The sequence below is a fragment of the Xyrauchen texanus genome, chromosome 18 (genome assembly GCF_025860055.1).
Source record: "Xyrauchen texanus isolate HMW12.3.18 chromosome 18, RBS_HiC_50CHRs, whole genome shotgun sequence".
In the NCBI taxonomy this organism is placed as follows: Eukaryota; Metazoa; Chordata; class Actinopteri; order Cypriniformes; family Catostomidae; genus Xyrauchen; species Xyrauchen texanus.
This window is the reverse complement of record NC_068293.1, coordinates 31,436,751-31,492,655: the sequence shown is the minus strand read 5'-3', so window position 1 is coordinate 31,492,655 and position 55,905 is coordinate 31,436,751. Positions and strand designations below refer to the sequence as shown.

Below are 55,905 nucleotides of genomic sequence, written 5' to 3'. Positions count from 1 at the left end.
CACCCAAGTGACATTTCAAGTGATCACAATGTATAGTCAGGACATTAATAATATGAAAAACTACTATTACAATTTGAAAAAAAAAAAAAATTCTTAAATGACTTCAAACAGTTCTCATCAACAAATCCTCCACGTGTAGCAATGACAGCTTTGCAGATCCTTGGCATATCCCAAAAAAACTCAATGGGATTAAGATCCAAAACACTCTTTTCCAATTATCTGTAGTCCAATGTCTGTGCTTCTTTGCCCACTCAAACCTTTTCTTTTTGTTTTTCGGTTTCAAAAGTGGCTTTTTCTTTGCGATTCTTCCCATAAGGCCTGCACTCCTGAGACTTCTCTTTACTGTTGTACTTTAAACTGGTGTTGAGCGGGTAGAATTCAATGAAGCTGTCAGCTGAGGACATGAGAGGCATCTATTTCTCAAACTAGAGACTCTGATGTACTTATCCTCTTGTTTAGTTGTACATCTGGCCTTCCACATCTCTTTCTGTCCTTGTTAGAGCCAGTTGTCCTTTGTCTTTGAAGACTGTATAGTGTACACCTTTGTATGAAATGTTTTTGTATTTGAAGTTTTTTTTTTGCAAGCATTGCATAGCCTTCATTCCTTAAAACAGTAATTGACTGATGAGTTTCTATAGAAAGCAGTTTCTTTTTTGCCATTTTTGAACTAATATTGAACTTAAGACATGACAGTCTATTGCATACTGTGGCAACTCACAAACACAAAGACAACGTTAAGCTTCATTTAACGAATCAAATTGCATCATCTGTGTTTGATATAATGGTAATTGATTTTCTAGTACCAAATTAGCATTTTAGCACGATTACTCAAGAAAAAGGTGTTGGAGTGATGGCGGCTGGAAATGGGGTCTAGATTTGATCAAAAAATACTTTTTTCAAATAGTGATGGTGCTGTTTTTTATATCAGTAATGTCCTGACTATACTTTGTGATCAGTTGAATACCACTTTGGTGAATTAAAGTACCAATTTCCTTCCGAAACAGCAAAATCTGTACATTATTCCAAACGTTTGGCCGCCAGTGTGTGTGTGTGTGTGTGTGTGTGTGTGTGGATAGATCACAGCTCACAGCATAGACTACAGTCTTTTTTACAACATCTCTTAGTTGTATTGATTAGCATTAGTATGGCTTAAAAAAGATACAACTAGTACAGGTTTCCAAAAGGTTATACTTTTTAGTAACAAGTGTTCATCTCATGTTTCTTAGGGCAGAGCCCTTCTATCAATAGAGCCTACATGGTTAGCAAGGCATACGGGCAGTACTCTGCCGAAGAGACTCAGGGGCCGGTTGCACCAGCTAAGTTACAACTTAGCCTAGTTCTGGCATAAATGGTCACTAAGTCACAATTTATGCACTACTCAATATTTGAGCATTGCACCATTAAACTAAAGGTGCGTACACACTGCCTGCGACTTTGTCGCTGCAGGTCGCCAGTGGCTGGCGGTGAAGTCGCTAGTGGGTGTTCCCACTACTGGTTGCCTAGTAACGTTTATAAATGACATTCACGGATGTCATTCCATTGCTGTTGACAGCGAATCTCTTTTCTTGCCACTAAAAACAAACATTTTGGAGGGAAAAGACTAAATATAAATGGAATCAGTGCATAAAATGCTTTATATCAAAGATGAATGAGAAACCAGGCGCGCTGTGCTCGCATTGAAAATGAATGGCAACCAGTATTGGGAACACCCACTTGCGACTTCAAAGTAGCTGGCAGTGTGAACGCAGCTTAAAGGTGCGTACACACTGCCAGCGACTTTGTCGCTGCAGGTCGCCAGTGGCTGGCGGTTAGGTTTCTAGTGGTGTGTATGGAGAGTCTACAGCACTTTACAGTTTCTTTACAATAAATATGATTATTTAAATAATAAAATATTAGGATCACGTGAGCGCTACCATCTTCTCTCATATTGGCTGTCGCTCCCGAAAGTCGCTCTTCTTTTGCAAAAAGTTAAACATTTGGGAGGATGCATGAGGTGTATCCTTCGTGGGCACTCACAACCCACAATTCTTTGATAACGGAAATGTAAAAAAAAATGATGCCAATTTGCCCGTAAATATGATGTTCAAACGCAAGTAGTCCTAATGTTATTTCCCAAGTTGAAGTACCTCAATAGTTGGGTGCAAAGTATATAATATGTATAACTATATTAATATATCATTAAAATAAACTATTACACTAAGAGTACACATGTAAAATATATTTTCTTTTCTATTTACAACATTATAACTCTCCTAAAATGTACCTCATACATTCCCTTCTAATGGGGCTTTGTTCCCATCTCACTCAAAGCACGGCATGCTGTCATAACAACCATGTTACATTCCATTTCCGTTCGTCCTACGAAGGAGGACGCTCAGTATACTACGGCCCTGTCCCAAATGGCACACTCCGGACTTGTGGACTTCCTCAGAGTCCACACTTCGGTGACGTCATGTAGTGCAGACTTATAGGGCCCCTCGTGCAAGTCCACAAGGGCGCATTGAGAAGTATTTTTGGGACAGACTCGATCGTGAAGCGTGGTTATTGTTGGACAGGATCTGCAGGTTCGGTTCGGGGAAATATGCTGCCTATTGTTGTTGTTTTTACTATTGTGTTTGCGAGATGGCTTGCCATGCAGAGAAATCACATTTATACGCTCCGACGTTGTAGAAGACAAGATTATTTTTCATGCATACAAATGCTGATGTTATGCACGGAGGAAAGGGTAAGCAAGTAAATGTTATTGACTTTGTAGATAAACATATAACTTGTCAAAAGTCGTTAATGCATTAAGTCATTATTATTTGATTTACTGTTTAATTTTCTTTTTCATTATATACATATATATATATATATATATATATATATATATATATATATGTATTTTATATTTTTATGTGTACCTTGTTTTTTTTTATGTCGTTTTTAATTTACAGGTTTAAATATCCATACTTCACTTACATATGACTCAGTAAAGCCCTGCCATTCGGTTCTATATAATGAATCGTTATGTGATCAGCCTATTATTCAGCGCGCTATTACTATGTTTGAGACATCAACCACTGGTCGATGACCATAATGTTTGTATAAACTGTAGGTAACAACTGGTAAAATGTACACAGTCATAAAAACCATAATGATACATACACTTAAATATTTTCTTCTCAGCCATGTTAGCAATTGTCTGTGTCCGTGAGCGAAAGCGCTCTTCACACCAGTTGTCTGATTGGCCTTTCGCAAGGACTCCTGGGTACTTGAAGTGCGTGAAGCCTGGATCTATGCGGGCTTCGCGGAAAACCGCTTCAAGGGTACAAAGGGGGCGCTGCTGAGCACACTTCAGAGCGTTAAAATGCTAAATGGGACGGCCTACGGACTCGTAGACTCAAAAAGCACGCGCAATTTAAGTCCACGAGACCGAAAGTCCGCATGAAGTGCGCCATTTGGGACAGGGCCAGAAGCCTTCAAAGGACGCGACTTACCTAGCACACAGCCTTCGTTTACCGCGAGACACGGACAATTTTGCGACATATAGGTGTCAGTTTACGACTCTCCTTATTCAGTTTAATATTATCCGCAAACGGTGACTTACTGTTGTAAGAGAAGAGATCTGTTAGGGTTGTCGTTTGTGAAGTGAACAAAATGTCCACTGGTCTAGCAAGTGTCTCCCCCTGGTGTTTGAATTTTAAAATATGTTTTGGTGCAATAGAACGCACAATGCGATCTTTAAGTGATAAATGAAAGCTATTTATGTCATTATTTTTGAAGACATCCTCACTATGCAACATTTTTCACAAGTGCCTAAAACCTTTGCACAGTATTGTAGTTATACTGTTCAAAATGGTCACTCTGATAAATGTGAACTTGATTGTCTCTAACTTCATACATCCACTACAAATTACATTAAGAACAGCTCGTTAATAGCCTGACATGAGGAATTACATTTCCATTGATCTCTCCACGTGTAAGGTTCATTGTACTATAAAACATACGATAAGTTTCAGAACTCAAAACTTCCTCCTCACTGTAAAGAGTATTTGTTGAAACCAAGCTGCCAAAATGACTCTACTTTCTCCACATTGTGATGTCACACTGTGGTAGACATTTCACAACAACACATCAATGACTGTTTTAAGTTATCACTTCAGCATCCCTCCCCAGTAGTGTTGAGCAGTGAGATGGCAAGGAGAGAACAGGTCAAGAGACCCAATCATAAAGTTTAAAGACGTTTACTCGTTTAAAGGAGAAGTAGCACCAAAACAGAGCGGAGGGTCAAAATGAGGGTGGAAAAAAAAAATCTAATATAAGTGAATCTCAAGGAATATATTAAAATGATAAAAAAGGCATGACATTATCCTTTTAAAATAAAATTATTTAATTGCTAAGTAAGGTGAAGTTCTGAGAAAATGTCTAGCATCATTTGTTTGCAGATGTCACTTGGTTTTATGTCTTGTAACAGTATATGCAATAACAGTCTAATTCTGACCCTCTTTTTCACACCTTGTGCCCTATTATTTTTGTATTCCTGTCCACCTTTTTCTTTAAACCATCCCTTTTTGTCACATATAAAACATTTTTATGCCATGATAAAGTGTCACTGTTTCATAAAATATTGCTGACTTAAATGGAATAAAACCACTAAATGAACAAAAAGCAAATGTAAATAAATGTTATTGTTTGTCTCATAAATCTCAATCTTACAGGATAAGAGTTCTCGCAGTGGCACAAGTGTGGTGATCTGAATCCTCAACCTGCCTTGTCCTTCATTTCCAATCCGATCTGTCACTACTTACCACCACCTACATGGTATCTGGAGCAGTCTACTTTCATTGGGACTAATAATGCACATTTGCACTGAAATTAAAAATTGATCAGGTGGACTAAATTAGACATCTGGAAGACAGTAAATGCACTGAATGTCTTTTTAATACTTATTTTATCTACTGAATTGTATTTTAGGCTGTGGATGTTTTGCAGGGCTGAAGCTAGTGGGTTGAAATGTGGAAATGATTCTAGGGCCCCACATCAAATTATTAACTGTATTTTTTTAATAGGAAAGGTTCCCAGAGCAATATACAGTCGGGGGGCCCTGAATATTTTGCTATCTGTATACGCCCTGTTATGTGATCACTTTATTTTTTTATATACTGCTAATGGAACATTTTTATTGTACATTGTAAAGTAATGATTAACTACTAAGAGGTTTTTGTCAATTTGTTTTTGTACAATCTTTGGAATATGCTCAGTGGCACTTCTGTGAAGGTTATACATAAAAGAGCCTGTTTTGTTCATTTAAGTTTTCTGTTTACTTGGGTTTGGTCTTTGGAGAAGTTCTGTTGGTTTGTTGATTATTTTCATATTTGGTGCTGTCATCTAAAAGTTGACCAATAGTGGGTTTTGCAGATACTGATAGCTAAGGTGGTGGAAAAGGCAAATAACCGATTAATCTGCCTTACTGTGTCTATGCTTACTATGATGGTTACAGACATAGATGCTACAAGAGTTAGAAACAAATAATATCCCGGGTGCAGTGTATTGTTAAATGAAAGTTCCAATATTCTGAAAAAAATAAATAATTTGGATATGGATTTGCATAATGCCAGGTTTTTAACTATAAATAATCCTGAAACACACTGGGGACTGTTAATTTTTGAGACTTGGATCCATTATAAATCTCTTTGTATGCTGTTTAGCAAATAAAGCTTTTAAAGACTAGATTTTTACTAAATGAAGATGTATAGTTCTGTGCAAAAGTTTTAGGCACTTGTGAAAAATGTTGCATAGTGTTAAAAAAAAAAAAGCCATAAATAATTTTCATTTATCAATTAACATCATACAAAGTCCAGTAAACATAAAAAAGGTAAATCAATATTTCGTGTGACCACCTTTGCCTTCGAAACAGTGCCAAATCTAGGTACACCTGGACACAGTTTTTCTTGGTTGTTGGCTTCTTGTAGAACTTACCAAATGTTTGGGGGCCATACCAGTGAGGATAAAAATATGGATAAATATTATAAATGATGACAACACTAGTTTAAGTTTGAAAACCCAATTTTCATTTTAACCGAAAAAAATAAAATACTAACACTAAAATCTTTGTAGCCTGCGACCTGTACCATCCAATTCAAAGAGAAAAGCTTTCCAGGTCTTTGTATTGACTCATGCTAAAATTGCTCTCGACACTGGCAGGAAATAGAAATAACTTTTATTTTACAGATTTTAACTTGGAAATGTTTGAAAACCTTTTTGCACATATTCAGCCGGTTTTTGTAAAAAATGCCTACACTTTCTTAATAAAATTTTACTGTCATGTTAAATAAAAGCTATTTTGTTATTTATTATTCGTATTAATTTTATTATTAATAATCCTTTTTTAATTATTGTAGTTTTGAAAAAGCACTTATATTAATTATTCTACCTTGTGTATTATTTGATTATTTATTCTGTTAAACCTTGTGCACTATTTGAGCTGTAAAGTTTGTTAAATTATAATTTTACAGCCATTTTAGGGCTTTAGTGTTTGTTGACATTACATTGTCATGGCAACGAAGTTGTACAATTGAACTAGAACTTTTACACAGAAAAGGTTAGTAAGTGACTCTTTGGTTGTCCATCGTTATCCGATGATGACGTCCACTTGTTTAACGGTGAGATCTTTGATGGCTGAACAGTCCTATCCTGGACCCACAAGCTCTATTACAGGTGGGGCATATATATGTGGTAGTAGTGGTGGTATTGATGGCAGCCCTGGCTGTGTGTCTGCTGGCTCTCTCCTGTTGTCTTTTTGTTGTCCTCTCCATCTCCAGCATATGTGCCCCATCCCTACAAAGACATCGCCATATGTTACTATCAACAGCAACATACTCCAGGTCCTCGGGTATGATCTTACACTTTCTCAGAGCAATCTTCATTTGATCCTTATAACGCTTCTTCGGCCCTGCAGCTGAGCATCAACCATTATGTAGCTGGCTATATAGCACTCTGCGGGGTAGTCGGCATGGATGCATCCTTATAACATGGCCCAGCCACTGCAGCTGGCGCTGGGTGATCATGGCCTCAATACTTCTGCAGTTTACAAGTATTTCAGTGTGAGGCATACGCTCACGCCATGTAATTCCCAGTTTGCGCTGAAGGCATCTGATATGGAAGCGCTCTAAGGACTTAATGTGACGGCTATAGGTTACCCAAGCTTCACAGCTATAAAGGAGCGTGGTGACACAGACCGCTTGATATACAATGACCTTTGTAGAGAGATGAAGTTTCTTGTTCTCAAATACTCTGTGCCGAAGTCTACCAAAAGCAGATGAGGCCTGTTTAATCCGGCTCTGGATATCGCTGTCAATCCCACTATCCTCTGAGAGAATACTCCCCAGATATTTGAATGATGACACTACTGACAGTTGTTCACCACCAAGAGTGAAGGGGGGTAGAGTGGATGGGACACTGGTACTCCATTGGCAAACCACTTCTGTCTTGTTGGTGTTGACAGTCAGCCCCATCCTGCTGTACGCTCTCACCGCCACAGACCTGAGATCCTCTGGAGAATGGGCCACAAAAGCACAGTCGTCTGCATACTGCAGCTCCAGTACTCGCTCTCTACAGAGTTTAGTGGTTGCGTTGAGCCTCCTAATGTTAAAGGGATTGCCATCTAGTCTAAAGTCGACTGCCACACCACTGCTGCTCTCAATCTCATTATGGAGAACCTTGGTAACACACATGAGGAAAATGTTAAAGAGCACTGGTGCTAGCACACACCCCTGCCTCACCCCTGTGCGTACAAAGAAAGGCTCCGACTTTTGTCCACTGACGGTCACCCAAGCAGTCATCCCATCGTGGAACTGGCGGAGGATGTTAACAAATTTATTGGGACAGCCAATACTGAGGAGGACATCCCATAAGAGCTCTCTTTGCACAGTGTCAAAAGCTTTGAAGAGGTCGACAAAGGCCATAAACAGGTCTTGATGTTGCTCCCGGCACTTTTCCTGAAGCTGCCGGACTGTGAAGATCATGTCGACCGTACTCCTGTTCCTCCAAAATCCACACTGCGATTCAGGCAGCATTGACTCGGTGATGTTACTGATGAGTCTTTGATGCAACACCCTAGCCAGAACCTTACTGGCAACAGAAAGAAGGGATATACCCCTATTATTGCCGCAAATGGCCTTGTCACCCTTGTTCTTATAAATGACAATGATGTTTGCATCTCTCCATTGTTGTGGGATGATCTCATCAGTCCAGGCCTTCATAATGTACTGGTAGAGGGTGCGCATACACACGTACCCTCCTTCCTTTAGTAGCTCAGCAGGGATATTATCTTCGCCAGGGGACTTGTTGTTCTTAAGGGAACGGACAGCTGATAGGACCTCCTGGAAGGTTGCTGTTAGACTGAGGTTATGAATGGGAGGATGTATAGGCATTTCGTCCAGGATGGTGGAGTCTGCATCAGAGACCTGATTAAGCAGGGTGTCAAAGTGTTCAGCCCACCTCAATAGGATACTATCCTTAACCTTCATGAGCTTTAGACCATCAGCTGTCTTCAGGGACATGATGCAGCGATTGTTGAAACAAGGTATATTGTTTTGACAGCATTATAAATATGATGCATGTCATTTTTATCAGCAAAGGCCTGGATTTCATGTGCCTTTTCAGTCCACCGCTTATTCTGGATGGCCCGTGTTGTTTTTTGCAATAATCTCCGAGCTTCTTGCCAATGCTGCCTGGTGCTGGTGGATGAAGGGTAATCTAAAGTTGCCGATGTGTCTGAGCATGTCCTTAAGCAAGTTATGGATGGTGTCTGAGTTATCATCAAACCAGTCTTGGTGGTTCCTGCTCTTATGGCCAATGGATTGGGCTGCTGCATCGCAGAGCGCCAAGCTGATATAGGTCCACTGTTGTTCCATGGTGTTTTCTGGGTTCAGACAGGGTTCCAGCTCACTTAGTTTCTCAGCTAAGAGGCGTCGGAACTCACTTCTGGCTTCTTTGCTTCCCAAGCGGTTGCAATTAAGCTTCTTTTTATTAGGCTTTTGCAGTCGCAGAGGTGGACGCACTTTCATATGGAGCTTGGCCACAATCATACGATGGTCAGTCCAGCACTCTGCACCCCTCATGACACGGGTGATGTGAACATCCTTGATGTCACTACACCTCACAATGTTTAAGTCAATCATGTGCCAATGTTTAGAGCGAGGGTGCATCCACGAAGTCTTATACTTGGCCTTCTGCTGGAAGATGGTGTTGGTTATGGTAATGTTATGCTCAGAACAAAGAGTAAGTAGCCTCATGCCATTTGCATTCACCCTACCTATACCATGCCTACCTAGTACCCGACCCCATATCTGGTTGTTCTGTCCCACCCTAGCATTAAAGTCCCCAAGCAAGAGGATCTTGTCACTCTTAGGGATCCGGCAAAGAGCTTCATCCAGTGTCTGATAAAAGCGTTCCTTGGCCTCGTTCTCAGATGGCAAAGTTGGTGCGTAGGCACTAAGAAGTGTGGCATAACGTTTCTTTGCCAGGGGGATACGGAGGATCATTAGCCTTTCATTAATACCAACAGGTGTTTCTGTGAGACTTGGTAGAAGGTTGTTCTTGATCGCCAGTCCTACTCCGTGGAGATGTTGTCCACCTGTGGGGAAACCTTTCCAGAAGGTTTAGAGAGCCTTCATCCAAGAGCCTGGTCTCACTCAGGGCAGCAATGTCAATGTTGTAACGCCTTAGCTCAGCAGCAATCAGAGCTGTTCTCCGGTGAGGCCTGTCAGAGATGCCATACGAGTCTAGGAGAGTCCTTACATTTCATGTTGCCAATTTTAGGTTATATTGTTTCTTATTTCGACCGCAGTAGTGGAATGACCCGATAGGCGCGGTAACCTATCCAGGTGCGATTGAGTGGGCAATTTTTAGGCCACCTTTTCTAGGCCTTTCCCCAACTGGGGTGAGCAGTGTGGTCCCAAAATAGGGCTGCTCAGTCGCACAGGGGTCTGCCAAAAACAGCTGGCACTCAGCCAGCTGTGCCGCTATCGTGCAGGGTTCTGACTAGGAGCTCCCAGTCCATTCGTACCTGCTCCCGTTGACAGACACCCCATCGCCGTCAGACTTCAACCTATGTAAGGTCCAGATAATATTCACCATGGTAAAAAGAGGAGACCTGCGCAAGGAGGGTTTTAAAGTGCCACAGGGGGTGCACCATCCCCAGTAGCACTATCTTCACCATGATGGGGTAAATCCAGTGGCAAGGGTGGGTCCCGGGACAACTGTTCCCTCATCTTGGTTGCAGGAGGCTGCAGGGATTTTAGCGTGTTAGTAAGTGACTAACACTCTAAAATCATAACACACATATTATGTCTTGTTGCTATACTTTTGCAATAGTATTTTAATGTTTACGGTTTGGCCCCATTCACTTCCATTGTAAGTGCCTGACTGGAACTCAGACTTTTTTTTTTTTTTTTTAGAAAAGGAGGGACAATTCAAAATTAATCTGGTGGTAATCAATATTATGGCACAAATGCTGTCGATTGAGCTAAACTTGTCTTAAACACAAAATATTCCTTAGATATCCTAGATATTTCTTATACTTATTACTGTTATTATATTATTAAATGATGCTATATACACGAAACAAAATAATAAATGTTCTTATTAGAAGCATATGCAGTTTATTGGGTATTTGGTGCATCTTCTATATGTATACAAGATTGACCAAACAACAAAAAATAATGTTTATTGAAACTTAATTTATTAAATTCAGGCATCGTGAATTAGTAAGCGGGGTAAAGTTTGTTTCAAGTTCGATATTCAGCAGACATTCACCCACTGCGAGTTAGGGACCGTCTAAAAATTCCACACACTAAAATTCGCCAAAATGATATTTTCACATTTTAAAGGTTGTAGTAGCTTTCCAGAGGATAGACAGACATACCACAGGTGCTATCGTTACAGTGGGATCAATTATGAATACAGTAATACATTTTAGAAAAATAATCACAAAATTCACCAGAACTATATTTTTTATTCTAAAGGTTGTAGTAACTTCCCAAAGGATAGACAGACTTACTACAGGTTAGATTATTACAGAACGATCAATTATTTTAGAGATAAATTCACTAAAATATTTTCTCATTCTAATGGCTATAGTAACTTCTTACAAGTGAGATTATTACAGTATGATCAATTATATAGCGTATTGGTTGGAGTTTTCAGATGGTCCCTTACGTCCACAACGGCACTCGAAGCGCTTCGGAAAATTTTCAGGCAACATTTTGTAGCCACACCAAGCGTCCAAAATGTTATGCCCGTATAGTAGTTATACGTCCTTTAAACTAAGTGTGCTAATGACATCTCTCTTTAAGATTGTCGACTGAAGAGAGTGCGGGTAAGAGAAACCGACTATCCAAAGAATGTCGAACTTAAAACTAACGTTACCTCGCTGAATTAGCAACTTAGTCACACTATTGAAACGTCCGCGATAAAACATTATTGTTAATTGCGTTTAAGTACATGGGAGTCAAGCGTTTTAACAAACGAAACAAAAAATGCGCTATTGTGGAGCAGGCTAGAGCAGCCTAGAGCAGCCTACAAATATTTTCTTTTATTTGGAAACATCGTCACTCGCATCGCCTCATCCTATTGGCTAGATTTGCTCAAAATGGGCGGAACAAAGGCGCGAGCGTAGGGAAGCGATAGTGTCAAAGTCAAACAAACCTGGAGCGTTTGTATCAGACCATTGCAACATCATCATCCGCAGATAACGCCGGTGTTAGGGAGGGGAGAAAGGCAGCAGCAGGTCAGCGTTTGAATTAAACTCAGTGAAACATAGCCCGCCGCTGGATTGATTCAAGCTGTTCTCAGGTACGTACTTTTGCTTAGAAACAGACATGTCTTATAATAGAACAACGCTGAACCTCTCCATAATGTTCAGTTGACCTAAAACACACGCTGTGTAAATGAAGAACATTGCTGAATATCTGCGCATCATAATGCATTGCATTCATCGAACATTTGTTGAACATGCTGCTATTTATGTTCTACCCAAAGGCCTTGTTTACTGTGTGAGAGCACGAACTTGCTGAACTTGCAAGGACTGTAATTAGTCATGTTTCTTTGTTGCACCGTGATGTCCCTTTACCAAAACACAAATGACCACAGTTTCTTCCAAAATATTAAAATAATTTTTACTACAGAAAAATTATAATGCACTAACACAGAAACCCATTTAAAATGTGGTGGCCACCAAGGTTGCCACCATTTTACTGTAGTAATGGTAATCAAATGTAGTATTCTATTACCATAGTTCATTTTCATCAGGGACATGCCCTAAATTCATCTTAATTCCCACTTTACAGGAATCATGAACTCTCTCTCAAGAAAGAGTGTGCTGTCACTGTGCAGGGTTTTCTCCTATGCCCAGTCTGCTGATCTCATAGGGGCAGTGAGGGTCTGTCATTCAGGTGTGAGCTCCAAGGGCTCTGTCTTCACCAAAAAGCGTGGTTATGACATCACCAGGAACCCTCACTTAAACAAGGTAAATATAGTCAGGCCCAAACTCAGATCCTGGGACAGTGCGTGTTATTAGATTAGTTTATAGATAATTGCAGAAGAAATGTTCTGCGTGACCCAAGAGGTATTGCATTGTCAGCAGCAGGTGCTTAGATTTGATTTCCTAACATGTATTAATGCCAAAGTCCTCACAGATAACAGCATATAAAAGTGGCATTATGAGATCCTTAAACTGCATGCAAAGTATGGCTTGGGCTCCATGTCACTTGATGAAATTATAAAGGGATAGTTCAACCAAAAGTGTACATTCTCTCATCATTTACTCACCCTTGTGCCATCCCAGATGTGTATGACTTACTTACTTCGTCTGCAACAAACAAGGATTAAAAAAAATATGTATCTCAGTTCTGTTGTTGTACTCAATGCAAACGAATGGTGACTAAAACTTTGAAGCTCCAAAAAGCATATGAAGGCAGCATAAATGTAATCCACATGACTCCAGTGGTTTTATCTATGTCTTCAGAAGCAATATGATAGGTGTGGCTGAGAAACAGATATATTTGTCAAGTCATTTTGTACTATAAATGTCCACTTTCACTTCCCCGTACTTTTGTTTTTGGCAATTTGTAGTCTTCGTACACATCGCCACCCACTGGGCAGGGATGAGAAGATATAGTAAAAAAGGGCTGAAATATTGAACTTTTTTCCACACAACTATCATATCACTTCTGAAGATGTGGATTAAACCATTGGAATTGTATGAATTACTAATGCTGCTTTTATATGCTTCAAAGTGCTGGCCACTATTCACTTGCATTGTTTGGACCTACAGAGCTGAGATATTCCCCTAAAATCTTTGTTTGTGTTCAACAGAAGAAAGTCACACAAAGTTAAGTAATTATATGCCGTTAGAATTAATTGAAACGTGAATATTTCAAGAACTGTGACAATGTAGATCTCCAACAGGGTTCTGAATTGTAATGGAAATGCTGTAGACCTCTGAATATCCATAATAAGTGGTTTGTGTTTTTGGAGGCTTGGGCATCTAAAAAAGAATGTAAGGTTGCAGGATATGACTCAGGATTTTTCAAAGCAGTTTTGGCTGGGTCAGGGAAATATGCCCATTTAAATATTACATTCGCTTTCAATCTACATCCTGTTTGTGTAGACTTGTGAGCTGGGATGAGATAATTATGGGATGGAATATAAGTATAATTTGTTGTGAGAGAACTTTAAAACTTGCCTTTACAGACAGAAACTATTGTAAAATGTTAGGCGTAAACATAGCGAGTGGAGAATCTAACAGGGGAGGGTGGCCATGCTCACTTCCCATTGGTCAGAAATAAATAGATCCAACATGTGATGTCTCTACCCTAAGATGGGAGTTTGCCTGGAGGCAGACCCGGTTGCAGGGTGATAATTTTTATTCAATTCAGACTGTGAAAGGAGTGTGCATTTTATTTTTTTTATTGGTAATAGCAACTGTCATGTGTTGTTAATGAATTTATTGTGCTGCTTTACAGGGCATGGCGTTCACCCTTGAGGAGAGATTACAGCTGGGGATACACGGCCTGCTCCCTCCATGTTTCCTCTCTCAGGATGTCCAAGTACTTCGTGTCATGAAGAGTTACGAGATACGCAGTAACCCTCTTGACAAGTAAACTGGACTGTTTTACAACCTTGATTAAAACACAATGACAAAATTAATTGGCCCCAAAAAGTATTTGGACGACACTAAAGCCAAACTTAAATATGTATGAATTTCATGTGATATTTCACAAAATATGAAAACATGTGGCTTGTGAGAAGCAAATGAGACCTTTTTAAAAAAAAATTAAGATATTTTTATAATAGTTTTTTATCCATCTTGTCCCAAACTACTGAAGTTTTTGTGGATGGATGAAGTCATTTCCCCTTTGAAGTCTGTTCATATGGATGCACTAGCAGAGCCATTTCTAATGAAATAACATTCATGCATTAAGCGTGGCTTAAAGGGATATTCCATCCAAAAAATGAAAGTCTATCATTATTTACATCCCCCTTAATGATATTCCTGGTGTGTATGACTTTCTTTCTTCACCAGAACACATTTGAAGAAAAATTGAAATATATCTCAGCTCAGTTGGTCCTTAAAATGTAAGTGAATGGAGATTTCTCTTTTGAAGCTCCAAAAACTCACAGACAGTCAGCATAAAGGTCATCCATACGATACCAGATGTTAAATTGATGTCTTCTAATGCGATATGGTCGCTTTTGGTGCGAAAAATATAAATATTGAATGACTTTATTTTTATCTCCGTCTCTAAATCATGCTTCCGGTCAGCAGCGGTATGCGCGTGTGAAATAATCTCATTTGAAACACACAAGAGCTGAGGCACGTGCCCGAAGAGCAGTGCTGTTTACAAGTGAGGAGGAGGAACGCTGTACACTTGCTTGGTTGGTTTTGGTTTAGATCTGTATTTATCTGTTTCTTTATTCACAATGGTGCGTATGTGTGCTATGTGTCTCAATCGAGTGGAGAATTTGACATTACCTTTGTATCATGGCAACGCAAATACATCACACGAGAGACTGCTTGGACTCCACCCTCCCAGAAGTGTTGGGTTATAGTAAAAAGTACTTGATATAGATTCTTTTTATTTTTGCACCAATAGTGATCATATCGCTTTAGAAGACATTAATTTAACTGCTGGATTCATATCGATGATGTTTATGCTGACTGTCTGTGGTTTTTGGAGCTTCAAAGCGAAATCACCATTCACTTGCATTTTAAGGACTTACTGAGCTAAGATATTTTTCTTCAAATGTGTTCTGGTGAAGAAAGAAAGTCATACCCACCTGGGTCATGAGGGTGAGTAAATAATGAGAGAATTTTAATTTTTGGGTCAACTATCCCGTTAAGTGTCCAAATATTTGCATCCACTGTACATAATTCACAATAGATCTTTGCTGTTTTCTTTTGCTGGTCCATTTCCCAATGACAACCCATATAATCTTTTCTACTCTTGTCTATCTCTGCTCTCTCGAACCCTGCAGATACATATTGCTGATGACACTCCAAGACAGGAATGAAAAACTTTTCTATCGTGTGTTGACCTCTGACATTGAGGAATTCATGCCTATTGTTTACACTCCTACTGTGGGCCTGGCCTGCCAACAGTATGGCCTTGCATTCAGAAGACCAAGGTAAGACAAATGCCTGCTTTGCACTTGGGGCCACTTGTTTGGCCAAGCCAATGCAGAATCATCTTAATAAACACTAAAACCAGTCTAGCCATTCTTAGAGGAATAGTTCACCCAAAATTGACAATTCGCTCATCATTTGCTCACCATTTTGCCATCTCAAACTCGTATGACTTTCTTCTAAAAGTGAAGATTATTTTTTGAAGAAGATAGGATGTTTATATCCACACAATGCAAATCAATGAGGTCCAAAATGGACATAAAGGCTGCATAAAGATAATCCATAAAACTCGAGTGGTGAAATCCATGTCATCTGAAGTGAAACTATCAGTTTTGGGTGAAAAACAGACCAAAATGTATCTCCTTTTTCACAATAAATCTTGACCCCAAAACCGAATGGATGGAATGATATTTTTATTTTTTTTAATAAAGAGGACTGTTTATCACTATCCATGACAAGGGCCATATCGCCACCATGCTAAACTCCTGGTCGGAGAAAAACATAAAGGTAAGTAGAGAGTGAAAATGGATCATGGTGTCTTCCATTGCCACAAGATGAACATTTAATTTTACATATGTGCAATAATAGGCCATTGTGGTGACTGATGGAGAGAGAATTCTGGGATTAGGAGACCTGGGGAGTTATGGCATGGGGATCCCAGTGGGCAAGCTGGCTCTCTATACAGCATGTGGAGGAGTGCCACCCCAGCAGTGCCTGCCTGTGCTGCTAGATGTGGGCACTGATAATCAGGTATAACAACAGGAATGTTATATGATGAAAAGTATAATGTGAAATTTTACATCTTAATTTATTAATCCTAAAAACTAATTTTATTAACTTTGTTATCCCGTTTTTTTTAACCCTGATGTTGTTGGTATTTAACACATTTCTATTTGTTTTTGCTTAGACACTCTTGGATGACCCCTTGTACATCGGCTTAAAGCACAAAAGAGTCAGGGGCAAAGAATATGATGACCTCATAGATGAGTTCATGCAAGCTGTCACAGACAAGTATGTAAAAAACATTTTAAAGTTGCAGTGTAACATTTTAAAGGTGCAGTATGTCAGAATGGCCCAATTTAACAATGTTGGCTGTTGAGTTTGGGGTGGAGTTAGTTTTAGTTTTTTTTTAATGGCAGACGGGAGTGTTTGAAACTTGTTTTGAAACAGTCATTATTTTTGCAATTCAGTTCATTGCTTCAATGTGTGTAATGCTGAAATGCATCAAAAAATGATTTATTGGTTTATATCTTTTGATTCAGGTACGGGATGAATTGTCTCATCCAGTTTGAAGATTTTGCCAACAGCAATGCCTTTCGTATTCTCAATAAATACCGCAACCGTTATTGTACTTTTAATGATGATATCCAAGGTAAGTATGCACATCACAAAATCAAACTATAGTGTTAAACACACGTTTCAAACTACAGTAAACATGGTAGTTGCATCTTTGTCAAAGTGCTGTTTGACTTCATCTCAACAAAAATAAATCCTGTAATCGTTCTTGCATTCCCTCTTACTCTACATTTTTTTAGGCACAGCTTCAGTTGCCGTTGCTGGGGTCCTTGCTGCTCTGAAGATCACAAAGAATAAACTCTCTGACCACAAGTTTGTATTTCAGGGAGCGGGAGAGGTAATGCAGATTCAATGCAGAGCGTTTTACTGTGTATTAGCAATATAAACAACCATTAGACAACATTGTAAAGCTACTTGTGCCATCCTCCTTCAGCTATTCCACGATAAATAAATGTGGTCTTGGTTTGTCATATGACCAGGCTGCCTTGGGAATTGCTCACTTACTGATCATGGCAATGGCCAAGGAGGGTGTATCTCATGCTGAGGCCGTTAAGAGGATTTGGATGGTGGATTCCAAAGGCCTGATTGTGAAGGTAACAATCAACCCCACACGAACTTGCCTTTTTAGTCTTTCTTTCTTACAAGCTGGTTTTGTCCTCCTACTCGACACCTGAATATACATATATGCGGGCTTAATGGAAAATGCCAGTGCATACTGTAAATTAAAGCCATTAACTGTATTGGACTCCTCCATTCTGTTAAATTATGATTTATTCTTTGTGTCATTGTGGTCTTTAGGGCAGAAGCCATCTGAACCATGAGAAGGAGGAATTTGCCCAAGAGCATCCACACATAAAGACTCTGGAGGAAGTAGTGGAAATTGTCAAGCCCACAGCTATCATTGGTAAGGACTACCTCAGGCCACATACACACTGCAGTTGAATCCCATTTTGTATACAGTAAGTAGTTGACATTAAATACTTATGGAAGTTACTCATGCCCTGCGGTGTAACATGCTATATTCCATCTAACATGAATTTAAACAGACTTTTGCAAAAAAAAAAAAAAAAGATTTTAATCATTAGGCATGCTGCTCTTATGATCCCATAAACTGAGAGATTACATAAAACATTTAGTACTTTATTCATATGTCACACAACAGGAGCATTTAAAGTGAATAAGTGAAAGTTAAAGAAGACAAGAAATAGTGACCAAAGATATGCTGTAATGACTTTCCATTAAAGCCAGAGGTGATCTTAGTTCAGGTGCGAGCATGTATCCAAGAGTGAGAGTAAATCAGTAGATTTAAAATAATGTCTAAATGTATTGTATCCAAAGAGAATTAAACACCGGCAATCATAGTTTGTACCCACAGAAAAATAATTAGGGGATTCACACCAGCATTTAAAAATTGCTATTACTCCCAAAACTTTGTGGTATGTTCTTGTCCAATGAGTTAAACAGATTAAAGGGATAGTTCACCTAAAAATGGAAATTCTCTCATTTACTCCCTCTCGTGCACTACTAATATGTATGATTTTTAGAAGAATACAGTGCATTTGGAAAGTATTCACAGCGCTTCACCTTGTCCACATTTTGTTGTTACAGCCTTATTACAAAATTGATTAAATTCATTATTTTCCCCATAATGACAACGTGAAAGAAGTTTGTTTGAAATCTTCGCAAATGTATTAACAATAAAAACGTATAAACAATCTCACTTTCCCGCATCACCGCCCGCAATCGGCCTTTATCCTCTCGGAGGCTTAATTAGCCTGATAAGGGACCGGGTGTGTATAATCACGACCCGGCCCCGCCCTCCGGCCTGCCACATTCCTCCCTCGTTCTCCCAGGCAGGGGAGCCCCCGGCATGACGTACACCCACCCCCCTTTCCCTGGGGAGGGGCGTGCCTTTTGTCCCGTCTGCCGGCAGGTCATCCCATCTACCTGGATGAGGGAGGGGACAAGTGGAGGGAAACAAAATAATAAAAATGGGGGGGTCGTACACCCCCCATCCCCTTTCCCTGGGGAGGGGCGTGCCTTTTGTCCCGTCTGCCGGCAGGTCATCCCATCTACCTGGATGAGGGAGGGAACAAGTGGAGGGAAACAGAAATAATAAAAATGGGGGGGTACTAACTGTAACCGTGTAGTACCCCCCACAGTACTGTCCCCCACATTTAAATGAGAGGGACAAGGCCAATGCGTAGCGGCAGTGAGGGAGAGAGAGATGGAAACAAAAAATCACTTACTCGCTGGTTCTCTGATACACCATCGCATGGTCCTCGATCACTCCTCCACCCTCTCAGGCGGACGGCAGCAGCTCCTCCCTGGGCAGACCGGAGTCAGAACCACGACCCCCGGCAGAAAGAACGCCCCTCTACGTTCATGGCGACTCCTGGGGACACTCCTCTGCCCCTGGCAGTGGCCCTACCACTCCAGGCGGTCGGGGAGTCACTTCCCTCCTCCCCTTGCGGACGGTGGTCTTCTGTCGACCCCTCCACGTTTCTGGGGGATGGCAGGGCACTCCTCCGCCCCTGGCAGTGGCTCCATCGCTCCAAGCGGTCGGGGAGTCCAGTCCCAGCTCGCCTCGTGGACGGCAGGCGTTCACTGCGTCCGGGCAGTCGGGCTACTCCCTCCCCCGGCGGATGGCAGCGGCGCTCCCCCAGGTGGACAGCAGTGTCGAGGACTCTGTAACTGGCATCCCTCCTCCTCCCCGGGTTTCTGCACCAGTGTAACGTAGTCCAATGGAAAGGAGGAGGCGAGAACTGGCTTGGCAATATAAATAATAGTTTTAATGATAAACTTAAAAAGACACAAACACACACGACGGACATGTCCGTAAACAATCTCTCTCTCGCGCACCACCGCCCGCAATCGGCCTTCATCCCTCTCGGAGGCATAATTAGCTTGATAAGGGACTGGGTGTGTATAATCACGACCCAGCCCGCCCTCCGCCCTGCCACACACATGTACATAAGTATTCACAGCCTTTGCTCAGTACTTTGTTGAAGCACCTTTGGCACCAATTGCAGCCTCAATTATTTTTTGGTATGATGCTACAAGCTTGGCACACCTTTTGGGCAGTTTCTCCCATTCGTCTTTGCAGGACCTCTCAAGCTCCATCAGGTTGGATGGGAGCGTCAGTGCACAGCCATTTTCAGATCTCTCCAGAGATGTTCAATTGGGTTCAAGTCTGGGCCACTCAAGCACATTCACAGAGTTGCCCCGTAGCCACTCCTTTGGTATCTTGGCTGTGTGCTTGGGGTCATTGTCCTGTTGGAAGATTAACCTTTGTCCCAGTCTGAGGTCCAGAGTGCTCTGGAGCAGGTTTTCATCAAGGATGTCTCTGTACATTGCTGCATTCATCTTTCCCTCGATCCTGACTAGTCTCCCAGTTCCTGCCGCTGAAAAACATCCCCACAGCATGATGATGATGCTGCCACCACCATGCTTCACTGTAAGGATGGTATTGGCCAGGTGATGAGCGGTGCCTGGTTTCCTCCAGACATGACACTTGCCATTCAGGCCAAAGAGTTCAATATTTTGTTTCTCATGGTCTGAGAGCCCTTCAGGTGCCTTTTGGCAAACTCCAGGCGGGCTGTCATGTGCCTTTTACTGAGGAGTGGCTTCCGTAAGGCCACGCTACCATACAGGCCTGATTGGTTGAGTGCTGCATAGATGGTTGTTCTTCTGGAAGGTTCTCCTCTCTCCATAGAGAAATGCTGGAGCTCTGTCAGAGTGACCATTTGGGTTCTTGGCCACCTCCCTGACTAAGGCCCTTCTCCCCCGATCGTTCAGATTGGCCGGGCGGCCAGCTCTAGGAACAGTCCTGGTGGTTCCAAACTTCTTCCATTTACGGATGATGGAGGCCACTGTGCTCATTGGGATCTTCACTGCTGCAGAAATTTTTCTGTACCCTTCTCCAGATCTGTGCCTCGATACAATCCTGTCTCGGAGGTCTACAGACAATTCCTTGGACTTCATGGCTTGGTTTGTGCTCTGACATGCACTGTTAACTGTGGGACCTTGTATAGACAGGTGTGTGCCTTTCCAACTCATGTCCAGTCAACTGAATTTACCACAGGTGGACTCCAATCAAGTTGTTGAAACATCTCAATGATGATCAGTGGAAACAGGATGCACCTGAGCTCAATTTTGAGTGTCATGGCAAAGGCTGTGAATACTTATGTACATGTGATTTATTTCGTTTTTATTTTTAATAAATTTGCAAAGATTTCAAACAAACTTCTTTCACGTTGTCATTATGGGGGTATTGTTTGTAGAATTTTGAGGAAAATAATGAATTTAATTAATTTTGGAATAAGGCTGTAACTTAGCAAAATGTGGAAAAAGTGAAGCGCTGTGAATACTTTCTGGATGCACTGTACCTCAGATCTGTTGGTGGTGGCCAGAATGCTGATTGTCCATAAAGCATATATAGGAAGCATAAAAATAATCCATACAACTCCAGTGGTTTAATCAATGTCTTCAGAAGAAATATGATAGGTGTAGGTGAAAAACGAATAAATATTTAAGTACTTTTTTACTACAAATCTCCACCTTTTACCAGCCTCAACTAGTAGGTGGTGATATGCATGAAGAATGCGAATCGCCAGAAACAAAAGAAGAATCTGGAAGTGAAAGTGGAGATTTATAGTAAAAAGACTTTAATATTGTTAAAAGAAATGTTACCCACACCTTCCATATCACTTCTGAATGGATTAAACACCTGGAGTTGGAGTAAAATGGATGCCACATTTATGTGCTTTTTCAAGCTTCAAAGTTCTAGCCACCATTAATTTGCATTGTATGGACCTACAGAGCTGAGATATTCTTCTAAAAATCTTTATGTTCTGCAAGAGAAAGTCATCTGGGATGGCATGAGGGTGCATAAATGATGAAAGAATTTGTATTTTTGGGTGAACTATACCTTTAAGTAATTATTAGATATTGATTATTTTTGATTTTCATTGCAGAATGCAAAAGATACAATAATAATAACAATTACTACATGTGTTTATTTATCCTGCAAGAATGGCATAGTAAAGCCACTAGGGGGCCCCGAATTAACTGAACGGTTTAAATTACTGTTATGTGGAATGTATTTTATATTGTTCTCATCCCAAATGCTATTATTTCATGCTGTTTTAATGTTTTTGGTATAAAGTTTGGTGTCTATAATTCCATCTACAGGTGTGGCTGCAATTGCAGGTGCCTTCACTGAAAAGATCATCAAGAACATGGCCACTTTCAATGAACGACCTGTCATTTTTGCCCTCAGCAACCCCACAAGCAAAGCTGAATGCACAGCAGAGCAATGCTACCAGCTCACTGAGGTATATTTGCACTCAAAACAAACTAATAAATCAGTGCTTGAGAGGGGTGTTGATTAACATCGTCATGTCAGGAACAGACAGATTTTGCAACAGCCTTTAGCAGTTTTAAGCTGGCCTTTATGCTCTGTGTGTGTGTGTGTGTCTGTGTGTGTGTCACAGGGAAGGGGCATATTTGCCAGCGGAAGCCCCTTTAAAAAAGTGACTTTGGCAGATGGACGCACCTTCTATCCTGGCCAGGGAAACAATGCCTATGTGTTCCCTGGAGTGGCGTTGGGAGTCATCGCCTGTGGTGTGCGCCACATCTCTGATGATATTTTCCTTACCACAGCAGAGGTAAATGCGTTCTCACAGTAACCGTAATGTACAGGAAATGTAATTTGACTGTGTGCATCAACACAACACCTTGACCACAAACGTATTTACAGTGTGAAATCAAAGATACCATATCAATATGATATGAAGGCATCTCTGATTTCTCCTTTAGGCGATAGCCAACATGGTTACAGAGGAGAATCTGGCTGAGGGTAGACTGTACCCCCCTCTGAACACCATCAGAGAAGTGTCCTTCAAAATTGCTGTTAAGGTCAGTAACTGTTCCAATATGCAAATTAAGTCTAAGCCAAGTCTACATTTCAGCACCCATGAAAAATGTGAAATGAGACCATGCTATATTAAGAGATGTGTTAATTTAGCACAGTAGGTTGTAAGAGCTATCAGGTCAAGAAATGGATGTGACAGTAAAATGAATTTATGGTTGTATCGAGTATTAAATTGTAAATCTGTTTTTTCCCTTCCCTCCCAAAACCACTTTTTCTTTCAGATTGTGGACCATGCCTACAAACAGGGCATTGCCTCCTTGTACCCTGAACCCAAAGATAAAGAGGCATTTGTTTTGTCCCATGTCTACAACTCTGACTACGACTCTTTTACCATGGATTCATACAGCTGGCCAAAAGAAGCCATGAAGCTTCAGAATGTGTAGAATATAAGACCCTCTCCACCTTTTACAAAGTGATTCACTCATATCAGTCACAAGCCTTAAATCTCAGTTCATAATCATCTTTTGTTATACACCTCACTCCAAGCCACCCAGTCATAAAACTGTAGCTGCACTGACTGGTTTCAGACAGGATGTTGACACGAGATGCTCTATATACATTGAGGGCTAAAAGTGATAAAAGAATGCAATGTTTATTAAAACTCATTATGTCTTTACTTCCAGTGACCACCAGATCAGTGGCTCTGATCAAAGGGGAAAAAAAATCAGCGGTGTTCATTTTTTTTTTTCTACTGTCTTATCCACTCCAAAACTTTGCCATTTCTTAGAACAGTTATAATTCTGGAAAATGCAAATATCATTGTAGGGAGATATTATTTTTGTACAGCAACTCCCACTAGGAAAATGAAATGTTTTGCAGTTTTTTTTTTTCTCTCTCGATAGTTTCTCCTGTTGTGACAAAGTTTATGCCAAAGTTTGTCTAATTTTAAATGTATTGTTGTCAAGTAGCAATGAATACTGAACTTTGTTAGCTTGAGAAGATTTATTTACATGACCACCTGAGAAGCAAGCTACTTATCTGTTTATTGCGGTGTGTGGAATTGTTTTTAGTGTTTCTCCTCATTTAGGAACATGCTTTGCTTATGTGTAATGCACAACTTTGGAATTTGATTTTCAGAGATTTTGAAGGGACAGTGACTTTTAAATAAACAGGAAATTTTATTATTTTTCTTTGTTCTAGTGTAAGACTGTTGTTGAGTTTTGGTCCTATCTTTTGACTGAGAGTCAGGGTGGTTATGGATCTTCATAGCGGTCCACTACTACTAAACTACTGTGGGTTTTCTGTAAAACTGGAGACAACCATAAGAGCTCATATTTCAACTATGGAAACTCCAGATGTTTATCGCCACCAATTTTTTAATTATTATTTTCTCCCCAAAATAATAGTGACGTCAATCCGTGTGGCGGACGACGAATCTCTGTTGCTTCCATGGGTACTAACAAATAAAACAAAATGGCTTGCCTGAGGTGAGGTGAGGTGAGGTAAGGGGGAGAAGGAGAATATGTATTTCTGCATAACAGTTTTTCTATAGCATTTTTATTTACTTTAAAGGAATCCATATATGCAAGACAGCATGTTGGTATACAACAAGCTAGACACTGTGATGTTTAAAAATGAGGACACTGATGGCTCCTGTCCAGTTTATCATGACAATATGCACGCTTTTTGATTAGGACATGTATATAAGACATCAATGGATGTCCCAATGCCCATTTTATACAAAAACTACTTTGATTAATTTTAGTTGATTCGGTGCTTATTGACTTTGAGAACAGTAGATTGTAAATGTGAAAAACTTGATAAAGTGCCACAAATATTCTCCATTTATGTATTTTACATGACTGAATCAACCTAACTACATTAGGTTACCCAACAAAATTTGATCAGATATAAATCTAAGGGTAACATCCGGTAGAAATAGCTGCTTAAGGTGACAAATATGAATATAAGATAAATAATATAAAGCTTTCAGAAGAGCATTAATGAGCCACAGAGTCAGATCCACTAGAATAAAACCTGACTATTTAACCAGGTCGCTTGAGTAGGTGGTATTCTATCTTGTCCCAAAGAGACGGAGGATGGAATGGATTTCATCTAATTCAATACAGCCTCATATTTCACACGTGTCTGTCTGCAATGTGAGGTGCCATTAGATTAAGTACTTGGCACCATCTTGAAGGGAAGAGTTCAAATTTAGGGTGCAAAAAGTGTCATCTCATGATTCTATTAGTCTTTCTTTTCACCCGCTGTATGCAGAATTGTTTTTAGGTTTTGTTTCACTATTTTCTACTATGTGTTTTTGCAGGGATCAAACAATCCCAAACAGAAGCAATGTTACTAAATACCAGTCACATTTTTGAAAATTGAATGCCTATGTGAACAGCAGAGGGTTAAATCTTTATTAATTGTGGAGTACTACTTGAAATGGCATGTGCATATTTGTTCTTTTTCTGCTCTGTTGCAAAGTCAAAATGGCTGCATTACGCTTTTAGGCTATACTTTTCTGCATGGAAACTGAAAGGAATTGAAAAGAGGAACTGAAAGATTCCTATCAGGGGTTAGGGCAAAGTAGAGAATTCAGAAATATTCTTGCCTTTTTAATTGAGATATGTATTTCATTCTGGAGAATCCTTAACATGTTAATTTAATAAATGTGTTGATTTTGTGATGTCTGTGAACAAGAAATGTCTATGTATTTAGAAATGTAGAGCACTTTTCATATGTTATTTAAGAATTTTCAAGTTTTTAAAAGAAATAAAGACATTTAAATACATTTCAAGTAAAGTGGCATGGTACTGTATGTTTGAGAATACACGTTAGGCTTTTTTTGTGGATCTGTCATTAGTACAACATTGACATCACATGCTCTCCCCACTTATTTTTCTGAAAGTAAAAACTGGATTTATTTTTGACCAACTCTCACTTATCAAATTTCATTAGTTCTTAAACAAGAATTTTCACTATTTTAACAAGAACAATACACACCTTAAATAACCTTACCAAATATGTTTATAAAATTTGAACATTTTAAATATGGCCATCCTGATGCAACCTTGCAAACAGAAAATCAAGAATTGTTCTATAACTTATACTGTAGGCCAGACATGGGCAACATACGGCCCGTGGGCCAGATCAGGCACTTCCACATGGTTTACTGTTGCCCATGGCTCATTTATCGTAAAAGCGTTTTTTCAGTTAACTTGCATTGGGACATAACGCCGTCTCCACACAATAGTTAAACATGCTCAGGGTTGCCAGATAAGAGACGAAACACCCTCAGTTTGAGATTTATACTTGCGCAAATTGGAAATATTCCACCTAATGTCTCTCGCTTTCCCCTTTGCACAAACTTAGCGATCTGTAGTGCAATATTCTGTTCAAGGAAAACTGTTATATGGCTACTCTGTGTCCATTCTTGAGGCTGCTTGTGATGTTTGGTGCTACTAATTTTGCAGGTAAACATTCTCTGTGATTAAATTGAAATATAATAGATCTCGGCATCATTGACATGCGAGCAAAAGCAAGCCAGAGACGAATATATATATATATATATATATATATATATATATATATATATATATATATATATATATATATATTTTATTTGTGTAATTTAGAAATGTTGAAGTCCCTTCAGCACCTGTATGTTAATCTAACTCTTGCAGTAATTATTTATCATAGTCATGCAGCCGGTGTCATTCAGTGGTGCGCTGTAAGTCAAACCATTGTGAAGACCCGCATCATGACCCTTTTAGCATGTTAACTGGTAATGTTTTAGAACTCGCACGCTTTGCAAAAAACATTAAAAGTTCTATAAATGTACTTTTATATATATATATATATATATATTAAAACTGACCCCTGATGTAGAGATTGTTAAATTTAATAATACAAACAGGGAAGTTTTGTATAAGCTCAGCCTTTATTCAGTTTTTTAATGTCTGATAGAAAGGTATCTATCTTTGTAGAGCAATACAATACTTCAGACAATTGCAGAATACTCTCATTAGTCACAGATATACTTCAGAAAATTGAGTACACAACTATTTCTGGGCTTAAAAATACAAAAACCAAATCAATGCAGAACATTGTATCTCAAAAGGAATACAATGTGGCCCCCCATGCACTACTTAAAGCCTGATGTGGCCCCTTTACCAAAATAGTTGCCCACCCATGCTGTAGGCCATAGTAAAAGCTGTTTATCTTGTGGTCCAGTTGTGGAACAAAATGTGTACATATTTGTCTGCATAGAACACAGAGTCTATTTCAATTGGGGGAAAAGAGATACTGAGAATTCTCAAATAAGGGTGATTGAGCATAAGAAGAGAGAGAGAGAGAGAGAGAGAGAGAGATGAGAGCATCATACTGCCTTGACCTTCAACAAATATGTAACAAATACAAACCACCAAATAAGGGAATTAGATTTTCTGACCAATTATAGTATTTTGCCACAACCATTTTATTGATGTTAAGAAGTTATATAAGGGAAAGCACCCTTTGTCTTTTTGAGACTTCTGTTGAGATCTTTCCCGACCGTATTGGATTAAGCTTTGCAAAAGAGAAAATCTGACTCAGAGCATCATTCATAGAAAAATTATTTCACATAATCAAAGAACCAACTTCCTCTACACTTATTTTAAAATGCTCCCTTGATGGATTGTCATCCATTAACACAATTTTGCAAAGAATATATTATTATTAGCAAAAGACATAATGGGTTATCTGTCTTCTACAAAACATGAATCTCTATCTAATGTAATTACTCATAATTTCAGGTTTTAGGTTCACTTTGATGTGTTAACACAGTTGATGCTTGAGAGTTAAATATATGAGTTATTCAGGGTTCTTACAAGGTGCTTGAATTAGCCTACTTGAATTTGGCTTTTTCAAATTGAAGTCCTGGAAAAACCTTGAAAATAGCCATTTTTACCATGAGATGCTTAAGTTCTCGGATGATAGAAAATCTTAAAATACGTTGTTTACATCATTTAATAAATTAAATGTATTTCATTTTCAGATAAACATGACGACAGACCACTAGACCACTGCTGAAGCAGGTAGTGCAGAGATGGCGCTGTCACGTGGCACCTGTTGCTTTTGGCAGCGCTGTTGAGAATGGGCCAATCACAATCAATTGTTACTGGAGGATATATATATATTTTATAGATACTGCTGTGGCAGATTTAACAAGTATTAATTCGCAACTATCAGTTTTAGTTTAAAGTTACTCTCCAGAGTGAAGTGAATTTAGTTTTGTGAGCCGTCTTACACCTTGTGTAATGAAAGCTTTGTCTCACAAAAATAGGTTATTTCTGACAACATTTGGGTCAATATCAAAGTATGTTGACAAACATGTCCCTTGACTTTTTTAGTCATGAAAAAGCTTTCAAATAACAACAAATAATTGTAGAATTCTATAACCTAACCTTTAATGATATGAAATGGCTTGACTCTGTTTTGAATTTGTTTTAGAAAATATATTTGAAATGGTTAATTGCCTGAAAAAAATCTTCCTTCCCTTTATATGGTACACCACTTCTATGACATTTAAAGTTATTTATGTATTTATTTTGTACTTATTATATAACAAGTATACAAAAAAGAAAAACTTATTAATAATTTGAATAATTTAAAAATAATATTTGACCCTTGATTTCATGGCATTGGTGTTATCAATGTTAAAACCTCTTTTTTTATGTTTTAAAAAATATTTTCAGAGGCTGCTTAAATATGCATATAGGGATTTTTCCCAGCATGTTAAAAAGTTATTAATTCACATTTTAACTAATATTTTCACACAAAAATATTTGGTATTGTACCCCATTTAACCCTCATTAGTGTTAATTTAGTGTTAACTTGCTTCATTTGTGAAACAAAATTATTTAAAAACAGAAAAAACAACTGTTCTTTATGAATAAAAATAATGTCAACATGTTAAAAAATGTTTACCCTCAGCGTTTATAGGAAAAAAACTGAACGGAATGGGAAATTTCATTATATTGTATATTTTTTTTGAGAATGACCCATTTGCAATTTGGGTCAGTTCCTTACATAAATCTGTTGTGTGACTTTAGAAAACATGAAACACTGCACAAGTCATATGGACTACTGTTTATGGACACAGTTATTCACTTTGTTTGAAAGCAAAGTGTGTTTTAAGGGAGCATACTACAATAACATCAATTTTGTCATGAATGAACTAAGAATTGTTACTGAGAATATGTAGATAAAGATACATATTGACATATGTTGTACTTGTAATATGTGGTGTTTTATAAAAATAAACGAACGGAGTGAATACATTTTTTTTTATTTAAAATGAACAAATAATGAATTAGTTTTAATGACATCTCAAGCATAGTCCATGAAAACAAATACAAATGTGCTTGAAAAGTCTTTGACTTTAACTTTGAAGCATCTGTACAAATACTGGTTATTGTAAATGTAGGTAAAAACAAAAAAATAGTGCAAGAATGAGGAATCAAAGATATTCCTCTATTCTTGCAACAACAACAACAACAACAAAAAAGATATCATCCATTTGGACATTAGTGGTTTCTCACACTTTCTCGGTTATATAATCTCAAGGACCCAAATGTACACCCGTAAAACACAAACAAAAAAGGAAGACAACAAATAAAATTAAAAACATGAAGTTTTAAGTAAGGCACAGAAAGCTTTTTGTATACAATAATATTTTTTAAATGTTGTCACAAGTGGTTTAGTATCTGAATAATCATACTGTACAGAGTATGAATATCATTTACATGGCACAATACAACAGACATACAAGACTTGAGTTGATAAGTTATAATTAACTCGTTTTTTCATTTCTTACTAACAAATCTCAGTTTGGATCAAAAGCAAATTAGTATCTTATACTAATATGCATATGTATCTTTTTGCCTTCAAAATAACTGGGTGAATGACATATTGGTGGAAGCAAACCATAATGCAATGATTAATGTTCAGGGCCTCGATTCCCAATAACGATCGTTCTTAGCGGTTAAGAGCATTTTCTATGAGCGATTCTACAAACGTTCATCATTTTTTAAGTGCGTTTCCCAAAACTGTACTTAACATGAATATTAATTGAAAATTACATGCAACCATGAGCAATAAAAGGTCAAGGAAGGAGGTCCGGAAGAAGTGGGAGGACTTTGTGATCCTCGTAAAAAGGAAAATGGCACTGCACATGACAGCAAAAAAAAAAAAACAGGTGGCAGCAACAATGATTCCCCTTTTCTCACCGCTGAAGAAGAAAAGGCATTGTCAATACTTGGCGTAAGTGCCTCAGATGGCATTCGTGGTGGTATTGACCTTCATGGAGGACTGGGGATGCCTCAATCTGAACCTGAGTCAGATCCCTCATGCTTGGAGGTACAATCAATTTCACCTCCCATTGGCAGACAACTATCTCCCAGTCCTCCAAACAGCCCACCAATGCCACAGCCTCCCTCTTCTATTGTCCAGACTGCAGCCACAACCCTTCAGAAATTTGAGAATGTCTGCGGTTGTCGTCAGGACTTAGTGCAACAGGAGAGAGAGAAACTGGAGGTCTCAAAATACATTAGACAATGCCTTAAAGAGGCCAATGAGAGGGACAACACATTTCAGGAGCAGGAAATTGACCTCAAGAAGGCCAAACTGGCTTTAGAAGAGAGGAGACTTGCAAGATAAGATTTGCAAGACCCCTCAATTTCTGTGCCAAACATCTTGCCAGATGAGTCAGGTAAAATTGTGTTATATTTTTTAATGAAGACTAATGAGATATGTTTTTATAATTTCTTGTGCAATAAACTTTTCCATATGAAATTAGGGTTCATTCCAGTGTGCAATGTCTTTTGCAGTTCCTGGGGAAGAAACCTCAAACCCAAATCACTAAAAACAGTTGTGTCTCTTCAAGTATTCTGACTGTCCTAATAAGTGTTTCAAAGTGAATGGCTAATGGCTGATTGTTACAACAAGTTATTTTCAAATTTACATTAAAACAAAAGCATACATGCCCTATACATTTTATTACGTCTTGAATCTGGGGGGGGGGGGGTTTGTGGCTATTTGAAATGAAGTACATATATAACTAAGGTTGAGAGTAGCACAAATATATTGTCTTCATCTAGCCTATACATTTATACAGGTGCAGACAATGTTTATTGTAGATTGTATGTTTTACCATAACTGTTCGGTGTATACATATGTATAATAAGCACAACCTTTGGTCATTATGAACATTCAAATAAGAGAATAAACTGAAGGAAAAGATAATCAGTACGATTTCTCAGTAAATCAGGCATTCGGTTTCTTTCTTCAAGCTAAGGCCTAATGCAATTAGTGTAAAAAGATGATGTGTGTGTGTTTTCTTTCAGGCAGTGTGTTATATGTGAATAGTATCACAGTCTAAGCACATTTAATCTCATGGTTCCTATAAGAAATTAGGAGAGATCACACTTCAGTAGACTTGCAAAATAAATTATGGCTGTACTACAGCATGTTCTTCAACTGAGAGTGAGAGAAAGAGAAAGACAGAGATGACCATTAAGCAGAAGGGTTACTATAAATGCCTTCATCAGGCAGCATCAAAACCCGCTGGATATACTGGATGACATGGCTGTCATTGAGAGATCATTTCTGCCACAAGGAAAAACAGTCCAACTGCAGAATATCATTGGGCCTAAACTCATGCGTGCCACCATGAGGAATTTTGCCTTGTCCCCCAAGTGCAACTCCTAGCCGCTCTGAGATTTTATGCAAAAGGCAGTTTTCTCCAGGTACTTAGTGATGGGCTTGGACTAAGTAAGGCATTGGTGTCAAGATCTGTACAAGTAGTCACCAACGCATTGCTTCCAAATGCTGCTGAACATGTAGAATTCCCAGCATCAAGACAGTAAATCTCAGACATACAACAGCACTTTTCAAAACATCACCAGATACCACGGGTCATTGGAGTAATTGATGGCACCTTGATCCCCATTCTCACACCATCTGTGGATGGCCATGTATATATATATATGCCACAAAGACTATGCAGCTATCAACTGCCAGGTGACCTGCGACCACAAGGGTTTGATCACAGACATAGTGGCAAGGTGGCTGGGAAGTACACATGACTCATTCGTCTTCACCAATTCATCTGTGGGTCAAGAGGCGCAAGACTCACAGGGACAGTGGAGACTGCTTGGGGACAGTGGTTACCCACGAGGCTCTGTTAACCCCTGTAGCTAATCCTGCCAATAACAGGGATACAGATTTCAATGAGACTCACCGTGTTGCCCGTAATATTGAGGAGCGCATATTGGGGAGGTGGAAGCTGCACTATCGGGTTATTCACCAGTCCTGTGGTGATCTTCTCTTTGCTCCACAAAAGTGCTGTGCTGTAATAACAGTATCAGCGATTCTGCACAACATTGTAGTGCGGGTGAGATGAAGAGGTGGAGGAAGAGGAGGAAGATGGCATGGGACGACATGATGACCAACCAAGATATGTTCTATACATGGCTGGTTTTCATGCACACCAGCAAGGTATTGACATGTTTTTTTTATTAGTTCCTCTTCTATTTTGCCTAGTATTTGAAGCACACTGACCATTTCCCTCTTAAACATACAATTTTCAAACATTTCAGCAGTAGCCAGCAACAATCATTCTGCCCCTTTGTTAGTACCAACTACTTAACACTTGTAGATCTACTACCATTTTCAAGTGCTACTTAAGTTACGATGCTTTTGGGAAACGGGCTGCAAAACACAGATGAATCGTAAGATGGATCCTGCGATTTACTTAGCTTGATGATGCTTTTGGGAAGCGAGGCCCAGTCCAGTCCTCTGTCATGCATTCTACTGAATTGTGAATCTGACAATGAAGATTAAGGTTTGCCACAATCCATCTGTCTAAACTCAAAGTGCAATTAGGATTATGAATGATTGATGGTGCATTTATAACCATCTTTAATCTCTTGAGCAAAATGTAAAATTGTGCATTCGTAAACATTTTGAACTGATTCCTGGAAATGAATCAAACTTACTAACTCGTTTTTGCTCCTTAAATTTAAAACATCAATTAAAATATCGGTCTTTAAGGGACAGTTCACCCCAAAATTTAAATTCTTACACCATTTACTCAAACTTACGTTGTTCAAAAGCTGTATGACTTTCTTCTGTGGAACACAAAGGGAATTGTTAAGCAGAATGTTAGCCTCAGTCAAAATTAACTTTCATTAAATATTTTTTCCATACAATGAAATTGAAAGGTGACTGAGGCTAATATTCTGGCTAATTTCTCCTTTTATATTCCATACTAGAAATTAAAATCACATGGGTTTGGAATGACATGACTGTAAGTAAATTAGTCATGAGTCTCTGGACAAGGAGGGATCACGAAACTAGTTTCTAGGCTAACATTGCAATAGGCAGTTTGAACTCCATCCTCCTCAACAAGCTGGCCGAAAGCGAACATTTTAAGTAAAAAAAGTTTTATAAATTGAACTATTTCAACAAATAAATATTTCAATAAAATTATTTCTTACAAAATTTTTTTTTTAAGTGTTTACAACATTAATTAAACCACTGGAATCATATGGTTTATTTATATGATCGCTATATGTAATTTTTGGAGCTTCAATAAGTTGCACACATTAACTTCAGATCTGAGATATTCTTCTCAAAATCTTTTAATTTTTGGGTGAACTATTCCTTTAATCTGCAAATAAAAAGGGTATTAAAGACAATGATATTGCTTAATTTTGTATCACCAGCAAAATCATGTTGAATATATTGTGTATATTCCATATATTGCAGATATTTAACAGAGGTATGAGAAAATGTGAAGAGCAGCTTTTGGTCTCACCAAGTCCAAAACTATCCCCAAAATAAATAATTCAGTCTGACTCTAAATTGCTCCGCCCACAAGCACTCCCAAGTATTCCAAGTATAGCCTTGCATTAGCTAACTCTGCTTTTTCTTTCTCCTAACTGGGCAGATGTGGGAAAGAATAAAGTTAATCGTGTTTGATATGATATCAGGTGGAGGATGTAGCTGATGCGGGTGGTGATGAGCAAGGGTCATCTCCCAGGCATCCACCAGCTGGACATTCAGACCTTTAAACATGGCTCTGAGTACTGTATCGAGTTGTTGAGAGAACCAGTCGCTGTTGTATAAGCTGGATTCCGGGTCCAGTTTCTGGAGGTTGGCTGTGCGAATCAGCACCAATGTCGCTGGTTCCCGATTCAACAGTCGAATCACTGCCCTGCGAATGTGCCGCAGGCGCCGTATGTACACAGGCACTGGGAAAGTGCTGAAATGTGACCAGATGCTAATAAGAACCACCGTGTCTGAGCCCCCTCGTAAGGCGTCTAGCTCATTGGAAATATAGTGCAGTTCAGCTGCATAAACAGATGTGAACCGGATCGGTGGCCCATGGCAGCGGTACCTCAACAGTATATTGTGGTTGCTGTCTACTGCCATGTGTGGACCAATATTCTTCAGGCTATGAAAATTGAATTCCTTGAATTCTGTGGTGTTACGAGATAAAACAAAGCGAGAAAGAAAGAGAGAGAGAGGATATGAGATGAAGTTAAAGATAAGCATATACAGATAGATTTTACACTTTAAAGGCGTAGTCCGCTCAAAATATCAAAAAATATTTCTGACCTGGAACATGAGCAACGAGATACTCGTACCACTGTCGCACAGTGGAGTCTCCATACATGTACATCATCTTCCCTCTAAGACACTGGGTAATGGCTGAAGAATCATTAAACTGACGCATGGTGACACCACCCAATGGCCTCCACAATCCTTGATAGTAATACCCGGAGGGAGTGTTTTCAAGGTTGTTCTCTTTGGTTTGCTCTGGAAGGAAGCAGGCACAATTTTTAAGAAATGTAGAGAATAAGAGAAGACATGGAATGAGGAAGTTTTGTTGATATGCTTTTGAAAGCATTCTTGTGTAATGCAGGCATAATGTTAGCATTTAGATCATTCAATTAAGCTGTTTATTCTGCTGAGAAGGTAATATTAATTCTACATTACAGATTGCTATGCATATGTGTATGAGATATGAGTCCACATGCCACGGTACCTTTAGAAGCAGGTAGAACAGTCACATTATCCATCCCTGCAGCATGTATCGGCATTTTGATATTTATTCCACTAGAACAAAACAAAATAAAAGTCTCACTTATGAAGAAAATAAAAAGAGCAATCCAATAACTATTTAAATTCTGACATTATTTACTCACCCTTATGTTGTTCCAAACATGTGTGACTTTTTTCTACAGTAGAACACAAAAGGAGATGTAAGGACAAAATATGAATTAATGTGAATGGTGACTGAGGATCACAATCTGTCTAACTCTCCTTTTGTGTTCCATATGTTCAACATGAGGGTGAGTAAATGATGACAGAATTTTCATTTTTGGGTGAACTATCACTTTAAGGATAACATGGTAACTCATTACAATGGTTACATTAATTAATGGATTAGGAATTATAAACAGTGTACAATAAAAAACTTTTTTTTACAGCATTTACACATTTTTGTCAATATTTGTTAATAAAAATACAATTGTTAATTTTTAGTTCATATAGCATTAAGTAATATTAACAAATGCAACTTTTGATTTTAAAAATGTATTAGTTTATGTTGAAATTAACATTAACCAAGATTAATAAATGCTTAAAAAGTATTGCTCATTGTTAATTTAACTAATGTTAACAAATAGAACATTATTGTAAAGTGTTACCGATAACATTTATTGTATCTGTAAACTGTTGTATTAAAGGTATAGTACACCCAACAAATGGAAATTCTCTCATTACCCTCATTTCATCCCAGATGTGTATGATTTTCTTTCATCTGCAGAACTCAAATGAAGATTTGTAGTAAAATATTTCAGCTCTGAAGGTCATGGTCACCCTGTAGCTCAAGACTGGTTGCCTTCTGATGCTAAGCAGGTCTGAGCCTGGCCAGTACCTGGATGGAATGACCTCATGGGTAAACTTAAGGATGCTGCTGGAAGAGGTATTTGGGAGTCCAGCTGGAGGTGTCCACCCTGCGGACTGTGTAGGTCCTAATGCCCCAGTATAGTGATGGAGACACTATATTGTAAAAAGTCACTGTCCTTTGGATGAGACTTTAAACTGAGGTCATGACACTCTGTGGTCATTAAAAATCCCTGGAGACTTCTTGAAAAGAGTAGGGGAGTAACCCTGGTGTCCTGGCTAAATTCCAACCATTGGCCTTTATCAATCATGTCTTCTTAATAATCCCCATCCATTAATTGGCTCTATCACTCCACTCTCTCCTCTCCACCAATAGCTGGTGAGTGTACCATGGCTGCTGTTGCATTATCCAGGTGGATGCTGGATGCTGCACACTGGTGGTGGTAGAGGAGATTCCCCTGTACACTGTGCAATGTGCTTTGAGTGTAGTGTCAGAAAAGCGCTATATAAATGTATGGTTCATTCCTTCACTCACAATGCAAGCGAATGGGTGCCAAAATTTTAAAGACAGCACAAAAGCTGATAAATTTTTCCAAAAATCATAATTTGTGGTAAGCAGAAGAAAAATTAATAAACATCTGGGATGGCATGATGGCTAGTTATTGATGATATTTGGGTGAACTATTCCTTTTATGACAGAAGACAATCTCTTAGAAAGGGGTGTAAAGTAACAAATTAAAAATACTCACGTTACTGTAATTAACAACTTTTTCCCAACAATTTTACTTTTTAAGTAGTATACTTTTACTTGAGTTAATTTTAAGTGCTGTAACTGTGATGTTACGGCACTATTTTCCCACTGTCTGTGTTCGCTACTTCCCTGTCACGATTTTAATTGTATCTATCAAACATGATTGGCTAGGGAGTCTTGTGACTCCAGTCAAATCAAATCACATGTAAAAAACCTGAATGGCAGCTGCAGATCTGGCACCAACTGTGGAGAATGCTTCAAGCACAGTTCAACACCTGAACATCACAGCAGAACCTAAAAGGGCTTTTTGCAGTGAAAAAGGCCAATTGCTTGATCGTGTCATGTGAGTTTAACTTGCTCAAGTCAGATATCAGCATTAATCCTGCCTCTAATTTAAAGAAACATATCAAGGTAAATTTAATATTTCTGCTTGCTAGATTCTGTGTGTCTATAACATCCTGTAATTTAACTCTCTATCACTGAGATTATTGGGTTGCTGTGAGAGATTAATGGAATGTTATAAATAGGGCTGGGCAATAAAATGATCTAGATGTTTATCAGAAAAAAGAGAGATGTCCTCAATCAAACTTTTGAGTAGTTATATTTAGTTTATGTTCTACATCTAGAACAGGGGTGTTCATTACATCAATAGCGATAGCAAGAGCACCGCTGGTTGGTTAATCTATATGAAATATAAAAGATTGACTTTTTATTTCCTGACGTCTTTAGCTGTGCACAGTTTGATTGACAGGCGGCTAATGTTTGAGTGCTAATGCGGGTTTGCGCCTAAATTATCAAATACACTTTTTAATTCCGCAAATGCCCGTTTTGGTGAGGATTTAATGCAAATGCAGTTGTTTATGTCTAAAGTTAATTTAAACAGTGGGACATAAAGCGTATTTGCATCAAAATGTACATGTAACTGAATTGAGCACTGTCTAGGAGGCTATGTCATATAAAGGCAATTAATCAAACAACAAGGAAACGAGAAAACCACTCACTACTTTTGGCCGAATAACTTGAGTAGCTTTAAAAGTATAAATGTAATAGAATAAATCAGTGACGTTTTTTAATAATACTGACCCCTTGATGTAGAGTGTGTTAATTGTTATAATAAATTACCATCTACAATTAGAGATGATAATGATAAGTTGATGTAGAGTGTGTTAATTGTTATAATAAATTACCATCTACAATTAGAGATGATAAAATAATTTATAGTTATGCTTAGCCTTTATAAAGATAGAAAAGTATCAACATTTGCAGAGCAACACTTCAGCAGAACATTCCACCAGTCACACATTTCAGAAAATTGTGCATCATGCATTAGAATGAACTATTTCTTGGTTTAACAAATACAAGAACTAAATCAATGTGGAACATTGTATCTCAAAAGGAGAACAATTTGGCCCCCAATGTGCTACTTAAAGAAATAATTCACACAAAAATGAAAATTCTCTTAACATTTACTCACCTTCATGCCATCTGTCTATGACTTTCTTTCTTCAGAACACAAATTATGATTTTTAGAAGAATATTTCAGCTTTGTAGGTCCATTCAATGTAAGTGAAGGGGTGCCAAAATGTTGACGCTCCAAAAAGCATATAAAAGCAGCATAATAGTAATACATACAACTTCAGTGGTTTAATCCATGACTTCAGAATTGATAATGACAGGTGTGGGTGAGAAACAGATAAATATTTAAGTCAATTTTTGCTAGAAATTCTTCTCTCAGCCCAATAGGTGGTGATATGCATGAAGAATGTGAATCACCAAAAACACAAGAAAGTGAAAGTTAAAGAGGAGATTGACTGAGCAGGAGAATTAATAGTAAAAAATTAATAAAATATTGATCTGTTTCTCTCCACATCTGGATTAAACCACTGGAGGCACGTGGATTAGACTACTTTTATGCTGATTTATGTGATTTGTGGAGCTTCAATATTTTACCACTGATTCACTTTCATTGAATGGACCAAAGGAGCTGAGATATTCTTCTAAAAATGAGCTACTATTTTACTCTTACTTGAGTAGTTTTAGGACAGCTATTTTTAAACTACTCACACAAATTTTTTGGGGAAGTAACATTACTTCTACTTCCACCACTGCTCTTAGAGTAGTACAGTACCAGTTCCATGTCAAATGCAGAAATCATTGTTTCTGCTCACTCACCTTTGGAAGAACTGTGACTCATACACAGTAAGCAGGTGTTTTTTATAGCCCCCTTTTGCATGGTTGATCCGTGTGTCACAGTCCAACATTTTGGGCTTATAACAGTACCAAGGTTCTCCGGTCTGGGGGTCTGTATAGTTGCAAAGCAGTTGCTGATTAACTGGCAGACACAGATTACAAATAGTGGTCTCAGAGAGGTAACGTGAGCGGAAGAGGCTCTTGAAGTAGACTCGGTCTGCTTGCTCCTCTCTAAGTCGCCTGAGGACCATCACCGCTTCACTGGAGTGAACCATGGTCAGTTCCACCTGCACAACTCCAGCCCAAAGCAGTGGGAAAAACACTGTGTATTTTCCATCTCTGTGGTCATGTACCTGACCTGTCACACCTGCTCCAAGTTCTGGTGTGTGAAGTCGTGCTACTAGGAAGTCTCCTCCATGTTTTTTAGGCTGACCGATAAAGTTTTGCATCTGTACCTTCACTACCAGCTGTCCACCCACCAGCAGATCTCCAGAGTTTTGGATCATATAATAGCTTTGTGCAGGATCACTGCTTTGGCGCAAGGGCAACCCTAGGACCAGCGGCTCTGGCCAGATGATGGATCTGAGAAGATAGCTCTCCACTTTGGCCTCCTCTGCGGATGGCTCCTGGCCAAGGTGCATGCAGTACGAATAGTTGAATTGCACGGGTAGCAGCATTTCAGAGGTCTTCAAGACAGATTGTATGCTGTTTTGAAGCTGGTAGAAGGAAGATACTGTTTGACAGGTCCAGCTCTGCAGTGGAAAAAGATGGCAAGGATTGAAGTCAAGTGGCTCATGAAGTCAAGTCAACTCTTTTTTTATTTGTATAGCGCTTTTCACAATAGATAGAATTTTGAAGCAGCTTCATATAAAATGATGCCTTAATGTCTCTAACCGACTGTGGCAAAGGATAAACTCCATAAGATGTTTAGTTAGTAAAGAGAAAAACCCTGAGAGGAACCAGTCCCTGCTGGGGGAGCGCATCCTCTTCTGGCTTTACAATAAATGTACATATGCTAACAAAATGTAGCTTTATATGTATAATAAGTAAGGTGTTCCTTAAATTAAATGATCCAAAAAAAAATATTAAAACATGATAGTAAGGCAATGTTTAAAAATGTACATTACAATTAATCAGCAAAGTCTTTCCAGAGTCCACATTGCAAGATCAATTGTCCAAAGAACACAGTTTAAGCTTTCAGTTAAACCTTTCTTTAATGCCTGCCAGTGTGGATTTATTTTGTTCACTTGTTTACCAAACAGTTACTGTATAACAGATAAGATGATTTGAATATGTCATAATAGTTCAGGCAGGAGCACTTCCTTCAAATTAATACTTTGACTTAAAGGTGCACTCAGTAATTTTTGTTGGTGTCATCTTGGACTTACAGTGGCACCGAGTGGGGTGGATGAGGCATCATTCAAAATCAATAGTTTTCAGTTACAGATGCCATTGTAGAAATTCTGTATTCACAATCAGCCATGATTACAGGTTTTCACTCTTATTTTTATAAATTCCTGATAAATGTATATCTTATTTGCAAAATTATAAAAAATACAAGCTAAGGACTTTTACTTACTTCCAATGAGGTGATATTCCACAACAGGAATAGGAGTCCAGTCAGTGCCAACAAAGTAAAGAAAGGGAAATATTTGGGCAGGAGTCTCTCCATGGTTTCCTCTCTCTGTCATCCTCCAGTCCAGTGCTACATTAGACTATTGCTGGCCATTATCACACACTAATCAATAAGAAAGAATGGTGAGGAGTGACAAATTAATGAATAAATAAATAAAGAGTTCAATCTGGCTACCCTCTCAGAATATGAAAAAGCTCATGTTCTATAAAACACAATTTTATATATGATATTCAAAATACAGTAAAGTAGCAACACATTAGGAAGGCTATTATCCAGTAACAGATCATTTGCAAACATGAAAAAAGTTGCCAAGTAAGATTTGTCTAACAATAATCATTATTATTGTATTTTTTGGTGAATTGCTCCAAACGCCTAACTAACAAAAAATTATATACAACATACAATACAGTCCAGCGCAATGCACAGTATTTGTTTATTGCACAAAGACAATATAGATGCAGAATAAATAGAGATAGAATGAATGCTGTAAATACTAGAGGAAAAAAGGGTGGTATGATGTTGGATTTATCAGATGTTAAGACTAAAACTTAAGATAATGGCATACTGAATGGATATATATATATATATATATATATATATATATATATATATATATATATATATATAGAGTATTTAATTTTTTTTCTCCCCAATTTGGAATGCCCAATTCCCAGTGCACTCTAAGTCCTTGTGGTGGTATAGTGACTCGCCTCAATCCAGGTGGCGGAGGATGAATCTCAGTTGCCTCCGCATCTGAGACCATCAATCAGCGCATCTTATCATGTGGCTTGTTGAGCGTGTTACTGCGGAGACATAGTGCGTGTGGAGCCTCACCCTATTCTCAGCGGCATCCATGCACAACTCACCACGTGCCCCACTGACAGTGAGAACCACATTATAGCAACCACAAGGAGGTTACCCCATGTGACTCTACCCTCCCTAGCAACCGGGCCAATTTGGTTGCTATTTGGTTGTTTAAGAGACCTGGCTGGAGTCACTCAGCTCTCCCTGGAGTCAAACTGGTGACTCCAGGGGAGGTAGTCAGTGTCAATACTCGCTAAGCTACCCAGGCCCCATCATACATTATTTGTATTAATCCGCTTTGATGTATTGCAACTCACAGACAGTACAGTTAGGCTATTGAATACAATAGGGGTAATCTACAAGTACAAATTGAATAGAAAAACGATAAATAGAACCAATCACCATATTCAAAATCCAATGTTGTTTTAACCCTCATATTTATGGATCATATATATGTGTCCTGATGTGCAGAAAAATCCTGTTGACATTTAAAAGGGTTAAACAATTATGTAAATGCTATAGAGTTTTCTATCCAAAATCCAAAGGGTGTGCATTATCACTACCATTTAGATGTAGCCTATGGTTTGCAGCTGCTTTTACTTGAATGCTACTGAATGAATCTTGTTTACTAAATCTCATGTCTTTCATTGATTCACAGTATGCCCACCTCTTCAGACACTACTACACTGGCTATAACATCTAAGCGTTGCAATACAAACAAGGCGGATTAACACAAATAAACTACGATGTGCGTTCTCTTCTTTTAATGCATATAAAATAAAAACATTTGTTTGCCAAACTGCTAATAATCTATTGAAGTCTTTCGAGACGAAATATCTCAGAAATATTAAAATACAAGCTAATTTTAGACAAGCTGTAGCCTATGTATAAGTAGTTGTTCATAAAATACGAAATCACTACGCGTCACTAAATAGATACACACTATGACGTCACAATAGAAAATGTACTCATTTATTGGTGTCTTCTCGAGGCCGTGAATGAATGTTGCATCCAGCTCTCACCTTCTGCATAGACGGTCCAATCCTGAACGTACTGCAGCTGACTGCTTTATTAGTAGGCATTGTGACAGCAACATTAAAAACCCGGTCTAAATATGGTAGATTAACGATATGATGTGTTACTCAGTAGTGAACAGGAACAAACCAGACTGAAGGTTTAGAGGATACCCAGCAGTGCCTATATTTCGAGATCCTGACTCTCCGTGTCTAGAAAAGGAGCCGACCAGCTCATCATCGTTTCTTCCCCAATTGCAGTGCTTGAATGGGGTTGTACGTACGCAGTGCCTGCACTTATCACATTTTTTCAAGTACCGTTCGGCCGTTTTTCTACTCCACTTCTCAGAGTCTCCCAGTACGATGTCCTTATTTAATGTAAGTCAGTGATGCGATGAGGCCCGCCAATCACTTTTATCTGACCTTCCAAATGATTTTGATAATATCGCGGCGGTAAACACCCGAGCCCTCTCTGCGCAAAACCCAGCGGTGAGTTTAACAACACTCGACACCTGCAACAGCATCATCAAGTGATCTGTGCTAGTCAAGCGATGTGTTCCAGTTACGAACCGGAGCGCGCGTTTAATCATGTCTGGGCATGGGCGCCTGCAGGATTTGTTTCTGAGGGTACGCACATACACCTGCCTTGTACAACATTATATCTAGGGGAGTCCGGGTGCATCCTCCTCAGTGATTTTTTTGTTTTGTTGTAAAAACAAAACCAAAGCAAAATGCAAAACGAACAGAGCAGAACGCAGGTGCCTCGAGATGCGTTTTTATCAGTTAAAGAAGTTATTATTATTTTTTTTTTTATCTTAAAGCTACTTTTAAAATGCAGTGCTCCAGTGAGAGATGCTAAAAACACAGTGAAACATAACGCAATTTTCAAAAGACATCCATATAGCGAATGATTACATGGAAATACAGCGTGAGTGGAAGCAATTACATGTTCAGGTTGAACAGCCCCTTGTTCACATGACACAGCACTAGCTGACGTTTCTCAAAGTTACCTCTCAAAAAGACAGCCTTTTGTTTCAGTTTATTGTTGGTAAATGTACACTGTATTCAGCGCTGTTTGTTCTCTGTATTCGTAAAAATCTCGATACTGTTTTACTGTGTGAGAATCCGCTCCAAATGATTCAGTGAGAGAGCACTCTGAACGAATTGTACTGAATCACGAATCGATTCAGACTGTTTTATAAGCCCGTTTGGCCAATTCACTGAAAAGAACCGACTCAAAATAATTATTCATTCGCAAATTGGTCATCGCTAGTTCTTTTAAACTTCATGATTGATGAAATATTGTCAATATTTCTCATGTTAATCTCTCATGGCATGCACGTGTACGGCTGTACAGCTGCAGGCGCTACTGTGTCTGGGCATAAGTTCAGTTACACTCTTCTCCAAAACATGAACGCTTTTTATCGTGTCTTATTCAATCACATGTATTTAAGCAAATTGTTTAGCTGCTGGTGGTGGGTGCAGTTAAATCTACAGACTTAAAAAAAAAAAAAGCTGTTACAGTAGTGATGATAGCTAATATGCACAACCTTTTTTCACAAAATATAAATCGATGATGAAAAACGAAGCTTCAAAGAAGATGTGCTTTCTATTCTCAATTATTTTCTGTATTGCTCGTAAAAAACATTATGTGAAGTGTCACTGAACTTGCCTATGCATAAATCCTGACAGCGATAAGTTGTGTCAGCGATCACAATCCTGAACATCATCAAATCTGTTTGTTCACCGTTTCTTATGATTATTTAATATCTGCACAAGTATCTGGCTCTTGTGTTCAAATTCATGTGCAGGACAAGAAAAGGCTAATTGTCCCCTCATTGAATGGAAGGATAATAAAGAAAAAGGAAAAACTTTTATTTTTATTTTGCATTATTTTGTGTAAAAAGACAGTTCTACTCTTATGTGGGTTGATATTGTCAAAGATACAGACTAAAGCAGATATAAATGCTCTTCCTCAGTTTTCATAAACAATAACCCTACATTGTATATTTTTTATTTCAAAGTAAAGTTAATCAAAACCTATAGCCTATTTGTTATTTGAGGGTGTGAGTTTATGTTTGTTCTTCATTTACAGGCAGACCTTAACATTTACAGCCAGACCTTAAAAATGTTAATTAAATACCTTTTTTTTAATGTAATTACATACTATTTTAATGTAAAAAAAAAAAAAGAATGCATATTATTAAATGTTTTGTTTTTAGTTACAATAAATGTGTTCGGTAAGATAAATACCTGCACGATTTTTCTTCCACTTCAAGCACTGCCCAGATGTAAAAAGGAAATTCAGGAGAAGATCTGATAATGTGGCATAATGCGCTTAAAAATAAAATTGTAATATAATAATAACAACATTAATCCTTCCATGTACACAAATGATTACGTCTCGATTTATCTATAAGGATGCTCTGCGTGGTTTTATCACATGGTTTACTAACGCATATGGGGAGTGCATTCATACACGACCTATTTGAAACCTCTCTACAATAACGGCAATATTCTAATATTGGCTATGGTGCTTGAGCCAGCCTGTTTTGGCGCGAAACTGACCGCTCGTTTCGGCGCAAACTGACCGCTATAAAACAGGTGCACAGACACCATTTGCTCAGAATTTCTGACTGAGAACAAGGAGCGCATTGCTTGTGCCTCAAGAACTCTGAGTCTTGTGGTGCGGCTAGCGTTTGCAATGTCTCGTTCCCTTCGTCTCAGGGAACCGAGGTTACGTACGTAACCGAGACGTTCCCTTACGACTTCAGTCCACTTGACATTGCGTTTACTAATGCATATGGGGAACAGAATCCCATCACGCCACACTACACAACATAACATCCTAGAGAGGAAACATGGTGGCGCAGTCTTATGGGATGGCGACCGACATGTGTATGCCACAGTGAGTGATCCTCATGATGTGACATCCATTTTGCACGTCCTCCATAGCATATAAAGATCTGATCAGACAGTCTGAACTGGCAAGTATGCTCAACGTATGTATGTAGCGCCCGCACAGGGCATAACAAATGCAATGATTTTTCCTCATCTGAATTAAATGGAGGAGGGAAGAAGGCCTGAAGATGAACCACCTGCACTTTGAAGGGTGTGGTCAGGACCTTGGGTAAATAGCCTTTCCTGGGTTTGACAGTGGCTCTTGAAAGACCAGGCCAAACTCCAGACATGAATTGTCGACTGATAATGCATGTAGGTCAACGACCCGTTTTTCTGAGTCCAGAGCTAGCAGTAGTGTGCTCTTAATAGAGAGCATATTCAAATCAACAGAGTCCAAAAGCTTGAAGGGGGGCCCTGCAAGAGATTTTAGGACTAAAGTTAAATTCCAAGTCGGGACTGTAGCCTGCCAAGATGGGTTTAATCGTCTTGCTCCTTTAAGGAACTTTATGATTAAATCATACTTGCCTATAGAGGCACCAGTTTAATGTGCGTGATACGCAGATCTAGTTGCCACATACACTTTGACGGGGTGAGTCCTGCGTCTAATCGCTCTTCAAGAAATATTACAATTTCATGTATGGGGCAGTTTACCGGGTCCTTGCTGTGTGAGAGACACCAATCAGCAAACACCTTCCATTTTAGTGCATTGAGGCATCTAGTGAACGGTGCTCTGGCTTGTAAAATGGTGTTCATGACTGAACACGTCAGTTCTGGTGCATTTAGTGCGCTCCATTCAGGGGCCACACATGCAGGTTCCACTGCTGGGTCTGGAGATGCCAAATTGTGCCTTGCGCCTGAGAGAGGAGATCCCTCCTCAGTGGTATTTCCTATGGTGAGCTGTACAGCATCTCCATAATTTCCGGAAACCATGGCTGGTTGGCCATTTCGGTGCAACTAATAGAACGTTTCCTTGTCCTCTCAGACTTTGCATATGGCAGAGTGGATCATGTATACTGGAGGAAAAGCATATTTGTTTTTCACCGGCCATTGCATCCCTTCCCAGCAGGCCTTGGGACTTCGAATAACAGAGGGGATAGTGGGCATCCTCCACTTGATTTCTGCTTTGCTGAATATTTCCCAAATCCTCAGTATAGTTTGAGGATGAAGTCTCCATTTGCCTGGTATCACCCCTTAGCGTAACAGTAGACGTGCACAGTAATTCAGGCAGCCTGGGACATATGTCACTCTCAGGGAGAGATGATGCTCGCTCCATAGGAGGGGGGTGACGCGTCATTCTCGACAGTGGTGGTGAATGAATTCCGCCTTGGCTGTTTATATATACCACAACTGTCATGTTGACTGAGCAAACCAGGACATGACAGCTCACTATTTCTGACTGAAAGCCTTTAAGGCTAGAATTACAGCCAATAGCTCAAGGCGGTTGATGTGCCACGCCCTCCTCACACCTGTCCAGGTGCCAAAAGTTGGGTGTCCATTGCACAACGCCCCCCAACCTGTGTTGGAAGCATCCGTGGTCACCCCTTTCTGCCTGACAACTTGGTACTTCGAGTACCAGAGGGGACAGTAAGTATTCTCCACTGAGGCAAATAGATAGATTTCTGCTTTGCCAGATATTTCCCAAATCCTCAATATAGTTTGAGGGTGAAGTCTCCTGAATTCTGCCTTGGCGGTTTATATATGCCACAACTGTAATGTTGTCTGAGCAAACCAGGAAATGACAGTTTGATATTTCGGACTGAAAGCCTTTAAGGCTAGGAATACAGCCGATGGCTTTAAGCACTGCGTAACACTTGCCCCAGCGCGACACATCACTGGTAAAATGCAAGAGGAGCTGTCCGTGGTGCTGAACAGAGGCTGGATATAGTGATGCGCATGCGTCATTGGCGCTAAGCATGTCGCGGCACACAGCGCTTCAGCCAGCACTGAAGAGGTCTCATGTGTAACCGTGCGTTCACACCAGAAGCGGCGAGAGCCTTCAACGCTCGAGGACGCTCTGACGTAGTTGAAATAGGCGGCAACGTTTGTTCAGAATGCTTTGTTTTGTGAACTATATTTAAAGGGGCCGCAATTTAAACATCCAGACATGTCGACCATTTACTTTTTGCCGACCGATCACAAGTAGCGTATATCCTCATGAACTCTTTAAAATGTGAAAATAAGAAATCGATCGATGGCAGAAAGTAATTAAAATTATAGTTGTTTGTTAGCAAAATAAAATACATTTGTAATAATAACTGTGGTCTTGGTTGTTTTATATCCCTGTAAGCAAACAGGGACAGATCATATATTACTGGGAAACCCGCCACGGCAATAATTAGTTTGTCCTCCATTTTATCTTCGGAACTAATGTTTGGTGGGAACCAAAGTTTACACACTGTTGTGTTCTGCCGAACCGCGTCACAGCTCATTACCATAATGTTGACTGCACTTGAACTTTCATCTGACTCGCCGCGCCGCTTCTCGCCGCCGAGAGACGCTTGCTGTTATTGAAAATGAATGACTTCCGGTCGATTTGACGCTCTCGCCGCCTCTGGTGTGAACATTGTTGCCAACTTGGCGACTTTGTCGCTATTTTTAGCGACTTTTCAGACCCCTTTAGCGACATTTTTCAAAAAAGCGACTAGCGACAAATCTAGCGACTTTTTGGACAAACCTTAGCAACTTTCCAAATTCCAAATATCGCCAGTACTGCAAGCGTGAGGTCTTACTTCCCCGCTGCATCTGCTCTGTTCAGTGAACGGCTGAGAGGAGCAGCACATTCCGTTGACTGCACGCCAGCGGACATAGACATGAATGAGCTGCGCATGTGCACGCTGTGTTAGCAGGAACCAATCAGTGATCACATAGCAGCTGCCTTCTCCTTTGTTTTAATTCAAAACATTTAATTTGACCGTTTTTTCTTGGCATGCGCTTATATTCACTACTAATCAGAGTTTTAGTTCATTCCGGTTCGGTTTCTGAACTCTCCGACTTCAGATCGTATATTTACAGACTCTATACATTTTACTTATCCAAACTCATAAACATGTAACGTTAGCTAAATTCCGTTCGGTTCCGTTGTCTAACAGAAAATATGTAATTGAGAACCGTTTTACTGGACATTCGGCTATATACTTATATAAAAACAGTATGAGCACGGTTTAGGGGAGATAACCGTTATTATAAACTGAAGTAGGCTACAGTACCGACAAATTAGGCAGAATGCAAATACGACGCGATGACGTCATTAATATGCTAATGACGCATGACGTCATCTGGCGACATTTAGCTACTTTTCGAGCAGGCTTTAGCTAATTTCCATTGAAAATAGTTGGCAACACTGGGTGTGAACGCACGGTTAGAGAACTAATGGAATGACGGGGGATGCCGCCGCCACAAATCCCAGTACTTTCTGAAACAAGTTTTAGTGGAAATGTTCTCCCCAGTTTTAACTGAGATGGACACTGTAAAATGGCTGAAGCAGTAAAACTGTGCTGGCATAAAAAAAAGCCTCTGTTTGCGGCAGTAACAGCCAATTGTCGAGGTAGTTAAGGATGCGCATGCCGCTCAGTCTCAGAGGGGCGACAACCGCATGCACTTTGCGAATGTGCGAGGAGCCAAAGACTGTCCGAAGGGCAGGACTATGAATTGATACGCTGTTCCCTCGAACGCGAATCTCAAAAACATCCTGTGATGTCGTACAATTTGGATATGCATGTACGCATCCTTCAGATCTATCAACGTAAACCAATCGTGTGGGCTTAGGACTACATACGATAATATCCTTCTCTGAATAATCATTTTGGAATAGGCGCTGACAAATGCGCGATTAAAATGTCTCAGATGCAGGATTGGCCGAAGCCCGCCGTCTTTCTTTGGAACAAGAATATAACGGCTGTAAAACCATTTTGTGCTTGACAATATGGCTCAATCTCGATCGCGTTTTTCACGATGAGAGGTATATTTCGGCTCGTAACACTGGCGCGTCATCGGACGAAACCGTGGAAGACAGAACGCCGTTGAAACGGGGTGGCCGGTGTGCAAAAAAGGATCGTATAACCATGTTCGATCGTTTTTGCACCCGTTCTGAAATACCCGTTAGGGCTCGCCACGCATCCACATAATGCAGTTTGGTTTGCTCACTTTATGATATGATGCGACGCTCACTATTGGGAAGCGGTTGCGCATAATGTGTGTGCTTTGAAGAGGAAAAAGGCTCTTATTGAGAATGTGTGAGCATCTCGTGCATTTGCAATGCTGTATTCTGTTTTGCACTTATTGAATTTTTTTTATTGCATTTATGAGTGCAAGACACAGAAACAACATTTTGAATAACAATATTCCTTTCCCGACCAACAAAAGTGGGGAGATGGGGAACAGTGCATTTTATAGAGCAGACCCGGAGGGAATCGTATGGCGACATAACGCTCAGCAAACTTATTCATAGAGCCGCCAAAAAGGCCAGCTGGAGACAATGCGCATCTAAAAGAGTGGCTATTTCTTTATCACTCATTTCTGCCCTGGAGCACCGCCAGTGTGTGGAGTGCTGATCCAGCTTGTTCTGCTGCGGAGTAAGCTTTTCCCGCCAGTGCGGACGTTTGTCGACACGGTTTGGAAGGATGTACATGTTACTCGCTGGGCAGAGGTGTGCCGCTACCGCCTCCTCCACAGGGGGTAATTGGGCATAACCGTTTTCTTTCCCATGATCCACATTAAAGAGGCTGGCGTCACTGCGCGAGCACGCCATATAAGGTCGCGCGCCAGGACTTGAATAGTTCATTATGAACTTCGGGGAAGAAATGTGCGGGATGCTGCCGTTTATCAGCGCCCGGACTGCTGGAACCATTCATCGAGGCGAGACGGTTCCTCTGTGGGAGTCAGGTTGAAGCTCTTGATTGATGAAATCTTGATCTTGAGCATCTCCCTGTCAGTGGCGAGTGCACGTTCCTCGCCCTCGCTGGGGGAGGGGCGGCAGCATCATCAACTGACCATTTGCCTGAAGCGGCGAGAGACATGACATCGTCACCATCCCCAGCGTCAGATCCACCAAACGAGACGAGGCCGCATGCTCCATCGGAGGGCCGGAGCTCGTCTCGCACATAGCGTATGGGGATATATGCGCTTCGTGGAGATTGAGGGGCTCGTGGGATGTGTGCCGGCATGACGCGGCCCAGACAGAAAACGCAGCTCTCATGCTTGTCTGACGGCGGGATGTGTCTCTCGCACAAGGAACACTTACGGAACAACATCTTGAAAAAGACGTGAACACGTAAGTGGCTCTTCTAGATATATAAATATAAATATAGATTTATATAATTTACATTTATAACACACAAGTACAATTTTGCTTTAAAAGGATACTCTACACCTGCCGACGCGCTGCGGAGAATCAGGATGCTGAGGTCCTTTCACCAGCGAAGCCTCAAGCCGCGAGGCGGAGTGATGTTCGCCGGAGCACTGCAGGGGAGCTGAGAGTCTTCTCGATGCCGTGAAGATTCCGTCCGCTGACTGGTGTGAATCGACGGCGAAGGTAGAGGGCTTCGAGACAACAGGTAATCGCAGACTTGAAGGAAGAAATTCTGAGGAAATGGTATCTGTGCACCTGTTTTATAGCGGTCAGTTCGCGCCGAAACGAGCGGTCAGTTTCGCGCCAAAACAAGCTGGCTCAAACACCATAGCCAATATTAGAATATTGGCGTTATTGTAGAGAGGTTTCAAATAGGTCGTGTATGAATGCACTCCCCATGCGTTAGTAAACGCAATGTCAAGTGGACTGAAGTCGTAAGGGAACTGTAGCAGTGTTCAAGCACAGAATAGCACACAACAATATCTGAATTACCACAGAATACTTATTAGTATAGGAAGATGCTTGTACAGCCATATAAACTAATATAAACATTTAAGAGGGCAAATTGTACCACCATGGTTAAAACGTAAAAATGGCATTGCTTTTTTGATCAGTGATGCCACACAATGAAATATAAATCACAAGGACAATCTCCTTGTGGCGTCTAGGTAACTTGAACCATGCAACATGATGTGACATGAAAAATAATGCTTAGTGCTTATAATGCGTAAACCATACTAAATAATATTCAGCACAGTTGCTGTATTAAGACGATAACTTCAACTTAATTTATCACTTATTGCCAATATATCTTGCATTGTCACTATTGTTTCTCTTATCGTACTAGACCAGACTGAAGGTTTAGAGGATGACCAGCAGTGCATGCATGTCTAGATGCATTTGGTACTGACTATATTTCCAGAAGAGAATGATTTATGGATGTATGGGTTAGTTTCATGATCAAAAGTCACCACTGACCGTCAATACTACAACAAATACTTTATAGTGAAATTATGTTCTAAGTATAAGAGACTGTACAAAGAGGATGTAGGCACTGAATTGTTTTATCAAGATAATGAAATATCTTTTGGAGCAAAACATTATTCTAGAAACCTTTTGGAGTAGATCAGTATGAGAATATGTATTTTCATTCACACAGATTTTTTCTTACAGCTCAGCCACTGTACCTTGCCAAAACACTATCAGTGTTTGTAAATCCAGCAGGGGTTCAATCTTCAGCTGGCTGGCAGGAGCCGCCACTGGCAGGTCACGTGACCTGCCAGTGGCTGGCTGGCAGCTGCCAGTCTGAGCCTGGCATGTCACGTGACCTGTCAGTGGCTGGCTGGCAGCTGCCAGTCTGAGCCTGGCATGTCACGTGACCTGTCAGTGGCTGGCTGGCAGCTGCCAGTCTGAGCCTGGCATGTCACGTGACCTGTCAGTGGCTGGCTAGTTGTCTGGCAGTCTGCCTTTGGCAAGTTTCAGAAACCATTGATTTTTGACAGTTTTTGTGTTTTGTGTTCCTCCCTTTCTAGCTCATTTATTATGCATCTGTTGATATGATTATGTTCTTTAGTATGATTGATGTTTTGGGGACTGTTATCCCAATATAACCAGTCAAATGGCCGTGATCAGACTGGCAGCTTACAGACGCTTGCTGGACGCTCATCCAGTCAGTCGCGGCTGATCAGCGAGTATAACGCGTTGCCTGACACTCTCGCTGCAAGGAAATAAATTGTTTTATTATTATGAATATAATGTCATGCATCTATTCTTTTGTATAATTGATGTTTTGGGGACTGTAATACCAATATAACCAGTCAAATGGCCGTGATCAGACTGGCAGCTTACAGACGCTTGCTGGACGCTGTATCCATCTATTCACAGAGTAGGCCTAACAGTGAGTGAATCTTTCTCTATTGTTCCCTAATGGTTAAACACTTTCACTAATTATATAATTATATTCAATAACTATATTGTGAACTACATACATATATATATTTTAATAATGAATTTAACTAAATATTTAGATAAACTTGTCTGTAACGTCACGTGTGTGCCGGGATCTGACTGTTTGAATCGCCTACCCAACCGACCCCACTAAACGGTGGTATCTTATGACGAAAGAAAGAATTGTGAGGTGTATGGCATGTTGCCACTTCAGTAAACGGGATTAAAAGAATTTAGCCTATAATTGCTACGTAAACAATTGTAAACTATATCAGAATTTGACAGTTTCGAATAAACTACCCTGGGCAATAAAAATGGGATCTTACGAAGTGGGAGGTAGGCTAAGTTTCGTCTTAATTGTAGCCTTGTATGTTGCCACTTCAAAAATAATGTATCGCAGACTTCCAGAACTTTACCGGAAACCTTAATTATAAATGATAACAATTATGATGACTTAAGATTATGTATTCATATTAATGATGTCGCTTGTTTCAGATTGTTATAAGTATATGGAATGTATTTTTTGTATCCTTATTTACTTTTGTTCAGTAGGTCTCTGAATTTACACATGATAATCCACAATCATGGCAGGCAAGTAAAGTAAAGTACATTTACATTTACATATTTTTTCTCCTGACTGCAACCCATTCTTTTGCCCTATGACCTAACCTCTGCGTTTCAGGGGTAGGGTTAGGTGCTTTAAAACATCTGCACAATGTAATGTTTACATATTAACCTTAAGACAAAACATTACATTATAATGTAACTAAATGATGGTGGCAGTTAAAAATTTATTATTTGTTGTGACCTTAACATTCTCATTCTCGTTTCGTTTCTGAATGAACGCAAACACCAATCTAAAATAAAAGGTAAACATATAAGGTAAAGGGTGCATTTTGGGTTTGTCACACAGATGTATTGCAACATTATCATAAAGACATTTACTTTTCATGACACCCCTGGACATTATGTTTTAAAAGAGATGGTCTGTGCTATAATAAGCACTTTATTTACACTTTAAATTGATCAAATACAGATTTATGTAGCCCTTCGTATGCTATGGAAGTCATGACACCTGAGGTAAATCACGTTTTGTGAAGAACACCATAATAATTCAAGAGCTAATGATAGATATTTGAAATATAGTGTGTGAATTATGCAGTTACCAATTGTACATTTAAAGCACAGATTCTAATGTGTGATAAGATTTTAATGACTGTGTTTTTTCCTTGATTATAGATAACCATTCTGATTCTAAGAAAGACAGAGGGGTTCCACAGATTCCAAGCGGAAATGGCCTTTGCAGCTGCACACTGTGTGTGTGTGGAATAATAGTTTTAGTGTGACAAGCAGTGGCCTATATTGATTCTTGTTTTTTATTTGTAAATAGATTTTGTTTCTTTGTTTTTATTTGTAAATAGTTTTTGTTTCTTGGGTTTTATTTGTAAATAGTCTTTGTAAATTTGAAAATAGTGATACTGTGCTAAGTGATTTTACCGTTAAAGTTGGCATTCTTTTCTTGAATTATTAAAAAGCTTTCTTTTATCGAATTATTTTAAAGCATCGCCGTATTTTGTCCTGGTGTCAGAAAAAGGTCAAAGCAATGACAAATAGTCATGTTAATGGGATTAATTCACGTTTTTATAGGCTACTCTGCATCTACATTATTACACAACTTTTTCACAAGGATTAAACACAACGTCACAACTAATGGCAGTATCCGCAAATTAGGTTTATATCCTTAGAATGAGAGGCAGGCAACAGTAACAGTAAGCAACCAGTCATGATCAGGGCCATTTGATTGCTTTAATTGGGATAAAATTCTCTAAAACATCAATCATACAAATAAATAAATGCATATTATGTTCATAAGAAAACAATTTATTTCCTTGCAGCGAGAGTGTCAGGCAACGCGTTATACTCGCTGATCAGCCGCGACTGACTGGATGAGCGTCCAGCAAGCGTCTGTAAGCTGCCAGTCTGATCACGGCCATTTGACTGGTTATATTGGGATAACAGTCCCCAAAACATCAATCATACTAAAGAACATAATCATATCAACAGATGCATAATAAATGAGCTAGAAAGGGAGGAACACAAAACACAAACACTGTCAAAAATCAATGGTTTCTGAAACTTGCCAAAGGCAGACTGCCAGACAACTAGCCAGCCACTGACAGGTCACGTGACATGCCAGGCTCAGACTGGCAGCTACCAGCCATCCACTGACAGGTCACGTGACCTGCCAGTGGCGGTTCCTGCCAGTGGCGGCTCCTGCCAGCCAGCTGAAGATTGAACCCCCAATCTGTAAAAAAGTAGCAAAGATGGCCGTCCAACAAGGCTGCTGAACAAATGCTAGTGCCAGCATGCCCTAATATAATAATATAATAAAATGCCACAACAGTTGTAAAGTGCTGAATATTTTTAGTTGAAACTGGAGGCAAGCACGGAAGAGACGATTGAGGAGTTGCAGTCGTTCATTGACTCATATTATTACTCTACAATGGCAGACGCGAGAAAGTAAACGCTGTCGACAGGAGCTAAGCTCAAGTGAGCATGAGCCGGAGGAGTCCAAGTTATCCAAGGACGTACAAGCAATCCGTGATTCAATACAAACAATGCAACAACAACTGCAGAAACTCGACTTGTTGACAAAATTATCTGGTGATATCGAGGAATTAAAACAATCACTGGATTTTAGCTACGCGCAAATGGATGTACTCAAAGAAGAAAACGCGGCGCTTCGAGCTGAAGTGAGTACTCTGGGAAAGCGCACACAACAATTACAAAAAGGCAATCATAAAACATCTTCAGATATCTTGGACTTACAGTGCCGAAGTATGAGGGAGAACATCATAATCCACGGGATTCCAGAAGAAGAGAGGGAGACATACGAGGTAACAGAGCTTCTTACAAAAACTTTTTTGAAGCAGCAGCTCAGGATGAGGGATGGAAGCGGAGTAAAGTTAGTTTTGTTTTCGATATTCCCCACACATTCACCGGAAAATGCCAATACCTCCAAAATTACTTCCCCCCTAAAAAAATAAACCGTATTGCTGCTAAAAAGGCAAAGCTAACAATGTTGCACTAGTTTAATCTTCAGTATTTTCGTTCTATATAATAAACACTGCCCTACAAAAGCCGCCGCAATGTGAATTACGCCGGAAAAGCTCGCTCTTGACAGAGATGCGAGTTAAAGGACCGTGTGGAAAGTGCACTTTTTCTTCGTTTCTAACTATAACGCAGAGGGTGTGTTTTTGTAATAGCTTGTTTATTTTAAAGGGCCCGTTGACATGAGACCAGTGCAGTTCGATAGAAGGCTTCAGTGAGCATCTTTCACAGCCATGTTTTGCCCTTTCTTATGGAAAAGGGTATTCATTTGATGATAGCTTTGTCCATCAGGGAGACAGAGACATCAAACCAGTCTCATTCAGAAGAGGAGGACAGGGGACAACTTTCACAACATCTCCTTTTACCCGTACTGGCCGAAATCGGTATTACTTTTCAAAATTACATTC

The 55,905-nt window shown here is 39.5% G+C and overlaps 2 protein-coding genes and 1 pseudogene across 2 annotated transcripts; 2 read left to right on the top strand and 1 right to left on the bottom strand.

The window, feature by feature from the left end:
- The first annotated feature begins 11,247 nt into the window (after nt 1-11,247).
- On the top strand, nt 11,248-25,588 carry LOC127659270 (NADP-dependent malic enzyme, mitochondrial-like). The gene is made up of 15 exons (XM_052149011.1): nt 11,248-11,838; nt 12,333-12,511; nt 14,010-14,143; nt 15,523-15,672; nt 16,102-16,177; nt 16,259-16,420; nt 16,578-16,681; nt 16,933-17,042; nt 17,206-17,303; nt 17,446-17,559; nt 17,765-17,870; nt 22,160-22,302; nt 22,462-22,635; nt 22,787-22,885; nt 23,123-25,588. The coding sequence occupies exons 2-15, from the start codon at nt 12,338-12,340 to the stop codon at nt 23,282-23,284; spliced, it is 1,806 nt and encodes a 601-aa protein (XP_052004971.1). The 5' UTR covers nt 11,248-11,838; nt 12,333-12,337; the 3' UTR covers nt 23,285-25,588.
- A 3,571-nt stretch (nt 25,589-29,159) lies between these two features.
- On the bottom strand, nt 29,160-40,446 carry LOC127659090 (NXPE family member 3-like). Its single transcript, XM_052148731.1, has 5 exons — nt 40,319-40,446; nt 38,722-39,491; nt 34,936-35,006; nt 34,506-34,706; nt 29,160-34,366 (listed from the first exon to the last, which is right to left on the bottom strand). Exons 1-5 carry the CDS (start codon nt 40,409-40,411, stop codon nt 33,801-33,803), a joined length of 1,701 nt encoding a protein of 566 aa, XP_052004691.1. The 5' UTR covers nt 40,412-40,446; the 3' UTR covers nt 29,160-33,800.
- Nucleotides 40,447-55,227: 14,781 nt separating this feature from the next.
- The window catches only part of LOC127658819 (DDB1- and CUL4-associated factor 6-like), a 30,707-nt pseudogene continuing 30,029 nt past the window's right edge, over nt 55,228-55,905 (top strand).

What these genes read in the sequence shown, in the direction of transcription:
- LOC127659270 (XM_052149011.1), top strand. Translation starts at nt 12,338, where the DNA reads ATGAACTCTCTCTCAAGAAAGAGTGTGCTGTCACTGTGCAGGGTTTTC. An exon ending in CTTGCATTCAGAAGACCAAG is followed by an intron (nt 15,673 to 16,101) that starts GTAAGACAAATG and finishes TTTTTAATAAAG; the next exon opens with AGGACTGTTTATCACTATCC. An exon ending in AATGCTACCAGCTCACTGAG is followed by an intron (nt 22,303 to 22,461) that starts GTATATTTGCAC and finishes TGTGTGTCACAG; the next exon opens with GGAAGGGGCATATTTGCCAG.
- LOC127659090 (XM_052148731.1), bottom strand. Translation starts at nt 40,411, where the DNA reads ATGGAGAGACTCCTGCCCAAATATTTCCCTTTCTTTACTTTGTTGGCA. An exon ending in TGTTCTACCTGCTTCTAAAG is followed by an intron (nt 34,707 to 34,935) that starts GTACCGTGGCAT and finishes GCTTCCTTCCAG; the next exon opens with AGCAAACCAAAGAGAACAAC. An exon ending in TCTCGTTGCTCATGTTCCAG is followed by an intron (nt 34,367 to 34,505) that starts GTCAGAAATATT and finishes GTAACACCACAG; the next exon opens with AATTCAAGGAATTCAATTTT.